The sequence below is a fragment of the Dreissena polymorpha genome, chromosome 2 (assembly GCF_020536995.1).
Source record: "Dreissena polymorpha isolate Duluth1 chromosome 2, UMN_Dpol_1.0, whole genome shotgun sequence".
NCBI classification, from domain to species: Eukaryota; Metazoa; Mollusca; class Bivalvia; order Myida; family Dreissenidae; genus Dreissena; species Dreissena polymorpha.
The window spans coordinates 191,996-264,084 of NC_068356.1; the positions used below are offsets into that span (position 1 = coordinate 191,996).

General features: G+C 36.8%; 4 protein-coding genes across 7 annotated transcripts; 2 read left to right on the forward strand and 2 right to left on the reverse strand.

The window, feature by feature from the left end:
- Nucleotides 1-1,329: 1,329 nt before the first annotated feature.
- Nucleotides 1,330-13,488, forward strand: LOC127865559 (uncharacterized). The gene is made up of 6 exons (XM_052405406.1): nt 1,330-1,367; nt 6,057-6,228; nt 7,122-7,285; nt 8,351-8,437; nt 11,950-12,064; nt 12,555-13,488. Exons 2-6 carry the CDS (start codon nt 6,160-6,162, stop codon nt 12,642-12,644), a joined length of 525 nt encoding a protein of 174 aa, XP_052261366.1. The 5' UTR covers nt 1,330-1,367; nt 6,057-6,159; the 3' UTR covers nt 12,645-13,488.
- A 907-nt stretch (nt 13,489-14,395) lies between these two features.
- Nucleotides 14,396-16,630, reverse strand: LOC127865558 (sialidase-like). Of its 2 annotated transcripts, none has more exons than XM_052405404.1 (3): nt 16,479-16,630; nt 15,872-16,144; nt 14,396-15,331 (listed from the first exon to the last, which is right to left on the reverse strand). In XM_052405404.1, exons 1-3 carry the CDS (start codon nt 16,534-16,536, stop codon nt 14,889-14,891), a joined length of 774 nt encoding a protein of 257 aa, XP_052261364.1. In that variant the 5' UTR covers nt 16,537-16,630; the 3' UTR covers nt 14,396-14,888. The 2 variants fall into 2 exon arrangements, with proteins under 2 accessions (XP_052261364.1, XP_052261365.1); XM_052405405.1 differs by lacking the exon at nt 16,479-16,630 and adding an exon at nt 16,328-16,425.
- A 1,801-nt stretch (nt 16,631-18,431) lies between these two features.
- On the forward strand, nt 18,432-38,573 carry LOC127865552 (uncharacterized). The gene is made up of 19 exons (XM_052405393.1): nt 18,432-18,599; nt 19,039-19,173; nt 21,113-21,213; nt 21,943-22,060; nt 22,428-22,589; nt 23,269-23,418; nt 25,115-25,255; nt 25,743-25,868; nt 26,583-26,732; nt 29,130-31,121; nt 31,507-31,647; nt 32,056-32,172; nt 33,387-33,437; nt 33,603-33,731; nt 34,729-34,910; nt 35,291-35,366; nt 36,245-36,388; nt 37,741-37,830; nt 38,379-38,573. The coding sequence occupies exons 1-19, from the start codon at nt 18,554-18,556 to the stop codon at nt 38,405-38,407; spliced, it is 4,080 nt and encodes a 1,359-aa protein (XP_052261353.1). The 5' UTR covers nt 18,432-18,553; the 3' UTR covers nt 38,408-38,573.
- Nucleotides 38,574-40,935: 2,362 nt separating this feature from the next.
- Nucleotides 40,936-53,632, reverse strand: LOC127865555 (uncharacterized). Of its 3 annotated transcripts, none has more exons than XM_052405399.1 (9): nt 53,488-53,632; nt 50,869-50,914; nt 48,723-49,421; nt 48,353-48,469; nt 48,212-48,240; nt 47,209-47,235; nt 46,756-46,809; nt 45,643-45,829; nt 40,936-43,186 (listed from the first exon to the last, which is right to left on the reverse strand). In XM_052405399.1, the coding sequence occupies exons 2-8, from the start codon at nt 50,906-50,908 to the stop codon at nt 45,686-45,688; spliced, it is 1,110 nt and encodes a 369-aa protein (XP_052261359.1). In that variant the 5' UTR covers nt 50,909-50,914; nt 53,488-53,632; the 3' UTR covers nt 40,936-43,186; nt 45,643-45,685. The 3 variants fall into 3 exon arrangements, 2 of the variants coding, with proteins under 2 accessions (XP_052261359.1, XP_052261360.1); XR_008042683.1 differs by having other exon boundaries at nt 40,943-43,186; nt 48,808-49,421; XM_052405400.1 differs by lacking the exon at nt 47,209-47,235.
- Between the last annotated feature and the right edge of the window lie 18,457 nt (nt 53,633-72,089).

A 72,089-nucleotide genomic window follows, 5' to 3' on the forward strand; every position in this document is an offset into this window, starting at 1 on the left:
TGTAAAGAGTATTTTTTTTTATATCAGTTATATCATCCAAAGTTAATGCCTCGGTCCATATGGGGCGACATCTGGCCTTTTGCTACTGTTGCCACTGATCCACCACCTATTCACAGCTCTGCGTGGCTGGAACCCCTCATTATCTCTGATAGAGATTCGCATTAATTGGTCCATCCTTTCAGTGCTTAGTGAACATCGCCAATCACTTTTTATCCTTTTCATAACAGAAAAGCATCTTTCACACTCAGCATTGCTGAGGGGGTAGAGACCAATCAGATGAATCGCAGAACATCTTACACACATTGCCGTCTTGGTCTCTCTCCGTGTTCAAAGTTATTTTTAGCTCGTCTTCCCATTTCTTAACTGTTTTGGCATTTCTTTTTATCTGGTTCGGCCTCGGCTTTTTTGTCTTCCACAGAGGAGACGGAGGAATTCGCCACAAAAAAGCTAGTTATTTTTTTAGTAGACGACATTTTTGAGTTTTTAAATCGTCTGCTAAACGTGTTCCGTCTATTTATAAGAATGAGGAATTAACGAAATGAGCTTCGTTTTAAAAAAAACTTCATACTGAATAACTATCGCCAATTTTCACTTAAGAAGGGAATAACATACTTTCAATTGCAATAATATAATTTTCAATGTTCTTTACTAACTATATCGGCAGAAAGATACAGTGCAGAGCGTAAATATATTTTAAAAAATATTTCGTAAAATTATTTCTGCTAGAACGGAAGTAACCGCTGAAATACATTATGCAAATTAGGGTAATTCCAATTTTCAGATCTATTTTTAGATCGAAACTAGACGGGGTTTAATTATTTTCGTACTTGGTCGGAAGACTTTCGATCGGCGAACAAATCTTGTATTTAATCCAAGATCTTTAAGCACCTTGTTTGTTTTTTCCCCAACTCGCAAAAAATGGCGAGTATCTAAATGTTGCACTCGCATTTTAGACGTGTTTTTTAAAATGTACTCGCAAATGGCCTGTTTGCGAGTGCTTAATTCGAGCCCTGTCTAAATTCCATTTCCACCAACAATTCGGTTATTCCACTACCAGTTCAAATGCTTCGTACACAGTTGAAAACAACACTATTCCACTCAACAACCGTGACACATGTACTCAATTTTTCAACTTTTCGCAATTAAAATTGTCTCCTACTGTTGTTGTTGTACTTTTGAAAGTAGTTCGAAAGATGGCGACCATTAACCCAGAGATTGATTTATGAAATAAATCGTCTGCTGATCCAGAGTGACACCGGTCTTTACTGACAATAACGTAGTGACGTCACCATCTATGTATAGAATGGCCTTAGCACAGAAAACGTTAGTTGTGTAACCTGCAAACTTTTATGTGAACACAGAAATAAGTCTGTTAATTGCCTATTGTGTTGGGTGGGTGATATATTTGTTTTGTAAGAACTAGTTTGCAAACGTGATTTGCCATTTTACAACTGTTGCGATAGTTGTCAAGGACAGCATTTATGCATTTTGTTATTGTTTACACTAATATTAATTATTTATGAATATTCGGATGTGTATTTGATTCGGATTGGACTAAAATTTCCCACATAATTTACATGTTGACCGACGATGATTAATATCACCATTAAAACTTTTCAGTATCCATTATTAACAAACAAGAGCTATTTTCATAATGGAAGAATATAATTTGAATTTTCCACAAAAAGATTTGGTGATTAATGATGTTGACATAGAAGAAAGAACTGATACACATTTTATATTAAATGGACCCATGTTTGATGATGCAGCAAATAACATCACTGTAACTCTTGATGAAGATATTGCATCATTCGCATGCACAGCATTCAGCGACAATAACATTTTATGGAAAGAAGATGCCAGTTATGTAAATGAAGGAATAACTGCTGGCAATTCAGATGCTGGGGTATCAGAAGAATTTCCTTCTAAATTTGAAAAAGCAGATGAATCACCATTTAACAATCTTCCAGATGAAATAATTGTGAATATTTTTTCTTACTTAAAAGTACAGGACCTTTGTAAATATGCATCACCTGTATGTCACAAATGGAGAGCGTTAGTTAAGGATCATTCTTTGTGGCATGTTCTGGATTTCAGTAATTTCCATAACTTGTCATCTTTCAACTTGCTGCAAGTAATAAGACGTGCCCCATTACTGAGGAAACTATCCTTGCGAGGAAGGGTAAATTTATCGCCTGTTGAGATTGCAATAATTTGCGAATCTTGCCCCAGAATACAGGAACTTGATTTGGGATTCTGCAGTGACGTCACTGAAACAGTATTACAGATAATTATTGAGAACTGTTCGGTTCTTCAAAAGATTAATGTTGAAGGGGGCAATTATATAGGCAAGCGATGTCTTCAAGTGATGTCCCAGAGTTTGAGTTTGACTGCTTTGAATTTTTCTCACTGTATGACCATACAGAACGATGATGTGAGGCAATTGGCAGAACACTTGAAAATAATTGCAATTAATTTGGATGGTAATAATTTTATCACTGACAGGTTAGTTTAATGTTTATTTTAAATATTATTCACATCAGAACTCAATTAACAATTTACAACAACACAATTTTCTTTGATAATACTAATTCAATAATCAAATTAATTTGTAGTTGACTAGGTTTAACTATTATGTTAATTTAAAAAAAACACCTGTTTAACCACTGTTTAAAATAGTAGTTATAATCTGTAGTAAGAACAAATTACCTGTTATTATTAAGATTTAACTATTTAAATTGATTTACAGCTTAGGTGAAACATGCGCTGATGTGTCCCATAAAATTCAGAGAAACAAGCAAATTCGTTGAATTGATATCCCCCTCCAATATGCTTCTGGACACAAAAGTGTTATATTTGACACTCAAAAAAGCATTTTTTCAAGATACAAAGGGCTATAACTCTGTTATTAACAGATGGTGTACAATGCCATTTTGTGTGCATCATCCTCTTATTGATATACATACCCATACCAAGTTTCAATGAAATCCGCCAAAGCACTTCCAAGAAATGGCTCCAGACACACAAAAAAAGCATTTTTTTAAGATACAAAGGGACATAACTCTGTTATTAACAGATGGTGTACAATGCCATTTGACATGCATCATTCTCTTATCCATATATATACTCGTACCAAGTTTCAATGAAATCAGCCAAAGCACTTCCAAGATATGGCTCCGGACGGACGGAAAGACGAAAGGACCGACGGACAACGCCAAAACAATATCCTTGGCCTATGGTGGGGGATAAAAAACGCACACACACACGCAAACATATCATAGCAATGACTAGTAAACTCATTATCCCCTCGTTATTTGGAGAAAAAGTGGGGATATTGTATTGATGTGCGTCTGTCCTCACCTCCTGGCCACCTGCTCCTCCTACACTATTAGCACTAGAACCTTGAAACTTACATACATGGTAGCTATGAGCATATGTGCGACGGTGACAGTGACAGAATTTTGATCTGACCCCTGGGTCAAAAGTTATGGGGTTAGGGCGGGGCCGGGTCAGAGATTTTCATTCATTTTTTTATGTTATTTTACATTAACTTCTTCATTTCTGCACCGATTTACTTCAAATTGATACTGAGCCTCTGTTATGACACTAAGGTCAATCTCAACTATGCATGGCCCCATTACCAACCCTGGGGCGCCCCGGCCACATATACCACGCCCACCCAAAATTGCCTTTTTCTATAAAATCTTCATTTCTACACCGATTCACTTCAAATTGATACTGAACCTCTCTTATGACAATACGGTCAATCTCAGCTATGCATGGCCCGTAACCAACCCTGGGGCGCCCCGCACACATAGGCAACGCCCACCCAAAATTGCCCATTACTATAATTTCTTCATTTCTACACCGATTCATTTCAAATTGATACTGAACCTCTTTTATGACAATACGTTCAATCTCAACTGTGCATGGCGCCATTACCAACCCTGTGGCGCCCCGCCCACATAGGCCACGCCCACCCTAAATTGCCTTTTACTATAATTTCTTCATTTCTACACCGATTTACTTCAATTTGATACTGAACATCTCTTATGACAATGCTGTCAGTCTCAACTATGTAAGGCCCCATTACCAACCCTGAGGCGCCCCGCCCATAATGGCCACACCCAAAATTGTCTTTTACTATAATTTCTTCATTTCTACACCGTTTCACTTCTAATTGATACTGAACTTCTCTTATGACAATATGGTCAATCTCAACTATGTATGGCCCCATTACCAACCCTGGGGAGCCCCGCCCATAATAGGCCACACCCACATAGGCCATGCCCACCCAAAATTGCTTTTACTATAATTTCTTCATTTCTACACCGATTAACTTCAAATTGATACTGATCCTCTCTTACGACAATACAGTTAAACTCATCTATGCATGGCCCAATTACCAACCCTGGGGCGCCCCGCCCACATAGGCCACGCCCACCCAAAATTGCCTTTTACTATGATATCTTCATTTCTACACCGATTCACTTCAAATTGATACTGAACATCTCTTATGACAATACAGTCAATCTCAACTATGCATGGCACCATTACCAACCCTGGGGCGCCCCGCCCACATAGGCCACGCCCACCCAAAATTGCCTTTTACTATTTTTTTTTCATTTCTACACCGATTTACTTCAAATTGATACTGAACATCTCTTATGACAATAAGGTAAATCTCAACTATGTATGGCCCCTTTACCGACCCTGGGGCGCCCCGCCAATAATAGGCCACACCCACCCAAAGTTGTCTTTTACTATAATTTCTTCATTTCTACACCGATTCACTTTGAATTGATACTGAACTTCTCTTATGACAATACGGTCAATCTCAACTATGCATGGTGCCATTACCAACCATGGGGCGCCCCTGGGTCAAACAAGCGGCGTGGGGATACCCGTCGGCCTCTGCCGCGCCATTTCTAGTTGCTTATATAGTTATGCTAATTGCATGCACACTATTGATAAGTATGAGTTTTCTAGGGCAGCCTGAGAAAGAATATGGAATGTATCAATTGAATATTGGTTGGGGGATTTTTTTTCATTATTTACCTACATATACCTGCTACTAAATAAAATATATTGTACTTTAAAGAAGATGGAATATGCATAGTTTTAACATGTATCTATATTTATAAGGGTAAATTATCTAATACTTGCTGTGTCCGTAAGCCTGTGTAAATAATTACAGTATATTTCAAACAACAACACAGTATTGGATTAATTGGTGTTATCATGCTTTGAAGTACTCACTTGAACCATAAAGTTATGAGATGCAGTGTAAGCAAAATAGTTAACCTTTTCTTCTCTAGTTTTTACTTAAGTATTTTCAAGCACAGAACATAAAATATTATTTATTTATTTAATCTCCAAATAAAACATGTTAATTTAATGTTTTTGATTTAAATTCCTTACATTCTTTTAATTTACAATGTCATGTTCAGCAAGTTTAAGATTCTATGCAATATCAATATGATGTTAGAAGACTTTCTATGCTCCTCCAAAATCCCCCAAAATATTTTGGGGGAGCATATAGTCGCCGCTTCGTCTGTCTGTCCGTGTGTCCGTCCGTCAGTGCACAATTTTTGTCCGGGCTATTTCTCAGCAATTAATGACCGAAATTCAATGAAACTTTATAGAAAGCTTCACTAACAAGAAAAGATGTGCATATTATCAGCCAGTTCTGGTCGGATGATTTTTAACAGAGTTATGGCCCTTTGAAATTTTCCATTAACTGTACATATAGTGCAATTCTTGTCCGGGCTATTTCTCAGCAACTAATGACCGGAATTCAATGAAACTTTATGGGAAGCTTCACTACCAAGAGGAGATTTGCATATCATCAGCGGGTTCTGGTCGGATAATTTTTCACAGAGTTATGGCCCTTTGAAATTTTCTATAAAAAATTATTGTCCCCCCAACTACTGTGCCCTCAAGACATTTCCTTTTATCTGAATATATAGTGCAATATTGTGACAAAAAAAATCTTTTGGGAGCATCACCCGTCTCTGACAGTTTCTTGTTTATATAAGCTGCATAAATTTTTGCAGTGGAGTCTTTAGCCTGGTAAAGTTACAGTCTGCTCACTTGCAAGAACTTGAGCTTGATGGGGCTGAGATTACTGATGCAAGTTTGTACAGTATCTCGCAGTGTATGGATCTGCAACGCCTGGGAATCTCGTTCTGCGAGTGCTTGACAGACCAGTCACTACAATACTTGAAGGTTTGGGTGACATTATTTTAAAAGGGCTTGTTAACAGATTTTTGCATCATTATGCCGCTGGTAGGACGGCATATAGCAGTTGCTCAGTCTGTCCTGCATTCATTTTGGAAGTTGATATTTTTCATAAATTCTTTCACATATTTATCTGATTTTTGATGTAAAAAACTACCTGTATTTCATACAGACCAAGTTCGAGTTTCATTCAGGTCCATTGATTTATGGCAAAGTTGTGGGCCTTGGACTTGAACTTTTCTCTAGAATAACAGTTTTCAAGACTTTTTTTCGAAACAGTTGGAGATCTTGACCTGATTTTTGGTCTGTAAGTCTACATGCATAACTAACAGTTCAAGGTTGACTTTTATTCAGGTCCATTGATTTTGGCAAATTTTATGGCCCTGGACTTCGGAATTTTCTTTCAAATAACTCTTTTCAGAAATTCTGATCTCAGATACTGACCTTATTTTGGTGTGAGAACTGACCTTAAATTTGGTGTGTGAGTTTACCTACACGACTTCAATTTGAGTTTCATTACTGTCCAGTGACAAAGTTACAGGCCATGGACTTAACAATTTTTCTAAAATAACACTTGTTTCATTCCTAATTCACTTGTGATATTATCCCATCCAAAACTCATCTATGTGTCCAGTTTCATGAAGCAGGGGCATCTGTGTACGATGGACACATTTCTTGTTTTAAGTTCGTGGTAAAATGCTTTAAATTGATAAATTAAAATCTGTACTAAAATGCTTCAGGGCAGAGACTGGTTCTGACTGTGGACCAAATCCAGTATTGATGGTCCTAGTGTATCAAGAAAAATGTTCTGATAAGCCCTATATGAAATTTTATGTTAGCTTTATGTTAGGTTAAACAATATTTCCTATGTTTATTTGCAGAATTGTCACAATCTTGAACACCTACGATTGCGGAAAGGCTCTGACTTCACTCAGGCCGGATTGAGTGCATTCTTCAAGTCAGGGACATTAGCACATCTTCGTACCCTTAATCTGTCTGAGTGTACAGCTATCAACGATAATGTGGTGTTGGATATTGTGCAGTGGTAAATCTTGTCTTGTATAAGTAGCAAACCTGATAATTTTCCTCCGTTAGACAGAGCACTGAACTAAAAACCCAATCATTACATGTTTCAATCTCTGGTCCAGCCACATAACTTGGTTATGAAATACTTTACATTGGCTTTTTGCCATTCATTTCCCATCTCTAATACTAATAGAGCAGTTTTCAGTTACTGGCATAAGTATGTTAGTATTGTAAAATGGATTTTTACGATAAAATCCAGGACAACTGTGAGTTGGTTAACTGACCACCGCAATATGTCTGAAATACTGTTGAAAATTGCAAAAGAGCTCCTTTAGGCCATTCCTGATTTGTCTTTGATAAAAGGTGGAAGAATATAGAATTACACTTGTTTGTCCATCAGTCTGTCTGTCAGTCCGTCTGTTAGTCTGTCTGTCCGTCCTTCTGTTTGTCACAAATCTTTTAAGGGCTATATCTCAATAGCTATATAAGATATCCACATGAAAGCTAATAGGTGTATACCGGTAGATATCAATGAGGAGAAGTGCCATACACAAGAACCTGAATCCTTCACTTTCTTTAATAAGAGTTATAGTCCTTTATTTGTTTTGTTTTTTTTACATGATGAATTTTTTCAAGGCTAAATCTCAGAAACAATGCAAGATTTCATCATAAAACTTCATGGATGTATTGATATTAATGCGGAGAAGTGCCATGCACAAGAACCATAACCCTTCACTTTCTTGAAAAAGAGTTATTGCCCTTTGTTGTTTTTTACTGATGAAACTTTTTAGGGCTATATTTCAGATATGATAAAACATTTCAACATGAAACTTCATGGGCATGTAGATATCAATGAGGAAAAAAAAATTGCAATTCATAAAAACAATTACCCTACACTTAATTATTACCTATTAGTTATTATCTTACACATAATGTTTATACCATATATCAAGGGATTTGCACCGATCCATAAACAAACTTTATTTGGCGGGGGATTCAACGAATTTGCTTGTTTAAATAAAGATTCAAGTTGGTTTCCTAGGAGTAATATCATTTGTACATACCAGATATCCTTTTTTCCCAGCTGTGGCTCCTGCCTGTATGAGCTTGTACTGAGTTGGTGTTGGAACATCTCTGACATGGGACTGGTATCCATCATGGATCACTGCTGGTAGGTTCTTGTACTGAGTTAGTGTTGGAACATCTCTGACATGGGACTGGTATCCATCATGGATCACTGCTGGTAGGTTCTTGTACTGAGTTAGTGTTGGAACATCTCTGACATGGGACTGGTATCCATCATGGATCACTGCTGGTAGGTTCTTGTACTGAGTTAGTGTTGGAACATCTCTGACAGTGGACTGGTATCCATCATAGATCACTGAGCACCAGTAGGTTCTTCTACTGAGTTGGTGTTGGAACATCTCTGACAGGGGACTGGTATCCATCATGGATCACTGCTGGTAGGTACTTGGTACAGAATTGATGTGTTTGTTAAAGCTTCACTATCAGTGGGTAGTGAGGGGAAGTTACATGCATATAAGCACCCCAGCTGTGGTCCAGGAATGTTTGAGGTTGTTGGCTACATTCCACTAAATCATAATATAATCCTCTGTGGTCCAAGGGAAGGTAAATCCATTTTCTACAGAGTTCTCATTTCTCTTCTGTAATAAAAGTGATTTATTAAAGGGGCCTTTTCACAGATTTTGGCATTTTTTAACTTATTCATTAAATGCTTTATATCGATAAATGTAAACATTGGATCGTAAAAGCTCCAGTAAAAAATCAAGAATAAAATTAAAAAAAGGAAAAGAACATTGCCCGGACCAGGTTTCGAACCAGTTACCCCTGGAGTCCTGCCAGAGTCCTGAAGTAAAAACGCTTTAGCCTACTGAGCTATTCCGCCGATTACACGTATATGATGTATTTTATACCTTATATAAGCAATCTTCGTAGTTTCACAAAATTTAACGACAAAAACAGAACTCTCCAAATTATTCAATCGTTTCGCGTTGCAACGCTTTATAATTTTTAGGTTTTAAAATCGTCAAAAGATGCATATAATGGCTATATTAGACCATGGTAAATGTTCAGTATTACTGTTTCCTCACAAATATCATAACTAAAACGAAAATTTGCGAATCTGAAACAACTTTTTTCAATTTTGTCAATTTACCAAAGCGTGAAAAGATCCCTTTAATACAAATATGCCTTTTGTGTTTTTGTTGTGTGTCTGCAACATTTAATGCATTTCATTTGAGAAAAAGTTTAAAGATAAAGTTTTGGGGTGCGTTTTATTTGGTACTGTGCTTTGTCAATATTTCATTTCAAAAACCATGTTTTCTAACGGTTTGTTCATTCATTAAAAATTCGCTTTCTTACAAATTGAATGATATACCTTTATAGCTCACCTGAGCACAAGGTGCTCATGGTGAGATTTTGTGATCGCCTTTTGTTTGTCGTTCATCTTGCATTGTTAATATTTACCTTGTTAACACTCTTGAGGCAACATTTATTGTCCAATCTTCATGAAACCTAGTCAGAACATGTGTCCCAATTATATCTCGGATGAGTTCAAAAATGGTTCTGGTTGGTTAAAAAAGCTGGCTGCGAAGAGGTGTGACAGTTTTTCTTATATGGCTTTAGTAAAACATTGTTATCACTCTAAAAGTCACATTTATTGTCCAATCTTCATGAAACTTTGTCAGAACATTAGTTCTAATGATATCTTGTATGAGCTTGAAGATGGTTCTGGTATGTTCAGGAGGCAGAGCATTTTTATCTCATATGGCTATAATAAAACCTGTTTACACTCTAGAAGTCATATTTTTAGCCAAATCTTCATGAAACTTGGTCAAAACATGTGTCCCAATAATTTTTGGTCTGAGTTTGAGTATGGTTTTTTGATGGTTGAAAAACATGGCTGCCTGGGGGCATGGCAGTATTCCTTAAATGGCTATAGTAAGGCCTTTTTAACACTCTACAAGTCACATTTATTGTCTGATCTTCATGAAACATAGTCAGAACATTAGTTCCTATGATATCTCGAATTAGTCAGAAAATGGTTCAGATCTGTTGAAAACCCTGGCTGCCAGGGAGCAGGGCTTTTTTCATAATATGGCTATTGTAAAAACCTTGTTATGACTCTAAAGGTCACATTTTTAGTCCAAACTTCATGAAACTTGGTCAGATCATGACTGTGTCCCAATTATATCTTGGATGAGTTTTAAAATGGTTCTGGTTGGTAGAGAGACATGCCCACAAGAGGGCATGTCAGTTTTCCTTATACGCTTTAGTAAAACCTTGTAAAGTCACATTAATTGTCCAATCTTCATGAAACTTGGTAAGAACATTTTGTTCAAATGATATATATCTTGAATGAGATTAAAAATGGTTTCGGTCTGTTAAAAACCATGGCCACCAAGGGGTGTGGTATTTTTAGCTCGACTATTATATATGAAATATATATAGTGGAGCTATCCTAATCACCCCGGCGTTGGCGTTCCTGTTAGCGTTAGCGTGCAAATGTTAAAGTTTGCGTACTACCCCAAATATTTCCTATGTCCTTTGACATTTTGCTTTCATATTTTGCATACTTCTTAACCAACATGACCCCAATCTATAAACAAGAGCAGACAACTGTATCAAGCATTTTGACAGAATTATTGCCCGTTTTATACTTAGAATATGCATATAATTGATAAATCTATGTTAAAGTTTGCGTACCACCTCAATATTTTCTATGTCCTTTTACATATTGCTTTCATATTTTGCAAACTTCTTTACCAACATGATCCCAATCTATAAACAAGAGCAGACAACTGTATCAAGCATTTTGACAGAATTATGGCCCCTTTTATACTTAGATAATTGAACATTTTGCTTAAATTGCCATAACTTCTTTATTAATGATCACATTTGATTCATACTTTGACAAAACAACACTTACCTGACATACCACAATGCACTCCACCCAAACCATCCCCCATGCCCCACCCCAGAATCCCCCCCCCCCCCCAAAAAAAATCTCCCCCCCCCCCCCTTATTTTTGAAAGATCAGTCAAGCACTGGAATAGTCGAGCGCGCTGTCCTCTGACAGCTTTTGTTCCTTATAGGGCTATAGTTAAACTTGTAAGCACTCTACAAGTCAGAATTTAAGTCCAATCTCCATGAAACTTGGTCAGAACATTTGTTCTAATGATATCTGGGCTGAGTTCGAAAATGGTTTCCGTCCGTTGAAAAGCATGGCAGTCAAAGTGCAGGGCATTTTTCTTATATTGCTATAGTACAACCTTGATAACTCTCTAGTTGATATTTAGGCCAAGTTTAAAAATGGTTTCACAAACATCTCAAAAGTGGCTGACAGCAGTTCAGTTCCCTGAAGTCTCAGGTGAGCGACCATGGGTGTCTGGCTTCCTTGTTTCCTATAATACTTCACTTCTATCAGTTTAAGATTTGGTTTTGCCAAGTATTGACAGAGCTCACTTGAAGTTGAATCTAATGTTAGTTATGAACATAATATTCGAAATGCTGAGGATGAGGATTATGCTGCTGCTGCTGCTGCAGCTGATGATGATATTGAGGAAGATAAAACTGCAACTCTATAACTATTTTTTATTCAAACAAATCATGCAGTTCTCTTTTTTTCCTCTTCCAATCTTTCCTCTTCTTTGTACATTTTAGCAAATTGATGACTCTGGATCTGCTAGGTATTGACAGTGTCCTGGGTGAATGCCTGGAGAGAATTCCAGAGGACTTGCCAAAACTGACTTACTTAGACCTACGGCAATGCAACAAGGTAAGACATTCATTGATCAAAGCCCAGAAATACAAAAATTACAATAAAAAAGAAGCTGATTGTTAATGAGTTGAATGTCTTTTTCCACAGGAAAGCAAAGATAAATCAAAGCACTTGTTACCATGAAAAGTAAGTCAGTGTGTAATCAAAACGCAGATAGGACTATTTTGGTGCAGCTGTTGCAATCTTTTGACTTGCTTAACTATTAGAAATTAATACCAATACATAATTAATTATTATCATATATGAATGTATGTGTTTTAAATAAGTACTGTTCAATCAGAGAGGTTAGCTATGTCTCTGGTATAATTGATTAAAATAATTATAAGGATATGGATAAAACCATTAGTTTGAATTTGTTTTTTACAGAAATATGATTGAACACACTAAATTGATGCAAAGCAACCCTGAAAAACTCACCACTGTATTTGTTCATTAAATTGAAAGATTGGATGACATTGTTGATAGATTGTCTGCTCACCACTTTCAGATCGTTGATAGCATAATAATGGACGTGGTAAGAAGAAAGCCAGACCTGAAAGTGATCAACTACTATGGAGAGGAGTTTGTACATTCATGAACTCTGCACTGTGTTAATGAACTTTGGACGACTTCACTTTTTCTTTTGTATGACAATTGGATTATTTAATATTTTGGGGAAAAAAATCTGAATTATATGTTAAAAATAATTATTTTTGTTCTGGTGAGTGCGAATTAAGTTAGTTTGTCATTTAATATATGCATATTAGGAAAAAAATGGTTATTTGAATTAACTTACGATAAATATACTCAACTCTTTCTTAACAACTGTCAACGCCTGTTGTGTCATTACAATGGAAATTACCTCTCAATGATGATTATTGGCTTAAAATGTAAATTTGGTGTGTGCTTTTCAAAGCCTGTTTATTGTTGGCTTATACAAAATAACAATACAGCACATAAATGCATATCACAAGATCGTGGACATCTCTGCTTGATGACATTATTTTTTGACGATTCAAGTTATATTCATTAGCTCTGGGTTTTCGGAGAAAACCCGGGGTATTGTCATAGCCAGCTTGTCGTTCACCATCTGCCGTCCACGTTATGCTAAAACCTTAACATTTTGTTAAGGTTTTGAACATTGGCTCTAAAATCAAAATGCATCCACCTACAACTTTGAAACTTCATATGTAGATGCACCTTGATGAGTTCTACACGCCACACCCATTTTGGGGTCACAGGTCAAAGATCAAGGTCACTGTGGCCTCTATCAAAAAAATCTGACAGGCTTTCATTTATTCAAAACTGCACCCGTAGCCGAGCGTGGCACCCGTTATGCGGTGCTCTTGTATTTTTACTGTTTTTGTCAACATTGTATTTATATGCATGCTTCAAAATCATGATAAAAACTTAAACTTAAAATATAAAAGTGTTTTCTTTACTCTGTATATTGATATAATGATACTTTGTTTAAAATTTTGTCAATTCATGGATGATTATAATGAGGTGTTTTCCAGATTTCAGTTCAAATTATGCTGACTCATTCACTCATAGCCCTGGTACTGTTAGTACCGGTAGATCACGAGACAGACGAACAGACAAACATAGGAAACAGGGTCAAAACTTGTGCGATGATTCATAAAAGGTTTTGTAAAACATTAATCAATAGGTTCTGAGTAACAATTAATCTGCTGGGTATCTACGTACACGATTGACAAAAACTAATTGTTTGTATAGGTCCCTGATTTATCACATTTGGCCATACCTGTACGAAATGTTCCGCCCGGAATTGGCAGTTTTTAATCTGTCGGTAATGGACCGCTCATTCGACGTGATGGTCTGTTCAAGTTTATTTTTTTTACTAATTAGTCTTTGTGACATGCAATCAGGAGCAATGCAAACATTGTACAATGATGAGCCTATGTCTAAATTAAAAAAAATGAGTCGTGTTCTGAGAAAACTGGGCATAATGCATGTGCGTAAAGTGTCGTCCCAGATAAGCCTGTGCAGTTCGCACAGGCTAATTAGGGGCAACACTTTCCGCTTAAATTTGATTTTCGGTAAGGAGGGACTTCTTTGAAACTAAAAATACCATAAAAGCGGAAAGTGTCGTCCCTGATTAGCCTGTGCGGACTGCACAGACTAATCTGGGACGACATTTTACGCACATGCATTATGCCCAGTTTTCTCAGAACAAGGCTCATATATATTGATAGTCATTCGCGCCCACATCAAACATACTTTAGGATTGATTAACATGCGTTCGACACAGCAACTGGTTTTAATGGAGTTGACTTAATTTTCTGCATCATTGCATCAACTATAGAAAACAAAATGTAAACGTTGGTAAACATTGTGAGTTTCATTTATTTGTAAGAAAACAATGGCAAAATATATAATGCATCTGTTTATGGTAATGAATAACATGGAACACGTATGAACAAACAAGTTAGTTTTTACACGCAGTTTTTTATAAGTCATGATGTGTTTTTTTCCAGTGATTATTCAGCAATTCCGACGTGTGTAACTCTTTCAGAAATATTTATAGGTACATATAATTCCAAAATCTGTAATTCTATTGAAAATATAACACCATATTTAGTTTCCCATCCATGTGTGCTATTTCGTGAGCTATTCATTTTCTATTTGTTGTGTCCTTAAAAATGATGACGCATTCGATATTGCGTTGACATTCACTTACCGTCTCAGATTTAAATAAAACTTTTTAAAGGCCGTCATGCCGCAATATATTAAAAAGATACTTTCTAAGCTCAATGCGCCGTAAATAATTTGCTTCAAAATAAGTTTCTATAAGGTGACCCTGGGTTTATGCATTTATAAATCATGGTAGTCCGGTAGGTATCGGGGCACACTGACACAAAGGGCAACCTGATGGGTTCATTTGATATCCGGTAGTGCAGTCAAGGGAGCAATTAAACACCCCCGGACAGATGAATGGAGCGGGCGTTGACGTCATGATTGCTGGTCGTGACGTAATCTGCTGTCCGAATGTCGTCATGATCAATGGAAAGTTGGTTATTGATGTTGACGTTGACATCAATGATGTAGATTGTGTGTTTAAGGACTGCTGGAAAGATGACGTAACGGATGGTGGCTGGTTTGATGACATCATACTTTGCAAAGGTGGTGATATTTTCGTTGAAAATTGAGGTGTTTGTGTTGACGTCATAAATGACGTCATCGTTAACGCTTGCAATGTGGCTTGCGACGCTGAAGGAAGTGTTGACTGACTAGCACTGCCGCCTGTCGTCTGTATACCGTTGCCTGGAATAGTAGAAATACTATTGTAAAAGCGACCCTAGAACAAAACACTGTTCATTTAAGTACGAACTAGAAATGCGAATATGTGTTTATTCGCCGATAATTAACAGTGATGCGAACAATACATGCAGTACAACGTTATCTGATATGAATGTTCAACTTTAATAAAGAAGACGTGTAAGAAAGACAAGATTACTGTAAAGGTTAAACCTTTGTAAACACCACCAACATCACTGACATAATAGAATTAATCGTAAACGAATAATAATTAACAATTGCATAGTAAAGCACATATTTGAATATAAAAGCAAGTCAGTACTTTCTCGCACTTCTGATAATGTATGTATGTTCTTAACTAATTTTAATACGACATGACTGCAGGGTACAATAATTGTTGATGTTGGAGCATAAATGTAAAAGCGAAACTATTTTTTATGTGTACATATGAATAAAAAATGTAGATACTAACATGGCACAAGGAGATTTTTGATATTCTCTTTTTCACACATTGAACGCAGTAAAAAGCACGTAAAGATTGCTCACCAGACGCTAAGGGATGTGAGGGGTCATAGTGGTTGCTGGCCCCCGGCTGTGAAGGATCGCCGCCGGCTGGGTTTGAGGGATCTCCGGTGCCGTTTCCAGTATGCGTGCCGCTCGGAAGTGAATGAGAACCACTTCCGCCCGGATTTGAAGGATCAAAGGTGTTACAATCGCAGGTTACGCAACCACTTGCGTCCAAATGACGGCACATCATCGGGCACATCAAGCTTATGCCCTTACAGTTCAGACTGTTGGAGACTTGATCAAACAAAAACCCTGCAATAAGTAAAGGTAGCATTGTTCATATTGTTACAATGAAGATGATGATAATTATAATAATAATAATAAATAATAATAATTATAATAATAATACTTATGAGGATAATAATAATAACAGTAACGATAACACTAATAATAATAAACTAATAACAATAATATATAATAAACAAATAATAATACGTTTGTTGAGAGTTTGATTTGAACTTTAGCTTCATGTGATTAGTTGTGCTGCTATAGCCAATACCCATTATTAACCTCTTAATTTTATACATGTATTTTACATTTGTATTAACAAATGTGCGCTTAAAGAAAAAACGATATCTATGCTCACCGTCAGTTTCCAGAAATGTACACGTCATAATGATTACGTAATACTTAAAATTATGCATCTTAATAATTAATGTTAATATTAATAAAGCCCAATGAAAAGGATAACGCAAAATAACGATCCGCACTGAATTCGATGGGTTCCCTTCAATGCCGCCAGGAAGTTGATGTCAAAAATGTGTTCACACCCTAAATTCAAACACTATCGAAACGAGTCGATACCGTTACTTGATAATGTTCTATCAATATTGGCGAAGGCAGGTGAACTGATAAAAAGTGCTATATTTTTATTCCAAATTTTAAAGCAACTTCATACATGAATACTTTGAGAATATTAACCATTTAAGGCGCCTGTTCAAAACATTTCGTGTTTGTCTCAGATTCCTAAGATATAATACTACTGATGATGATATTAAAATGCACGAAATAATAAGCGTAGACTTGTATTTTACTCGTTTACGTCAGCGCGAACTCTTCACCAACACGGGAGACAGTTTTTCAATTTTTATTTTTTAGGCATTACAAATGGTGAGTGGTTTAAGCTGTATCTTTTTTAACGAACTTTACTTCGAGCCTTCATACTGGCAACGGTTGTTGTTTGTTAGTGTTTTTTTTTTCGTTGCACGTTCTTGGGTTAACGCAGCGCTGATATATAAGATGTCCAATGTATATTTCAATTCTTTATGTAACATGCCCACAATGTACCTACGCCACACCGTCCATTTCGGAAGAATACCCAACAAATATGAATATGTATAGTTGATTTTTCCATGAGATTTCTACCATATGGCAATCGCCATCAGAAGACCTGTTTGTTCAGTGTTAGTCCAGAGACGACCTTCAATCATTTAGTGCCGGGTTGAGGCACCAAGTACTCATCATCACCATCATCATCATCATCATCATCATCATCATCATCATCATCATCATCATCATCATCATCATCATCATCATCATTATCATCATCATCGTCGTCGTCGTCGTTGTCGTCGTATCCGCCGTCGTCGTCATAATCATCATCATCACCACCACCATCAGCATCACCACCATCATCATCATCACCATCATCACCATCACCATTATCGTCATGAATAAATGAATTGGTGAATGAATGAATGTTGTGCCTCAAGCACCAGGACAGGCAAGTCCGGATCAGGGCCTGATACAAAATATCTTTATTGAATTAAAATGACCATTGCTGCTCATTTAATCTTGTGAACTATCTAACAAGATAAACGGTGTTGGTGTTCGTTACTGTTGGTAAACGTTAATCATTTATTTCAATTACATCAAATATTGCGGAGGCGTTTTTTAATCTGGGTAGCTCTTAGTTGCATCACACCAACATCAATTACGGGGTATTGCGCAATGTTTTCTGGTCTTATTTCTACTTGTCAGAAAAATAACAAAATATCAAACACAGAGGTATTATGTGGAAATAAAATAAAAAAAGTTAAAAATCATACAGAGTAACCGGCTAAATGTGAATCATGCTTTTTAACTGTGTTTGTCACCTACATTGATTTGAAAACAAATACTGATTTAACCATGTAAACTATCAATGGAAAACTGTTAAAGATTGTACTATCGATGTACCCAAGCATTTAATAGATCTGACAGTATATTTTATACGATTTTTGTCACCATGACACTTCATGTCCAAATGAGAGGAAAATGTCAAATAAACATGTCCCAGCATTTAAATAATATTAATAATAAAGTTTCATAAATAAACATACAATAAAAATGTGTCGATTTTGCATTACATTATTTTAATGATAATGCAACGTGTGTCTTGCCATTAAATAATCAACTGTATGCATTTTCAGCACGTCAATTGTGATAACTGTCATTGTTTTTCGTATTTTATCGAACCAAAATGTCGTTATCAAATGTGCGGACTGGTGCAAACGCTTCATATCCTAAACGGGAAATGATATCCAAATAGTTAATCGCCCGTGCGCAGGTGTGGCAAGGGTTCTTATAATCGCTTGAACCCAGAAATATTAGCTAAAAGGGTAATAAACTGTTGGGAAGTCAACATCAGGGAACAAGGAATAAACACTATCAAACCACACAATGCTTGGGAACGTTATTATTTTAAGTGTTTTTGTAAATTATGCGGGTAAGTGTATTACATAATATGTACATTGTCGCATTACGTCGATTGTACTCACAAATTCAATTTGTAATACATTATTATTGATTAACTCAATTGTTTCGAGGATATAACATGTTATAAACGTTTGGATTATTTCACTAAACGAATACAATGCAATAAAATAAGAGGACCCTGTGTGAATTCTTGAACAAACTGATACATGAATACGATTTTACATACACATATTTCCACCTTTGTGCCTTGTAACTTTGGACTTTATTTTTCAAAATTATTTGCTATACACGTTTTTATAGTTGACTGACATAATAACGGACACACTCACACGTACGGGCAAATGACCCTTCACAGTATCAATATCGATCACTATGAGCATGCTTGGCTTATGTAAGCTAATAAAAAAATATCACTTAATGCCTTGATTTTGTACCCCTACTTACTGCAGCCGCCTACACCGTCTGTCCGATGCATGTAGAGTGCATACCCGGATGTGTGAAGATTGACCAATGGGGTTGCAAGACGTGCGCCTGCGGACCAATGATGTTCCACCCAGGCGCAGGCTACAGGGGCATGCCGGGAGGTAACACTTAAGATGATGTTCTGTTCACATGCCATGTAAAATTGTTGTGCTGGACTATATAGCACAGTGGTTGGTAATTTCGCTACTTTTCTTGTCGATCCGGCCTGAGTTCCGACTCATTCGAACTCCTGCGTAATGAGCCATCGTAATGAAAATGTGGACTTGGCTCGGATACTCCGGTTTACTCGACTGCACAAGGCCACACCAAAATTGAATTTCTTTCAGCAAAAAATTGTTATAACGCTTTCATTAAAAATTCGCCAAAGTTTCGCTTTACCACGTAAGTTAGTGAAGCAAGAGTGTTACTACACACTGTGGACCTTCACATTATGGAGCATCGGGATCGATAAAATCTCACTTACTTCTAATTACACGCACATGCAGAATCTGTCAAATGCGAGATCACATTTTGTTTGTTTATATGATTCAATAAGAGTATGTTGATCATCGCACGTATTTATACACTTTAAGTTTTAAAACTTAAAGAAGTGGGGTGAAGAGGGACCCTTATAGTGAGCACGATTTAAATGAAACAATTTTATATCTAATTAAATTGCTTAAGGAATAAAACTCAACTTTGAGTGTGCCCCTTTATATGAAGAAATTTGTCAGCGCTTGTACTTAAAGGATCATATTTAGTAATGACTACCATATTATATTCTGTAAACTAGTATATTTTAGATCCTATAAATATTGTTGTTCATCGTAATACATGTGAACGTATAAAGCTTTAAACAAGCCGTCGTTCCAGATATGGAATGGGACCTTACTTTTTTGAATTGCATTCCATCCCACATCAAGGTATCAAGGTCAGTTAGCGGCAGAAAAGAATCGTTTTATCTATCGCGTTAACTGGGCGAACTTGAATTATATTTTTACCATGACTATCTTAAATGAATATATTCGGCGATATTTTTATGGTATGTCAATAATAGACTCTTACTGTTTTTAACAATTCATGATAAGTACTTGTTTTGATTAATTTAATAATTATTATTCCGTCATATTGACCAATTAATGAAGCATGAGCGCGATACTATTAATAATGGAATAAAATAACAATGTCCGACAACAACTAAAACAGGTCTGTTTGAAATACTCGAGTACACATATTTCAAATATGTACGGATGATTCGTGTGTGGCCGGTTGATATATATGTTTTCATATCATTTTCGTTCTTCGTGTGTATTACTGTTCTGTATTTATAGATATCTGATCAATAATATATTATAATGCAGAAAAAGTCACAAAATCTGGCGCAACACGCCGTTAATAATTTAAAACTAAAAATTGCGCAGAAAAAGGCATTCGCTATGTTTGTTCTCATTCTTATAACTCTTCTTTCATTATCACCAACCACACTCAAGGCCGTTTATCTGTGTTTTCTTGTTTAATTTATCATCATTTTATCTGTTTTGAAAATATGAAGATCGTATATAATGACTTTAACAGGAAAAACATGTGAAAACCCCTATCGTTCTCATTTTACATATCATTACTAATAGGAATCTGTGGTAATAAAAAGTAGCATGTTATTTATTTACGGCGGCACGAGAGAGTTAAATGTTACCCCAGCAAGACTGGTGAAAGAAAACTTGTTTGGTCTTCGTTGTTTTTATGCCCCAGGATCGAATGATCGGGGGTATATAGTTTTTTGCCTGTCTGTCTTTGTATGTGTCTGTCTGTCCTTCTGTCACTCTGTCCCAGAACTTTAAACTTGATCATAGCTTTTGAAATATTGAAGATAGCAACTTGTTATTTGGCATGCATGTGTTGCTTATGCAGCTGCACATTTTGAGTGGTGAAAGGCAGTGGTCAAGGTCATCTTTCACGGTCAAAGGTCAAATATATGGCTTCAAAGCGGCGCAGTAGGGGTATTGTGATTCTGACAAACAAATATCTTATTGTTATAGAAGATGAACGTTGTTCTTTTCATAGGCGGAATGGGAGGAGGGAGTTTCACCCCCGGAACACTGGGAGGGGGAAGTATGTTCGGATCGAACCAGGGAAGTGCGCATACCGCGGAGAAACCGATGAAAGTAATACTATATCATTTGCTCTCTCTGTTTGTAATATGAAAAAGAACTTGTATGTATCACAATTTTATTTTGCGCTAATATTACCGGATAATTTCAAAATGCTTAATTAAAGAAGTACAAATAATACGTTGGAAACTTGTGAGCCTCTTCATTCTCGGTTATCAATGGTTGATTGATAACGCTTTCTCAATTAATTGCAGGAGAATGTCTCTCGTTTAGTTGTAAAATTCTTTGGATTCAAACATATTTTTTGTATTTCAATAATTATCTTCGATTTTTGTTTACGAGCGATTCACATTTTTAATGAACTATTATCACGATTAAACGTCGCGGAAGATAAATTAACGAGTATTGCACTGAATCCTTTGTGAAAAGAACATTCCAACATTGTCGTACACATATTTCACTGATATCTTTAGACGTATTATTTTTATTTTTTTATTTCACAAAGGTCTATGCATAAATGTATACATAACTAAGTCCAAACGTCTCACAACATTACGTTTTCATTCCTCATAATATAAATCCTATGTTCAACACGGACGTTGCAATATCTATAGTATATTTCCCATTAATTATATTGACACTATGATTTTCATGAAGTCACTATTCGGGAGCGCCATGTATTCTGGCTGTATGTCCCCTCGATGACCTGCATAACGGTTCTCGCCCTCATGAGATAAGCGTGATATGCATTACATAATTAGTATACTATCCATATTTCCCTAGGATTGTACGGGCACTATGCTATGTATGATGACATGCAAGGGGCACTACTCGTTGGGTGATGTACAACAGAATGGTTGTCGCGCCTGCACCTGTCCCAAACCGCAAGAGGTCGTTACAGGTAATGACGTCAGATTTCAAATAATCTCAAGTACAGTAAATTTCGTTCTAATCGAAAGAGTAAATAAAACGACCTGTTTAAAAACACGTTTTTATATCAATGTGTGGTTTGTGGGTTTCTGTAAGATAATATTTTTAAAAATATGTAAAATTCCTTGATTAATTCTTACAAGGTTGTGTTCACATTCTTATTAGTTTATAAATACGTCAAATGTATATTTTCCACCATTCTAGACGTACAGATTTGGTAGTCATTTCATAATATCAAAATGCTACATGCAGTTACACACATTAACGTACAATAACGTGTTCTTTTTCATTTTATCACACAAACATATCGCTATCATAATACCTTTTTTCCCACCCAGTTCAAGAGGTGAAGCCAGCCCCACAGCCAGTATACCAAGAGGTGAAGCCGGTAACCCATCACGAGTGCACGGGAACCAAACTGTGCATGATGACATGTAAGGGACAGTACGTTCTCGGAGAGAAAGGAAGCGACGGATGTCAATCGTGCGCATGTATTCCAGGTGAGTGGTCTTTAGAGTAGATAAGGCACGTTTGTTTACGGTGTAATACCTCGTTTATCTCACTGTTAACGTTTGCCAGTCGTGCGCCTGTACACTAGGTGGGTAGGCAAGAAGAATTGTTGTCTTCAGAGCTGCCAATTTGAAAACTGGAATCGCCGGAATTACTTTTATTTAAGAAAATACACATAATTAAATATACATTTAAGATACATCCATATGATCCATAGGCTTGTTCAGTACAAGTCGACACATAAATTGATTTGATTAAGAAGTACCGGTATTTTAATTAAGTACATATACAGAAATTACGAGTTTGGTAATTAGCCATAATAATGTTTTTTCATTCCAAAAAGATTAAATTTAGGATTGCTCTCATTTTACCATTTATATAATTTACTTAACACTGGGACCTTCTTCAGTTCAAAGTACAAGGAGCTAATCCATCTAGCGGTCAAAGAACAAGAGCTTCATCAAAACACTGCTGAAATATAGGACATTCTTAGGATTTAAACACAGTTTTCACAATCATACAAAGCAATTTTTATATTATCAGCTGGTTGTCAAACCAGCGAATTTAACGGGACCTAAAAACTGTTTAATAATACTTTATTACAATCAACAAAAACTCTTTGAACACGTTTTAGAAAATATATTTCAAATAAAACTGTCTCAATTTCAGAACAAAAGATACAGGTGGTTCAACCAGCGCCAAAGGAAGAAGAATGCCACGAGACCACCTTGTGCATGTTGTCTTGTAAGAATGGCTACTCACTGACGCCGAAATGTAACGATGGATGCCACAATGAATGCCAAAAATGCACGTGCCTAGGTGAGTTATTCCTGTGTCCAAGTACAGAAATGCACTTGCCTGGGTGAGTAATTCCTGCGTCAATGTTCAGATATGCATGTGAGTAATCCATTGAACGATGTGCATAAATCCACGTGATATAGAGGATATTTGTTGGATTTGGTGGATTATCGATTTTAATTCACGAATGATCATAGAAAATAATATTTTCACGAGTGGCGAAACCACGAATGAAAATATATATTTTATATGATCACGAGTGAATTAAAATCGATAATCCACCGAACCCAACAAATTTTCTTTTTATTTTATGCTTTATTTCACAGTTTATATACTGTACATTGTTAAAGAGTTTAACAAAGGAATTTCGTTGGGAAAATTACGTCATTTCGTCAAAAAAATGACGTCATTTAACATAAACAGTGAAAATTATCGATAATTTTCACTGATAATTTTCATTGTTTGAAACAGTGAAATTATCAGTTTTAATTCACTGATATTTCTCTATAAACCACCGGAAAGCATAAAATAAATAGAGGATATTTGTTGGATTCGGTGGATTATCGATTTTAATTCACGAGTGATCATAGAAAATTATATTTTCACGAGTGGCGCAGCCACGAGTGAAAATATATATTTTATATGATCACGAGTGAATTAAAATCGATAATCCACCAAACCCAACAAATTTTCTTTTTATTTTATGCTTTTTTTTTTACAGTTTATATACATTGTTAAAGAGTTTAACTAAAGAATGTCGCTGGGAAAATGACGTCATTTCGTCAAAAAAATGACGTCATTTAACATAAACAGTGAAAATTATCGATAATTTTCACTGATAATTTTCATTGTTTGAAACAGTGAAATTATCAGTTTTAATTCACTAATATTTCTCTATAAACCACCGAAAAGCATGAAATAAAGGTTGGTAATATACGGCTACTATAACAGCGCAAATTGTTAACTTCTTTACTCATAGATACATGACGTCTGAGTGACATTACATTATTTTCCTAATTTTAACATAAGGAGTTGAATTATTTGTAGTGTCTTTTTTATGAGAATTTCAACGTTAACTTTAATACCCCAGTCAATAACGTTGGGTTATTTGCAATTGTCGATGGTTTTGGTAACACATCCCTTGTGTAAACATTCTTAATAAGGACAATAGGCCAAACACAGAAACGTGTTATGAGAGACTTTCCAGAATCGTAAATAACATAAAGTCGTATACAGAAACATGGTAAGTTCAATAGAAATCCTAAAATATGTGCGTTTATCAAAAAAATATGTTACATGGATCCCAGCCTCAGCACGGGCTCAAAAGAAGGATGCTTTTGTTTCTTTTAATTATGGATATTATATTTTATTATTTTCTCATAGCGTGATCCCTGTTGAACTTCGGGGATTTTTAGATAATAAATCGGCCTAGCTCAAGAGTGTTCATATAAATTATCTCCTTTACAATGTTGATATAAGACGTCATCCCACCAACAACAACAAAAAACAATGTACTTTCAGCGGTGTCAAGTGACCATTTCTAGACTGTCGCCCTTCCTAAGGCTGGTATAGAACGTTATAACTGAGCAAACACGCACACCTTCTCGGAAAAGCCGGTCTATTTCCAGATTGTTCATATTAACTGTGTCTCCTTTCCAAAATTGATACCATACGTTATCTCAGCGAAACCAACCAAACTTCGTCTGTGTCTATTTAGAGCCGGTGGTTCATGTCATCCAGCAAGTCGAACAGAAGAAGGAGTGCCCCAAGACCCTGGAGTGCATGCTTACCTGTAAGGACGGGTACCATCTGGGATCCAACGGAGCCGACGGATGTCCGACATGCAGCTGTCTCGCGCGTGAGTTGTTCTACTTACTTTTTTAACGAGTTTTCTTTGTACGTTCATATTGCCGGTATTCAACGATTATGTGCCAAACAATGTAACCTTCCATCCACGAATACATCAATGATTTACAACAGTTTTGTAAGTTTATGATCACATAAAGCGTTTTTACCGGTATTTAATATCGATTTTTTGTATCCACAAAAGTGTGGAGTAGAAAAGTAAACAGTGTTTCTTGTAAATATGATTTTTTAAATTTGTAACGTAAAACATATAAATTGTTTCCGTGAACAAGAATAATATCATCAACACTCATTGAAACTAAAAAATCAACGATTCCATACTTAAGACTTTAACACAAGTGCCAAAGGTTTTCCACATATATATCATTCACAAATTTCAGACCGTTGTTTAAAACCCCCAGGTTTATCCCAGAAGCATATCAAGATATATACTCTGCATTTTGCCATTATGCATATACGCATATCTATATTTTTATCAGCACAACGTGTGATCCAGGTCTTTGAGGTTAAATGTGCCCAGGCCCTCTCCTGTCCGAGGGGATGCTCAGTGGGCTACAAATGCAACACCGATGGATGCCCCACGTGCGAGTGCATCGAACCACACGGTACTGAATAACAACAGCGGCCTTATTAATTTGCATTAGAGTAAGAAATACGGTGCGTTGTAATATAAAAAGGCATTTAAAAAAAAATATGTGACTGTCTCGAACCGTATATTATTTACGAACTAGAAGCGTTTTACATAGACGATATAAATAATGCACATATTGAAGGAAACCACTCTAAATAATAAAAAAATGAATACTGACACATATTTACCACCGTAAACAAATAAAAACGCTGAACTGAATAATATCGAAATTTTTTACACTAATGACATATTCAGATATCGCAACAAAAAACACCATTCGTACACAGTTTGTCAATATAATATACAAGTACATATGCTTACCCTAATTTCTAAATCTGCCACCATTTTCAATCAATATTTTTTTTTGTGCATTCAGCTCATAATTATCCCCCGCAATAGGCGGAGGGATATTGTTTTGGCGATGTGCGTCCGTCCGTCCGTCTTTCCGTCCGTCCGGAGCCATATCTTGGAAGTTCTTTGGCGGATTTCATTGAAACTTGGTATGAGTATATATATGGATAAGAGGATGATGCACGCCAAATGGCACTGTACACCATCTATTAATTACGGAGTGACGGCACTTTGTATCTTACAAAAATGCTTTTTTGAGTGTCAAATATAACACTTTTGTATCCAGCAGCATATTGGCGGGGGATATCAATTCAACGAATTTGCTTGTTTATTTCAGTGATCGGCGTAATGACCGTAAAGGAAATATACACTGAGCAGAAGCTTACGTGTAACTCCGCTCTCTCGTGCCCGAAATCGTGTTCACTGGGCTACAAGTGCGGCACCGACGGTTGTCCCATATGCGAATGTTGCATTGAAGTACACACAGGTAACATGTAACATTCAGCATACCGGCATTGTGTCAACGGGTGTCGCTTCTCAACTAACCTGTGTGCTTGTGCGCGTATGATGGCACGTTCTATACTAATTGTTTGCTAATTTATGTTTTGTTCTGTGAAAATTGGGCAAAACGCATGTGCGTAAAGTGTCGACCCAGATTAGCTTGTGCAGTCCGCAAAGGCTTATCAGGGACGACACTTTTTTAGCTTTAATGGTATTTTTCGTTTAAAGGAAGTCCCTTTTTACCGAAAATCTCGTTAAAGCGGAAAGTGTCGTCCCCGATTTGCCTGTGCGGAATGCACAGGCTAAACTGGGACGACACTTTGCGCACATGTATTGTGCACAAGACGCGCTCTCACCGAACATTTGCAGGGTAACCATAATGCAGCGAGGGCTTAGCTATGATGATACACTCGTTATGTTTATCATTTAAATGATTTTTAAATTGCTTATCTCACGGAATTGATGCATCGACAAACGATTTCAACTAAAATGTATCGGCATGTATACGAATTCGGAAGTGGCAGTAGAAACTAGATAACAACGCAAGTAAACGAATTGTATTGCACATACTTTTATTAGCCCACTGTTCCTTAAGTTTTAGATTAATACAATGTTAACATATGGTTAAACATTCCTTTTTTATAAAATTGCATGAACTAGTTTTGAGATATTTTCATGTTTTATAGGGACTTACTATATCGATTAGTAAGCGCACGTACCCAAAATATCGGGTGTATGCTAACGAATATGCATAGGGATCGAATTAGACGTTACAAATCTTAGAATAACACATCTTAGAGAAGATAGAAAAATAAAGAAGGTAATGTCCTTAACGCTAGATTAAATAAAAGGACAGTAACATCTTTTTTTATCGCCCTGGTCACACGGAAAGTCAACTGACACGTTTAATCATGTATATAAATATTTTGTAGTATATCGTCTCTTGAAAGACAAAAGGTACAACGATAAATAAAACCGATAAACCATTCTAACTTTCATAGGACAGTTTGTTCTTTTTATACAGTACTGCGTTTTCTGAAGCTATTATAGAACATGTAATTAAACAATAATAATATTGAGCAAAGAAAACTGAAAAAACAAGATAAATATGTTTATTAAATAGTTCTACATATGTTGTTTTTGTAACTATGAAACGAAACCTTAATTATAAAGATTAGTCCGTGAAAAAGCTTTTTTAAGGACAGGTACACAGTGAACAAGAATAAAAAAGTAATAATCCCTATTTTTATTGTTTTGCCTTATATTAAACAAAAACAACGTCATTATTGAATATTTGTAAATTGGTTTGTGAGCTTGTGTTTGTTAAAAGGCCCTTGATCTTAATGCATGTTATTTGTGGCTTTGGTGTGTTCTGTATGACCTCTGCTTATTTATAATACTAAAAGGAAGTATATTGCAGTGTTATGAGCGTATTAGGCGTTGATTATGGATCTGTTTAACGTGTGTATATGCCTGACCAATAAATAGTGCGTTATATTCTAAGTAATTTCGAAAAGAAAGGAGACAAATAACAATTCCGTAATATGGACGTGTCTTAGTAAATAACGTATACCATATTTAAAATACGAAACAATTATTAAAGAAACAATTGAGTTACGCATCAAGATATATCATTATGTTTTTGACCTTTTATGTTGTTTAATTTAATTGTCAACTATAACCTAAACGTGTCATACAATGTTTATTAAGACAGGAACAAAACTGTAAGTTTCAGTATGATAAAGAATTTGGTTATTACGTTCTATCCAAAATACTGTATACCATGTACTTGTTTAAATGTTGCATGTGGTTATCGGACTTTTTATGTGACAATATCAGTAAAAATAATGTATATTTACCCATATGTTTAGAATTTAACGTCCTTTCATCTTCCTTTCATCACCATAATGTAATACGTGCGTTCAGTAAAGGCGAACGTTCAAGAATGTTGGCTGCAGTTCGCGAATTAAACGGGCGGTTCGTGATCTATAGCAAAACGCGATCGGAAGGTATTTCCAAAACGTTAAAGGCCAATATTTCGACCGGGTATGTTGTTGCAGAAAGAAATTACGGAAAATATATAGATGTAGTTTTACCTGTGTAAACATTGTTCAAAATTGTTGTTAACGGTCAGCACTCTAATATTTGCATAGAATCGCAAAATTATACATTATTTTTTTATAAAATGTGTCATTGTCTATTTAAATTATATCGGGCCGTCATCTTTAAACGTTCGCGGAGATCTGAACATAAGGCTCAATATGAAACGAACAGTTGCTGATGAATGTTCTTTGAAACTGAACGCACTACACATCGAGCAAATCATACCATTCAAATACGGTGTACGGAATGTCGTTTTATCGTCTTCGTTTGTGAATCGAAGCGACCGAGTGCACCGATGGATGCGACGGACATAATTCCGGTACACAAAGTTCGGGAAGTAATTTTCTCACACCGGGGGCTGGTAGCAGTTCTTCGGGCGGATCTGGAATGGGACTTGGGCTTCCCGGTGGGAACAGCGCAGGCGTCAATGGTGGTTCCGGGTTTGGTAGTTCGAGTGGACATGGCACAGGATCCAGTGGCGGAATGGGTTTCACATCAACAACAGGATCTGGCAGCAACGGTGGTTCAGTGTCTGGTTCTGGTCCTTTCACTGCGACAATGGGAGGAGGTGCGTCGACCGGAAACAGCGTGGGACAGAATCCCGGAACCGGCTTCGCTCCGACTGTTGACTCGTGCGGACCATTTGGGTGTTTACCAGGAAACAATAACACCGACAGTACGATGGGCGGCCTTGGAGGAAGCATTACGCAAACTGACGGAAGCGCGAACGGAAATGCTTCTCCGAATGGAAACTTAAATAACGCACACCAAACAGACACTGGTAACGGTTTATCCCAGCATGGTAGCTTCCCAGATGTTCAGTCAGGTTCAAACCCGTACGGAAACGGCAATGTAGATAATGGTTCTGGTTTGGGTTCGGGTTCAATTCACCAGGTCGACGGCGGGGGCGCGGGGTCTGTTTCACAATTCGGTAATTTTAACAATATTGACCAAACCTTTGGATCAGGAAGTGGTTCCGCTGTTTCTCCTTTCCAACCCGGATCTGCAACAGGCAGTGGCTCAATGGCAAGTGGGGGAGGATCGGGCTCAGGGGCCGGAATGGCGTCACCGTTTAACCCCGGATCAGCTACTGGTGGGACTGGTAGCGAAAGTGGCGGTCCTTTTAAACCCGTTTCAGGGGGTCCAGCTGGCAACGGCGCTGGAATGGCAAGTGGAAGTTCCGGTAATGGATCCCCAGGTCAAGGAACCGGAAGTGGTCCTTTTAATCAACTCGCGAACGGTGGTTCCGGTGGCAATGGTGGTCCCTATTCCTCAAGTCTGGGATCGAACTGGCAAAGCGGCTCAGCGAACGGAAAGGGATGGGCGAATGGTGGCACTGACGGACCGTTTTCAAATGGACAAGGCAGTGGCACATCGTCAGGTCAGTTTCATAATATGAACGGATCCGGTAACGGAACGCCGTTGAACGGAGGTCACACCGCAGGATCAGGAGCCATGGGTACCGGAAATGGAGCTATAGGGAGTGGCGCGAATTACGGATCGGGCGGACAGACAGGTGCGAATCTAGCAGGTGGGTCATCTAGCGGTCAGTTTGGACAAGCTCCTGGCACTGGCGGAACTGGACCTTTTGCAATGACTTCCGGTAACGGCGGACAAGCGAACAACAACAGCGGGCTTCCCATGAGTCCTTATTCAGTAGCGGCGGGCGGAAACGCAAACGGTGGACCCTTTGCAGGAGCTATGAATGGCGGGAGCGGCTCTAGTGGATCGGGACCCTACAGCGGCGCTGGTTCAAGTGGAAACGGCGCACAAGCTGGGGGCAGCGGTAGCGGAAGCGGTGGTAACAATCCATTCGGAACATTTGGTGGAAATCCTTATGGGAGTGGGTTCGACAACAGCTATGGTGCGGGACCAGGACATCTCACGGACGGTTCCGGTGGGAACATCGAGCAGAACGTAGGAGGTTACGGTACTGGCCCCTATGTAATGGGTAACTCCGGGTCCGTGATGGGCGGGATGGGGAACGCACAAAGCGGAAGTGGTACCGGTCCATTCTCTTCCTCAGCGGGGGCGGCTAACGGAGGCTCGAAGGGAGGTACGGGTAATGGGTCACCCACCACCGGATCCGGAACAACTTCCGAATTGACGGGTGCAGAAATGATCGCCATTATTAAGGAATGTCCGGTTGCGCTAAAGTGCATGGAAAGCTGTACCAGCGGCTACAATCTTCACTGGTCCGAAACGCAGGGATGTCCTATCTGCGTATGCGCAAGCGGAAGCGGAAGCGTCCCCTCATACATAGTGCAAGAAGGTACATTTGATCGACCTTTAATAATTATTATTTTTAAATAATAAAGCCGTTTGATGTTATGTTATTTACAGTTAAATCATTTAAAAACAATTTAAACATGGATTCATAACGAACATAACCCATGTCGACCTGTAAGAAAAGAGTTTTGGAAAAAGCGTGCGTAAAATGTTTTGTAAGCAACACCTTAAAGATTTTCATTTAAATTATAATGTCTGCATACCTTTATCAACAAACATATAATGGTGTTGTCTTTTAACGTGTGGCCCAAAACAAATACATTAAACAATAATATTCTCCGTATTATGAACTACTACAAAACTATTCATATGTACAACCGAAATAAATTTTAAAAAATATAAACGTCTCACTTCTTTATTTTTATCAGATACACGCAGATCGATAAATATTCTTCCGCTCAAACCTAAACATTGCGTGACGTTCTTCAATTGCTCCTCCCAATGCATGCAAGGGTTCGCCACCGACCGCAACGGATGTCCCAGTTGCACATGCGTCGGGCAGCCGGAAGGTAAATCATGATAACTGTCCTTGATTTTTTAAACTTATGTTAATGCAGTATTTATATAAAATTTTATACTACAATTAAGAGTCTTTAGAAATTATGTTAATGCCTTAAACTATTCAAATATCCATTTAATAAATATTCTTTTATTTTCTGGCATTGAAACAATCCATGTGCTCTATTAAAGTGCTTATTCAATTTATGTAGCCTAATACGCATGTACGTCGACATTGGTAAAATAATAATGAAAGTTTATTACATGCTTCATGGTCGCGAGGTTCCATACAATTTCCCATGATTTAAATTGGACAAAAACATTCTCATAATTTAATGAAACATCTATATCTAATTAATTCAACCAAATACATTTGTTATCAGTGCGATGGTAAAGTTCAGTTTATGTCTCTCTTTCAGCACCGCTTTCGAAACAACAACCGCTCTATTGCGCTGGCAATTTTGACTGTCCGCTTACTTGTAGACATGCTTACAAGTGCGGACAAGATGGCTGCCCGACCTGTGAATGTATTTCCGGTGCGTGTCATCCCATCATGCACCGCTTCTATAGGGATGTATTGTATAATTCAAACACGAATGAAATGCTATGTCGTCGGAATCGTTCAGAATAGCCGGATAAAGACATCCGTTGTTCGCTCATATATTTCATCACTATTGTGACAATCGTAGGCATAATTAACAGAATAGACTGACGCATGAACTTTTCTTTGAAGGTATCATCACAAATGTCATGCACTATATCATTCGCGTCATAAACTCGATTTGCTGAATCATGTACCTCGTATTTAAATACACAATTATTTTACTTTTTTGGTTTTGGGAATTTTAAAAGTGAACTTAACATTACAGGTGTTTATCATAAATGATCACGAAGAATGAGAACGAATAGTCTTCGTCTGAACTTCAATATCGCACAATAAATTAGTGCAGAATCAACGGGGTTTTCAGGGATTTACACACGGGCTGGACAGAATTTAAACACACCGTTAAAAACTTTATTTTTGCAAATATCTAAAGTTATAAAAATACATTTGCAAAACTCTTTAGTGTTTAATTCAAGACATTTTTTTCTTGCAGTTTGTGCCGATATCTTAAGGAATATGAATAAATCCTTGAATACGTCTGAAATCGGTTATAAAATGTTCATGTTGCGTGAAATAAAATCATGCCGTATACATGGAATATTTAAACAAGAGCAAAGGCGTATTAAATTATGAGTAATTCTGATGTATTTCACATTGCCATAAGCAGCATAAAATCTGTCTTTGATGCACTATTGAAATTCTTAAGAAAAATTGTTTTAAAACGTTATTTGGAATAAAGCAGCACTTACCGGTGTGTTTACATCCATTAACGTTTTATTGGGCACCCAGCACATTCACGTGATCCTGCACCCTGAATGAGAAAGTTTTAATTTTTCACTTTTGAACAGTATGAAGACGTGCTTGAGTGTAGTGTTAAAGACACGTGGTTCTGAAGATTTACGCATGCATGCAGTTGATGACGTCATAAAACTGTGTGTGGTGCTTATTGCATTATCAATCCGTTAAAGAGTGACATGCCCATACAAATCCTCTTTTCTATGTTATGGTATTATTTTGACTGTTATACAACCTTATTTTATGTAGATATTTAGAAAAAAATAATAATTAGATGTTTACAGTAGCCAATTTAGAAAATCGATGCTTAACATATTGTTTAAAAACAATCCCATACTTCATATTTTTCAGTAACAAACGTGAAGCCACAAGTTCAGGTGACTGCGCCACAACCCAGCACAGGTAGCCGCACTACTTTAATTACAAAGTGAAAATTATCCAGTCTACAATTGTATAATAATATTTTTTATAAATAGTATGTGTTACTATTATCATTATTAGCCTGAAGAAGACGATTTAATTTAAGATTGTGTTTTGGTTGTTATACTTCACGTGTTACTTTTCCAGGCGTAAGCACACTTATCAGTAAGTGCTCAGGCACCGTCAAATGCATGTCCGAATGCGCGCACGGATACACGCTTGGGACGGAAGGACATGACGGATGCCCACAATGCACCTGCATCAATACCCAGACAAGTTAGTATTGATGAAAGCAATGAAGAAACATTTCGTTTCTTTTTTTATTTATCAGACAGGAACACGAACTGGCTGTAGTACAAGTGATCTTCTGATGACTTAAATAAAGTTTGATATAGGAAAAGAAGACACCCCGCTTATGATTCGATTCATAAGCATCTGATATCTGAACCGTTGTTTTTAGCGGATAAACAGCCCCTTAGTGTTTCATCGGGCTTTATGCAAAATTGTGTGATGCTCACTGAGGGTAAACAACGGTGACCTTATAATATATGGTGATATTATTATGTTTTTATCTGGACATTATTAGTCTATGTTAATCGCTAATCAAACATAAGAAGTGTCATTCTAACATTAAAAGTGTAATTATCACTTTGTTTTACAGTTATCCTAGCTTGAAATTACTATTAAATGCTTTTGGCGAATACAATAATCAGATAGGGTTATCCCGTAAATTCCGCTCACTTTCTTGGTCATAAAATTACAGCTCCCGCTAAGAAATGTCGCATCGAGTAAAGTCGAGATAAAGAGCGAATTCAAACACGTAATAAACGCTTTACCACTTTCTTTCTGATATGGCTGGATAATGAGCGACATTTAAACAATGAATAAAACTAATAAAGGGTATATGTCTCGGCATGTATGTCGCCATCTTGTATGTCACGTTTTTACACCTCTGATGATGTCGTGAAACTTTAATGACATTAAACGACGTATAGTAACCAGCGTCAAGTGACGTCATCGTAAATTTATATCAACACCGTTTTGATTTAAATTCCTGCGAATAAAAAATAAACTTTTTCAAACAACTTAACTGGCATGATAACTACGATGTCCGTCCATCGAGGTCCTGAGATCGATGCTTGCTCTGTGAACGTTCTCGGGATTTCTTCTTATACATCAACAACTGTCTATAACAACACTTAACGTCTTTGTCGTGCAAATTATGCAATTGCGCTAATCAAAAAATATGCTTTAACTTATGTTTATTCCAAAGGCGTCTGCCATGACGTATGCGAAAAGAAACCGGAAGTAGCTGTGCACGCGTGTGACGTTACGGTCCAGTGTATGGCGAGCTGCACTAACGGGTACGTGCTTATGGATGCCGGCAGTGACGGCTGTCCTCGCTGCGCCTGCAAGCAGCCGTCGTGCACTTCCGGCTGTGAAGAGACGACACACGTAAGTATCGATACCATGGGAAACGATATTATTAGATGCATGCAAAACTATAAATGAAACTATAAGCTACACTATGATGCGATATAAATAGATACGGAATAATATGCTTCATTTTATGAATAACATTTAACATTATAAGAATACTTTTAAATCCGGTCAAAAATGACACGTTCGTGCAGAATACGAAATCATGAAATTTAACACTCGTTACATTTTTATACGATACTGAACTTATGCAAAACAAACACTGCGAAATATAATTACGAATGATTACGCATAAAGGTTATCGCATTCGTAGTGTCAAAATCATTGGCATTGAAGTACTTTCCGTGTCTAAACAGCCTGACCTAAAGCGATGCCGTTATATGTTTTGCTTATAGGTGATTCAGCTGAAGACATCAGAATGCGGATCGAGCTGCGAATCTTCCTGTACCGGCGAGTGTGGATCCACGTCTGGTATGACTTGCGCGTTAAATAACTTTGTTTCCTCTTTCAGTATGACGAGTGTGTAATATGATTTCAAGATAACTGTAATGCTGGTACAGTCTCTTTATATGATGTTCGTCTCTTCCACCTCATCATCATCATGGGACCGTGGTGTAGTGGTAGTACTCTGGTCTAGAAATCGGAAGGTCTCTGGTTCGGGGTTCGAATCTCGCTCAGACCATGTCATTTTCCTGAGCAAAATAAATCGCGTACGCCCCTCTCTTCCCAGAAGTATAAATGGGTACGTGTGAAGATCATAAGAAAAGGGCCACGGCTTTATACTGCGACGAATGTAAACGGACGGTTTATATCCCAGTGATCGGTGGGAGGGGTACATGGCTAATTGCGTTGAATCATAATCAGACTATAAACCCATAACGTTTTGTCTTGATAATAAAAAATGTAAAACTAAACCCTCTAAAAATTTCTCTTTCTCAAAATAACTCCGTTTTGTCAGAATATACTTCAACATCTTCAAAAATGACAATGCTTTCAAGTTTACCGTAATAAAATGATATCCATTGCATAACTGTATTATTAAATGTAACTTATTTGGATGTTTGCGATACACTAAATTTGTATATAACTATCATTACGTTGATATCACCAGGTGCTTGAAAAAAATGTTTTTTTGCTTATGATGTTATATTTTGATAAAAAAGAAAAGACATCAGTTACTTAGTAATCGTTAAAATCTGTTTTGTTCATCATTTACGACAGCAAACATGTTGAACTATTCCTGTCACCTGACAACTTTCCTCTCGTTCTTGCACGCTGCCAAGAATTTATCAGACTCAATGTAAGATTAACATTCATAAACAGTGTTTTAACTTTAAAAACTGTTTAAGGTGGTACAGTGCAAATCGTTTCCGGCGGAAGTAGCGGCGGAGTCTCAAGCGGAGGCGGGGCGGCGATGACTGGTGGTGGAAGTAGCGGCGGTGCTGCCGGTGGAGCGGTTGGAGGCGGAAGTGGTCGTATGGGCGGCGCTTCAGGTTCGATCATTTAAGAAACGTATTTTTCTAATACACAATATAACTTACGAGGGTTAACAAGATGTATCATTTGGACACAAACACATGGATTGTCGCTCAATCTAGTCTAGTTCGTATCTTGCAGTAAAATTATAATAAGTATATTAACACAATAAAATGTTTTTAGATTACGATTTTCATAGCCGAAAAGGGAGATAACTGTTGTTTTTTGCATATTTGGTAAACCATTTTAATTAAGGCGGTATTTACTTTGCCCCCCCCCCCGCACCCACCAACCCTAACCCAAATCTCCTTATTAATATAATTACCGAAAAATGAGATAATAATACATTATTTATTTCCATTCGGGATCGAAAGTGCTCCCCTACCCCTCAAACAAATTTCATGTATATGATGACCGACGAGGAATATACTGATATACAACATTTCTATGGGAGGTGAATGTGCGCCACTTTGCTTGAAGCGCAACCAATTTGTAATAAAAACATTTCTCAAGTGAGATAATCTTAAAAAATACATTTCTAGGCGGGAAGGATTGTGCAACCCTTGCCCGCAATACCATTCCTATTAAATCAATGTCATTACCGCCAAGGCGGGCACTAGTTTATGAACCATTTCCAGGTGGTTCATAATTTTCCAACCATATCTCATCGATATACTTACTTACCGATATAGGGGGTTTTTGCGTATGAGCCATCTCATGGCAGAATTGACTGCAACCAAACCTCAGCATTGTCCCGTCATGTTGCATCTATATCTATACCGTCAAGGGAGATAATTATATATTAACCATTTCCAGGCGTGTTTTCAGTGCTTCTCTATCCCTTAACTATCCAACTGTTTGCGTTAATACCATTACCATGTAGATTACATATACATCTGCATAAACCATTTCCAGACTGGATGAACTGTGTCGATCTTCTGTCGAAGTTTCATCCCAAGTGTATGAATATCCACACCGATTAGGGAGACAATTGTATATGAACTATTTCCAGGTGGGATAGGGTGCGCCAACACTCTACCCACGAACTCCGATCCCTATTGTTTTTATATCATTAAGGCAACAAGGAAAATGGTTTGTAAGCGAACGGTGATTCCCATTACATCAATATTATAACCGACAGAAAAAATGATTGTTTATGAATTGTACATTATCCCTTGCGGGATCCACTGTGCTCCCACCCTGACCCAAACATCCCCTATTTCACGAATACTATTACCCACAAAAGAATTTATTTTATGTGAACCATTTCAAGACGGGGTGAACTATATATCCTGCAACCAAACTACCTGCTCAATCGCATCAATATCAATACAGTCAAGTGAGATAATTGTATATAAACCATTTCCAGGCGGCCAGGATTGTGCGCCTCTACCCCCGAATTGCCACCCTTATTGTATCAAGTACGATGTGGCCCATTGCAGAATATGCGAATGCCAAAGTAGGCGCACTGTTTTTTGTATATTTAAGAAAAAAAATTTTCGCTGGTGTTTCACAACGGTATGTTTGTGATACGCCCATCTGAAATTCTGGAAGTATCGTTTATATTAAACCATGTCTTGTGTGTTTTTTTCTAAAACAATGTATATCTATTAGGTCTATATCTATATCTTGCTCAATATATACAATATAATACGATTTTATTAATATGTCTTTCTTTAAAATGAGTATTTTTTGTGGACCTATTGTGTTCATAATTCCCTGTTTACATGTTTCGTTCGTTCATTTTCTAACAAAACTCTTGCGTTATCGTTAGTTACACTCGCTGTCATGTTTATATACCGCCGGTAGTCATGTAATTTAAACACAACTGTTTGCGTTCACGTATTAACTAATCATTTACGACAATCTTGTATGTATCATATGAAACAGGGGCTTTATACACGCTGGACTGTCTTTTCTCAATAAAAAGTACAATTCAATAACTTCTGCAAAGTCTTTTTTACATGCGGTTTACATACAACTTTGTTTATACCTACATTGTTTTAGGTACCGGTACGGGCGCATACGGTGGTTAGCAGAGATTAATATTACCAAGGGAGAAAACCTGTCTCTCATTGACCAGTGGAATGTGATGTGAACATGAACTTGAATACTATTTCTCTACTCTATACATGCGGCTTATCATACTGATTATTCTTATTATGAATGTAATAAATTATTTCAATAAACAAATGACATACACTTCAGGTCTTTGCTTTGTTTTTCGAATAAAAGGTTCGCAAATGTGTGGTATGGAAAAGGCCGTCAGATTGAAACAGTATCTTATATGCGGTCGAAATTGCGAATAAACGGTCGTAACATCTTTTGTAAATCGAGTGCACGTTATTGTTTTGAATTGTACGGAATTATACAAGATTTCATATCACGTCTTTTTACCAGTAAAAGTAGAATGAGTTTATCTATTTTAGGAAACACATGTTCACTGTATTGAGGCACTTGTTGAAATCTTCGGCATACTTGTTTTTTAATGTCAAATGTTTTATTTTTATATCAAAGTAATACACATAGTTAAGGATAAGATACGCGATAATCATTTACAAGTCGTAAATTATTTACAATCGGTGCAATTTGGTATATCAAACGAATATAATCAACTCATCATTAACACTCAAATATCCTAAATCTTTTTGTAAGGTATAGATCGACGATTGAATAAAAATATGTGATACGGTACTTACAAATGCGAACATTTAAGGAGCAAAGTAGAGTAATAAGATCTCAATCCGTTGTTATTTGCCCAGAAAATGCATACCGGCGGTGCTTTGACTAACTAAATCTTATTTTATGACGTACTATAAACGTGTATAGTTATTCAATACCTATATTTAAGAAGACCACGTATAAATGGATCCACAATATTTAGAATCCACTGATTTATTAGGGTTCCCCATATTGTAAAATTATATAACTCAACCCATCATCTTTATGGTAGCAAAAACGTAACATTAATTGAATTTTACACACTTAAGATTGAAACAATATTATCGACATTTTTAAAGAAATTTTTGAAGTGTAAGTCTACATTACTCTGCAGCAGGAACACCGATAACACACGATCAAAAATATCTCAGTACTCTCACGGTCCCTTTGTTAACGGTCCGTTACCGGTACAGTTCGAACCGCATTACACACATAAGAATGAAAGTATGTATTTATAACGTAAATGAATGAGCATTACTTTGATATGCACGACGATAGTGAAAGTGTATAATTTATTTTCGGTTAACGATACGTGAACCCTTGCTTGGAAAATCTCTAAACGTGATATCATGTTAAGCTATATATTAAAGCTTTGACACTTTGCAGGGCTATGCTAGTTAAGATAATGTGAGTTAGGTGCGTTTTTCTTCGCCTTATCAACCCACACTTTGCTTTTATTATATAGAAAATAATAAACGAATTGTGCGATTTATATAAAGGTTTTAATTACTTGATTCTCAATACTGGCATATCCCCGAATGCTCGCGTGAAAATGTTAGCGCCACGGTACTTCAATCCGGATAAACACTAATCGTTTCAACTATAAAAGAATTTCGCCAATAAATATTAGCTACACTTTTTTTAAATATCATTTATGCTTTGATATCCACATTGGCAGAAATTTAAGACATTACCTCAAGCACGGAGCTTATATATGGAGTTTTGCATTTCTTCTTTTGAAATAATTGGATGTGTTCAAATTAAAATTTTGCAAATATTTGTTTTAATAAACCTGACAATGATGTCATGGTATACAGTTTGCAATTAATGAAAACACTCATTCATTTACATGCTTTCATATCCTGCATGGTATTAAGACCAAAAAATAACTTTCTTAATTACCTTAAGTTAGAGTTTTAATGACGTAATGAAGTATGGCTTAAGACCTAACTTATAAGAACTAAGTTTTCAGATCTAAGTTTAATAAATTAATTGTGATGACTTAGCTATACAATCTTAGTTCTAAGATATCAGTTATACATGGGACACAATTGTCACAAAACCAGGTTTTCAATTTGAAAAAAAAAGCCTGATAAAGGGAGACAACTCAGACTGAACTGATTGTTCATAGCTACCCCCCTTGTTTCAAAATAAATCTTTTTTTAGTCGTGGCGACTTTGACCTTGCAGATATTGACGTATTTCTTTCGCGCGACACACCGTCTAATGATGGTGAACAAAAGTGCAAAATGATTTTTAAATCTCACAATGAACGACAAAATTATGGCCCGGACAAGCTTATTCCGCCCGCCCGGCAGCAAGACCGCCAGCCCGCCCGCCCGCCGACATTCGCCAATCTAATAACCAGTTTTTTTCATTCGGAAAACCTGGTAAAAAATTACCATGTCATCGGGACCTCTTCTGGCCAGACAATATTTAGGCCGAGACACTCAACGGAGGTATCTGAACGTAGGAAGCTCTCACCTTCCAGCCATTCTTGTTAAGACTTGTTTTTATATGAAGCCTCGTTGGCAATTTCAAGGCTGACAATCATCAACATTATGTCCTAACACATGCATGCTGATAATTCTGAGATCGACAGAAAGAGATCATCTTGCTTTTATTAGCTACTATAATGCACATGCAAACAATTTAACATTAATACCTGTACACATTACAATTGTGCTTAATTTAAACATACTGTGTTAAACTTTAAATGTAAAGCTTTGTAAACATGTTATAAAGTAAAACTGATTTCCTCTTTCAACTCCCAAATTTTCCTTTGTTTCAAAACCGAATCTTTTGTTGTTAAATGGTGCTTTTAGATTTAATTAATTTAGTTTTTAGTTTACATACATGTTTCTTATAATTTTTTATTACGAATAGACATGTTGAATGATATGACTTTTTAATTTTTAAATGTGTTTCATATAAAACATTGGTGCGATTGTAATAAAATTATAACTAAATACACGTCGGTTCCATGTCATGCCCAAGGTTTCAACAGTGTCATCCTATTTCTGCGGTTCTTGCACATTCAGTTTTTTTTCACATACGCAGTTCCTCCAGAACTCTTTAGTTCAGGCGTCGTCTTAAATATAAATTTACAAGATTAGCTGGTGTAAGCGAATAAGAACGGAACATTTTGAATTTGGAGTGATTTCATATTTTGTAAAATTATGGTTAACATTTACAACAGCTTAAATGTTCAGGAATCAAATAAACCTTGAAGATTTACAATGTCAATATTTAATCAAGCATTTTCTGCCATCACATGTTTCATTGTAACAAAAGTTACTCTTACTCAATCATCTTTAAAAAGCACAAAATTGTTTTAAAAAAAATATGTATAATTAGAGCTTTGTCACAGACGTGACGTAAACCCCCACATGCTGCATTGACACAGAATATTGTGCATGCTGTCTTCACAAAACAAGAGAAGCTAATTTATGGCGAGTTTTAAGAATTATTATGCCATTATTATTTATGGCCATTTTGACCTTTGAACTCTTGAATTATTTCACATGACACGCCGTCCAATGACTGTGAACAAAATTAATGTACAGAGTCAATCTAAAATCTCACAATGAATGACATAGTTATCGCCCAGACAAGCTCATTTATGTCCAATTTTTACTTTTTAACTCAAAGTGTGACCTTGACCTTGGGGATATCGACGTAATTCTTTCGCATGACACACCGTCCAATGATTTTGAACAAATGTGCCAGATGATTTTAAAATTTCACCATGAACGACATAGTTATGGCCCGGACAAGCTCATTTATGGCCATTTTTGACCTTAGAACTCAAAGTGTGACCTTGACCTTGGAGATATTGACGTAATTCTTTCGCATAACACACTGTCCAATGATGGTGAACAAATGTGCCAAATGATTTCAAAATCTCACTATGAATGACAAAGTTATGGCCCGGACAAGGTCATTTATGGCCATTTTTGACCTTAGAACTCAAAGTGTGACCTTGACCTTGGAGATATCGACGTAATTCTTTTGCGCGACACACCGTCCAATGATGGTTAACAAATGTGCCAAATGATTTTAAAATCTCACATTGAACGACATAGTCATGGCCCTAACAAGCTCATTTATGGCCATTTTTTACCTTTGACCATCAATACAATAAAGGTACTTTGGTGATGTATAAATTTCAAGGCATATCTGCATAATTATTCTTGATTAACATGATTACCCATTTACAAATCCAACAAACATTTCAGGTACACAATATTCCATGTCCAGTTTTACGCACGGGACATCAGTTTTTGCTTTGGTTCGAATATTGTAAGCGTTCCACTGCTACACTTACATGTTGAGTTCTTATATGATCCAATCCATAAAACAATATCTCAGGCATCCAATGAGTACACATTAAGCTATATCCAAAACGTTTATAATAAGTCGTTTAGATCCTTGACGTAAACAATCCACCAGAGCATTCGATGTTAACCAAGTAATCCCCACCAGGATTGTATACTCTCATCTCCTACACTTATTCCATTCATAAAACGGTTCAAACGTGATTCGCAGTCGTACAGTTACATCCTGGATATTGTTCAAACAATGTTTAGCGTCGTATTATCAGTTCCTCGCCGAAGAAGCCCTGGATTGAAGCCTTATTCGCTTAATGTGTCTAGTTAGTATAGCGCTATAACGGCGGGTGAGTTGATGCTATAAGATACTTGGAGCCATAAAATGCATCGATATGGTAAGCTTTTGAACAATATATGCTTTTCAAGTTATATTCTTGTCAACTGCGCCCTTCTGAGACTACAAGCTAAATCTGTGGTAACATTACTAGTTGCTGGTGCAGCCACCTTCAAAGATCCATTCCCATCTAATAACCAGTGCCGTCGTCTTGAAAAAAAGAGGGAATAAAATGCAATAGTAAAACCTAATGAATAATGGTTGTACACAATAATAAGCCAACATCCTTAATTAAAAAAGACATTCATACACTTTTAAGTTCCGCTCAAAATTTTGCCAGGAGATTATAGATTTATTACAAATTCCTTTATTATATCTTGTGTGCATGAAACATTTCCATAGCATAAAGCTTGTTAAACCGCTCAATTATTTAGGAAACTTTATAACTTTAAGTACGATTCATGTATTAAGTATGAACCGTTAAACTATTACAGTAAGTTTGCATTCACTAACTTACGCATCTTTGCCCCATACGTTTTGCGTTTCAATATTTCAAGTGAACATTATTGTAACAAATGTGTTAATTTTTGAAAAGTGGCTTTGGGTCTAGTGGCTTATGTCTTATGTGTAATTACGTGAACAAAATTCAATGTGTTTTTTTAACTACAAATTACATGTATGTCTCAAATATAATTTTCCGAAGCATTCTATTATCAAGAGAATTAAGAATTACTTTGTTATGTACATGTTGTTATTTTTTTAATCCAACATGCTTGAATACAGTTTCCTTCATTAATTGATCGGCTCTTACAGTTTGGGTGATAATTTATAACTAGTACATTCGCCGGTGCGTGCGTGTTACTGCTCTTAACAAAATTCAAAAGAACACACACACGTTGATGTTTTGTTTGGTTTGCTAGTGTATTTTCTTCGAGATGATTATCTGATTTGTTAGATTTGAGAACTTGACTTCCAACACATTATCAACTCTCTCTGGCTTTTGAAAATGAAGTAATAGAATTAGGCAGTGAGACTATTCATTTAATTGTACTTGTATCGATATTTTTGCATTTCATTTAAGCTTGTATCACTGAAACAGTTTATTGCATATCTTTTATAGTGATTTTCGTTCATACTAATATCATTTAAAAAGGAACATATTTAACGAAAAGAAGTCAAAATTCAACGAGCAATTTTAAGTGTATATTTTTCATAAACAACGTTTCGGACACGATAACCTGTATAAAGTATGTTATAATAAACAAGAAAATACTACTGTGGTTTCTTATTCTACAAAAGTTCCAACTAGTCGATGCATCAACAAACAAACAGCTAACTTCACGATACAACAAATCGGCGTGGAACTGTGTTCTTGAATAATTGGGGATATCGATTACACAATAAGATGTTCGAAAGACGAACAGATGGTATACGTTAAAATATATGATTGAATTTCTAGTAAAGTATTTGCTTTTAAAAAGTTGGTGGTTGGAATTCTAAAAGGTTAAATGGGAACGTTGAGATTTTCATTAAATAATCTGTTCATAACAGAGATGCTGATTTGAAACAACAAATCTTGCAGTTACACAACTATAAATTGCCTTCAATTCAATTAGTCATAGTCAAGCGACGTGAAGGTGTTGGTATGTAACTACTTAAAATAATACCTTAAAGACATTACATAATTATGATAAATCAAAAATTAAGCGTTGAACGCAGCACAAGTAAACCTGATGTAATAGTGAATACATAATACAGTAAAAAAATATTTTCATTATATTTCTCTGTTCATAATTAACTTTTTTAGGGTAAACCTAACACCAATAACGAAAGAAATCTAATAAATTAATGATATTTTATTGATTGCAGTGTGGCTCCGTTATCCGAAAACAAAACAGTGCACACGAACATGAACTAAAACGGTTTATCGTAAACGTGATAAATACTAGTTAAGAATGCATATGGATCGTAAATTGCAGCGAACTTTTTTCTATTGTACATGATGATATGACAGGTCCAACCTGAAAATCACAATGCATTTAAATTTTATCTAATTAATGCAAATCTAGAACGTCACACAATTAAACTACATAAATAAGAAAATGCAGTAACACATGTGAATCACGAATTACTTCAAATAACATACACTACTACTAAGTAGTCGTGTTAACACAACTGCAAGTCTATAAATTTAGAACACCGATTTTACGGCGCGTTATTAGAAATACAAATTTTTCTAAGCCCATTTCAAAAACGTAAAAAACTCATTTTGGGGGGGGGTTGATTCAATTTAAAGAAGCTAATGCAAACCAGCATACACCATTCAAAATGGAGACGCGTGTTTTCTATAGATACAATCACATCATGGCTGGGTATTTCCGTATGCAATATGGGAGTAAAAGATTAAAAATAATTAATCACGGAGATATTCATGCACAAGAGCAATAACATAACGAATGTAGATCGACAGCACGAGACGTTGCGATTACGAGTAGTAAAGAAACGAAACTAATCACAACTGACATGCAATGAATTAAGCAATATAGATATAGAAATCGAGTTAATTCGTTTACACGTAAAACAGTTTGTATTTTAGTTTCTTCAGAAGACTATTCAATTTGCGTGTAATAAATTTAAAACGACTTTTAACCAATAAATATTCTTACCTTCGCGTTGTCGCTAGCACTGATCGTCCCCGTCACCTTGTTTTTACTCAATACCTCTTTTAATTTCATCTTCTTTAGACATGGATGTAGTGTTCACGCCTTCGATTACCTTGTCAGCAAAAGTACTTATTTCCACTGTGGTCGACTCTAGTTCATACGTCTCTTTTGTTGTTGTAGCGCGTACTTCCTTTAGTACGAGACATGGATTTTGTTAGCACAGGCTAATTAATTGATGCAATTATGGGTAGTGTGGTGACAAATTACCCATTACTAAAGCTGTCGATGATAATAGGACGACTCTTCGATCATTATGCATATTCAGAGTGCGTTCAATAGTGTACCTATGCAATGATTATCATGAACAATATGCGTTGTGCTGCGTACAACGCGAGTGACAGCTTGCATCTAGTTCACAAAGGATTGTTTTCATACTAAAACTGATACATGATGTACTTTAGACTTGCACATGGTTGGATGTTAAAACAATAATGTGGAAACAAACACCTTTTGGAAGCGTCTTTTTAATAGTAAATGTACTTAGTTTTATTTGTACGAACCGCTTTCGGGTAGGATTAAAAATATTTAAAGCTTCATGACATATTTGACCATGTTGCCATAGGGACGAACACACCATGGTATTTGAGTTTAAAGCTACTATCATGTTCTTGCAAAATATATAACAATGAACACATATTACAAAAACATTTCTTAGAAAAATAATATAGATAAGAATAGCACTTTACGTGTTTTACTTTATTAACATGTGTCATAGGTATAATCGAAATGTAAACATTATACTCAACAATCGATAAATATTTGTGACATAAAAAATATTTAGATTATTATTCATTATCATAAATCGAAGTAAAAGGTAATGGGTTGTTACACTTTTCATCGATATTAAGTCAAAATTGTGTATTACAAACGTTTCAAATACGTTGTAAAGTTGAAATGATCAGTAGTGTATTAGATTTTTCTCCAACATATTCCGGTTAGTTTTCCGCTGAAGGCTAAAATAATGCAAATATTTAGTTGGTTTGAACCGCTCAGAAAGGTCACACGTATGTGTATGTAGCACTTTTCTAAATACAAACAATATTTTAAATTGCGTACCCTTTCTCGGCTATGTCGAATATCCATGGAGCTCTCCACCAAAAAGGTTTCGTTCTGTTAAAAAATAAATTAAGGAAATCGTGAATGATAAACGCCTTAATATCGCTTGCTAATGTTTATGAAATAAACATATTTCTGACATATTCCAAACGTATATCGTCGATAGCAAAAATAGATACCAATCGACGCTTAATTATTAATCATTACCTTGTTGGATACACTACTTTATAAAGTCAATATAGTTTATATACATTTGCCTTTAACAAGAGTGCATAATAGTACTGAAAATAAAATCCACTAAATAGAAGTAAATTTGCCGAAAGGTAAATTTCATTTATAAATTAAAAACATACGTTTATTCCATAACCCATTCTAGAAAACATTGTTCATTATTTTGCAATCTACAGCAGTTTCAAGTTAAGACGAAGCTCATTCTTCATATGTGATATTTACCTCTTTTGCTTTTCTATTAAATTCAACCTAAAAATAAAATAGTTCACATGAATTACACAAGAAGCACCCAAATATGCTAGACGCACGCACTTTGTAAAAAAGAAACTTAAAGCTAAGATTAAAGTGTTCTTTTAAAGAATGCAAATCGATTGCTGACTTAAGACTTATATTTATTTTTTTTTAATTATAAAGCTTAAATAGAGCCGAATTTTAGTAGGATAGACAAATGCATTTAAGCGAGGAGTTTACATCTCAAAGTTTCTGCGAACGATACCGGTTCGACTCGCAATCTACAAAGTACAATATTACATGATGAACGTGTAGTCAAATCATCTCTTTTAAACAAGTGAAGTAAAATCACACCCTATATCAGTTTAAGCTGTGTTGTTATTACAAATAGTCATAAATAATTAGAAGTGACGCACCAAAAGCATTAATGTCGAGTTTAATTTGTTATTCAAATCCCAAAATGGCGACATTAAAAAACGAAACTTGTATTATAAAAAATATTGGCTTCAAAGTAGAAAATGCAGTTAGAGCTTATAGTGACAGTTATTTTGGCTTCTCTCCTCAAAATAAGACAATCTTTTTTTTGCTTGACAGATTGTTTTTTCCTGTACATGCACTTGTGATCGCTTTTCCAAGTAATACTTACGTTTGCTGATTAAGTTCAACAACGTTGTGTCAACTTAATAAATAGTTGTATGCAGTTCAGTATTTCATTCATAATTAAACAAATCAAATAAAAAAAGTATACTATTCTAAACAATTAACTTTACAAACAGTTGAATATTTAAGAACGCTATGCTATGACAATCAATGTAGTTTTATTTTAATTAACTTATATGATATTATGTATTATCTGACCCGACCCGACCCGAATTTTCTCGGGTATTTTAATTTTGACCCGCCCACCGGACCCGAAGAATATTTTTGACCCCTGTGAGCCCTAGTTAAGAAAAACCAAAACGATACGTGTATGTATATGAGAAAAACACTTTACCCTCTGGTTAGCTTGACTTTGACTGCGTTCTAAAATTAAAAAATATCAATTTAAATGATGACAATCAATGAAACCTTTAAAAGTTAATAAATCTATATTTTCAATATAAAAACGATTATCAGAAAAATAACATATACTTACTGTGTATCGGAACATAAATAATCAATCCGATAAGGATGATAACCACAACGACACAAACAGGAATCGCAATTGAGTAAATAGTTTCATTGTTCGTGCTAGATTTCCCCGAAGATCTATCTACAACATAGAACACATTTACTATATCAATTGTTAAATCTCTTAATCAATTACGTGAAACTCATACAAGATTAAATGCTGCACTATTCATGTTAATGTTACATAATATTTTATATATATATAAAACAAACTAATAAGAAGTTGCACTTAACAGGTAAATGTCTACACTCACAAATGAAGCATTTAAAAGAATAAGTGTAGACTATACAGTACTACTGTAACACAGACGAATGGCACAGTAAATGAAATATACCCGTTTCATTCTGTAACACTTCACGGACAACATCGATAGTGTTATAAAATTCATTCTTATAGTCAGCCATGATATCAGTACGTACACTATTGCTGGGATCGTAGGTTTCACAACATATGTATGTGCCAGTTGTTTCATCGTCTAAAACGGTTATTTGCAAAATTCCTCCGCGACCAGTGTAAGAAAGTTTGTATTTGCTGGAAATATCTTTCCCAAACATTAAACATGATTTTGACATTTCGTCACATTCGGCGAGTGTTCGAGTTACTTTTAATTTACTGTTAAAGAACTTAAACGTGAGTTCTGAGTTTGAAGAACATTCTATTGACTTTCCCGTCACAGTGACCATTGCATCGTTCCCAGAATTATCACCCGCAAATGATAAAGGCGACATAATGGTCGTGCTGGCAAACATTTCTGGTCTGTACGTTTCGAAGCATAAATAAGTCCCATGTGTTTCTTCTGGATTTATAATTTGTAAAATACCTCCGCGACCAGTGTAGTAAATTGTGTAAGTGTGTCGCAGAGCCTTGTCAAGCATAAAACATGTTTTGCTCATTACGTCACATTCTGCAATATTTCGCGATCTATTTGATGTTTTGCTTATAAACGTAAATGTGAGTTCTGATTTTGAGGAACACTCTATTGATGTCTCATTCCATTTTCCAAGCAAGACATTTTCATGCGTTTCATTGGGCACTGAAATAATGCAAACAAGCTTAAGTCTGATAATTCCTATATGTAGAAATATTGGCATTAAGTAAAAACGTCAACGTTTAACCCGGTCTTGTGAAATTTACTATTTAATTTAACAAGTATCGTTGAAAACGATGGATGCTCCCCGATGATGCGCTTTGTCAATCTATGTGTTAATAACCACCTAAAAAAATCTATTATTAGCCTCGGTGACCTTGACCCCAAATGACATCAAGCGTCATCAAAGGTAAAGGTCTATGTAAGGTACCTACATGCCAAATATGTAAGAGATCAGTTAAATATTGAAGGCGCTATGAAAAACGTAACAAAAGTGTGACGGAAAAATATATTATTAGCCTCGGTGACCTTGACCTTGAACCCAGTGACCTCAAACCGTATCAAAAGGTAGAGGTCCATGCAAGGTACCTACATGCCAAATATGAAAGAGATCGGTAAAGTAGTGAAGGCCCTATGAGAAACTGTAACAAAAGCGTGACGGAAAATCTATTATAGCTCGGTGACCTTGACCTTGAACCCAGTAACCTCAAACCTCATCAAAAGGTAGAGGTCCATGCAAGGTACCTACATGCCAAATATGAAAGAGATCAGTAAAGAAGTGAAGTCCCTATGAGAAACTGTAACAAAAGTGTGACAGAAAATCTATTATTAGGCCTCGGTGACCTTGACCTTGAACCCAGTGACCTCAAACCTCATCAAAAGGTAGAGGTCCATGCAAGGTACCTACATGCCAAATATGAAAGAGATCCGTAAAGTAGTGAAGACCCTATGAGAAACTGTAACAAAAGCGTGACGGAAAATCTATTATTAGCCTCGGTGACCTTGACCTTAAACCCAGTGACCTCAAACCTCCTCAAAAGGTAGAGGTCCATGCAAGGTACCTACATGCCAAATATGAAAGAGATCGGTAAAGTATTGAAGGCGCTATGAGAAACGGTAACAAAAGTGTGACGGAATGAAGTAAGGAAGGAAGGAAGGACAAACTGACAACTATTTGCTCCGCCGAACTTTTATTTCGGGGTGCACAATAAGGTAAGTAGAGACACATAGCGTTGAGTCTATTAATTAACGGTTTGCTAGCAAGCATTTTATAGAACAATATAGAATTAAAAATTTTATCATGCCATAAGTGTACAGCATTGATTGTTTTATACCATCGACCCACTTCATTTAGTGATTAAGGCGTATGACGAAAACTTATAAGACTCTTTTCTCATGTCAACATAAGGTACACAAGCCGACTTGTTTAACACCCGCTGATTGAAATGTAGTTATATAGCCACAAGCAATAGTACCGAACTACTTTTAATGATATATGTATACAATTGAAATTCTAATTAAATACCAACTTATTTAATAATGAAAATATATATTACATAGATGTTCGGTTCAAATGGTTTACTATTTCGGTCAGTATACACAAAGCCCTTACCGTGAATAATGAAAACGACCAATCCACACAGAAGCCGCATTAAGACCTGCAAAATTACGAGTGAATGTCTTTCTCAAACTATCACAAGTATTGTGAATATATATAGTCAGTATGCACAGGATTTAATATATTGTATTACGGTTTACGTGTTTCACATCATATAATGAACCCTCAAACGTATTATTTGTACATGCATTTGTGCTCTCGTTGTGCAGTTTTGCATATCAAATGTAATACATCTATGTATGAACATGTTTTTATTGTTAAATTCGATTCATGTCTACAGGATATGACGACTTCGTAGTTGATGCCGAGTGATATGACTTACCTCCTTAAATTGGCTAATATTAACATTAAAGGTATTTATAATACTTCTACGTTTATATCAATCTGATATAAATGCGCCTGATATATTGTTTCAGCAGGTATGTAGGCGTATACATCAGTCTATGTGTAGTTTTAGGACCGTAAAGTAATCATCATAAAACAAGGTTCAACAAAACATACAATTGTATACCAAGATATAACATATTCAAGGACAAAACAACAACAAAATAACGTTGTTAACAAATATTAAATGCAAGTGCTTATTACATCACAGGTAACACGTTAAACATCTTAAATTAACATAAATTATATTCGTTCCATTAAAGTCGGCATAAATACAAGATTTGATAATAAGTTCATTGAATTAATAACATCATACTTTTAAGTAAATCAGTCTAGTAACTTGGGGCAACTTTCTGATGACTTTTAAACAAACAAGCGAATTCGTTGAATTGATATCACCCACCAAATATATTTTGTTTATGAAATAGGTTCAAATCAATTGATAAACGTTATAATCATAAAAAAGCTAGAGCTTTGTCACTGAGGTGACGAATACCCCCACCACCGCATTGACACAGAATATTTTGCGTGTTGTCTTCACAAAAAACAGCGGACACCATGCTCAATGTTTAAAACGCACTAAGTGACCCCGTGACCTAGTTTTTGACCTGCCATGACCCATTTTAGAATTTGGCCTAGCCATCATCTAGATACAACTTCTGACCAAGTTTGGTGAAGCTCGGATGAAAACTACTTGAAATAGAGAGCGGACACCATGCTCAATGTTTTAAACGCACTAAGTGACCCCGTGACCTAGTTTTTGATCCGGCATGACCCATATTCGAACTTGACCTAGCCATCATCTAGATACAACTTCTGGCCAAGTTTGGTGAAGCTCGGATGAAAACTACTTGAATTAGAGAGCGGACACCATGCTCAATGTTTAAAACGCACTAAGTGACCCCGTGACCTAGTTTTTGATCCGGCATGACCCATATTCAAACTTGACCTAGCAATCATCTAGATACAACTTCTGACCAAGTTTGGTGAAGCTCGGATAAAAACTACTTGAATTAGAGAGCGGACACCATTCTCAATGTTTAAAACGCACTAAGTAACCCCGTCACCTAGTTTTTGATCCGGCATGACCCATATTCGAACTTGACCTAGACATAATCTAGATACAACATCAGACAAAGTTTGGTGAAGATCGGATGAAAACAACTTGAATTAGAGAGCGGACACTGAATACGGACCGACAGACAGACCGACAGACCGACAAGCTCACTCCTATATACCCCCCTAAACTTCGTTTTGTGGGGGGTATAACTAGGTGTAGGGTAATTGTTTTTATTCATTGCAAGTCTTCTGATTGATATCTATACCCATTTTGTGTTGAAATCTTGTAGAGTATCTGACATTTAACTTTGAAAAGTTGCACCAAAACAAAAATAACAAAGGGTATTTATGTTTCTTGTGCATGGTACTTATTCCTATTTTTGTTCACACCAATGAAGTTTAATGTTGAAATGTTGTTTCGTACCTGAGATAAAGCCCTGACAAGTTTTATCATACAAACACAACGAAGGGCAATAACTATTATTTAAGGAAGTATAGGGTACTTAAGCATGGAACTTATCCTCATTAATATTAATACAGGCTTGAAGTTTTATGTTGAAGTTTTGCATGGAATCTGAGATAAAGCCCTGAAATGTTACATCATACAAACGACGGGCAATAACTCTTATTTAAGAAACTTTGGGATTATTGTTTTTGTGCATGTCACTTCTCCTCATTGATATCTATACACCTATACACCAAGTTTAATGTTGATATCTTATACAGTTTCTGAGATATAGCCCTACAAAGTTTTGTGACAAACGGACGGACGGACGGACGTACTGACGGACGGACGGACAACGCCAATTCTATATCCCTTCGCCTTTGGCGGGGGATAACAAAAATGTCTCCGGTGTATATCAAATTATGCTTTTAATGAGACGTTATTTAATTGACGTTATGTACGACGTATTAATTTCCGTGCACAATCGACATTGATTAATTGGTCTGGCAAAACACATTAACAATTCACAATTTTAAATAATTGTTTTCAAACAGATTTGGATAAGTTACAGAATTTATTGATTTCCAGTCCGCAATATTTGTAATAGCAAAAGCAGACATTGAAGCATGGCTGATATCATGGGCTCCCCCCCCCCCCACCACCACCACAATTACCCAATAGACTATAATTATCTTTCTGTTACGAAAATATATTAATTAACCTACCTTTTCGTACTGGTTAGCAATCGTTAGAGTTGTTATTGGTATTCCAAAATCGAGTGAAATTACTCCGCAATAATCAAAAGTAGTTACGTCCGTGTTTGCTACCTGTAATCAATATTGCACAGGTTATCATTGAATACACAGAAATACGATACGCTGTCAAGGTAACGGTAGCGGTCTTAAAGGAAGTGTTATCAAAATAACCTCCTGATTAATTTTATTTACGATGTCGCTCGATGTCGAGTATAATCTTTATTATCACGACAGTTGCATTTTCTTAAGTTATTTGTCTCCTAAAAAAATTGTTCTGCTAGAACGTTTATCTTGTTTATTACTTTCATTTACTTTTCATTTTCAATAAAATAAAGTGTTATTGTTATTTAGATTATGACTCAGTGCAAACAAAACATTAAGTTATTGGAAAAAACAAAAAGCGGGAGTAACCGAAAATATAATGACGTCACTTCTTGTTGTCATTCACAATAGCAAATCGAAATGCGAAAGTCGGGTTATTAAAATATATATTTACAAAAAACAAATATTTTAAAAGATCACTCATATTGTAACAAGGGATGTGTTTGTCAGAAACACAATGCCTCCTTCATGATAAATAGAAATTATCTCCATTTAAAGCTTGTTATTTCCCTTGAATTTGCTATTTTGACCTTTGACCTTGAAGGATGACCTTGACCTTTCACCACTCAAAATGTGCAGCTCCATGAGATACACATGCATGCTAAATATCAAGTTGCTATCTTCAATATTGCAAAAGTTATGGCCAATGTTAAAGTTTTCGGACGGACGGACGGACAGTTAAAATGCTATATGACAACCTACCGGGAGCAAAACAATTATTGTTAGACATTATTTTTGTAAATGTATATCACCATATTTCATTTAAACTATTTTATAAAAAATTGTTCAATTTATACAGGTCTGATTTTTTTATAGTATTAACCGAATTTTTATTTTTCTAAATCGACATTTTTGCAATCAGAATAGTGCGTTATTGTTAATGTTTAAAACAACAACAACACAAAACACCACTTAAGTGTTTTATGAGCACTGCACGATAAGCTATTCTAAAGAAGACGGTCAAGACTGATGTTAGGCATATTGCATGATGTATTTGTAGCTGCTGGAGAAGGAACCGTCCTGGACCCGTATTCACCAAACCATTCTTAGACATAAGTCTAAGATTATTAAGTCTAAGAATAAAGGATATTCTTTGAATATGAATATTGAATAAATGCTTGAATTATGACACAAACTTTGTATTAACCAGCTCTATCTACAATATTATTCATGAAGAAAATTGTGTTAATGCTATCGTTATTAGTGGTAGCGTGTAAATTTTCAAATACTGGACGTATTTGTGCTTGGTTCTAAGTTTATTCTTTATTTGTAAGTCTTAGAAAGGGTTTGTGAATACGGACCAAGGTCGTAGAGTAAAACAAATATTTCAGTGTGTCTAATCATACTGGTCGTGCGAGAGCAATGACAGCCACACCGCGTGTGTTTAAATGCGAGAACAGTGCTGTATAGATACACCAGTTTAATTCATTAACGTCCACAGTGACAACACACTTATATTAAAATAAGAGGTGATATAATATTGTGATTTAAAAAACGCTAATATGATTGAATATATTACAAAAACAGATTGCAAAACATTCAAGTACACGTTTGACAAGAATGGTGGTGACATTGACGAAATAGTCGAGACATATTAAGCTATTATGCAATATCAGTTTTGTGACAACAACGAGTTCATTTCTAGACTTTGTGGTAATTAATGAAATTCTTGAGATTAATATATTTATAGAAGTTTTCTAAACGAACGTCTTACTTCGAGCATACACATTGACAAACTCTTGACGCCTTTCTTTCTTTCTATTGTATAATTTTAATGTTAAGTTGTACAAACAGTTTGTGTTTATTATTGAACTAGTAATTAATGTTACTAAGCATGAACGTTATTTTGTCCGAATGCCATTTTGCAATTGAAAAGTATAATTGTCATAATTAATTTGAATTACTCTTTGTATTATTCTTTATTATTCTGTTACAACATAAGGAGGTAAAACTGATGATGCAACCAGCAGTACACAATTCGAAGTAGGATAAACAGTTTGTACGCGCAATCAGAATTACTGAAATTAAATCATTTAATTAACATTTTAATCAAACTCCAACTGAATTATTTTAAATGTTACTTCGCAAAAGTTTAACAATAATGCTCATATTAAAATATTCACAAAAATTAAGCTCTTTTCATATTATATCCATATAGATAAATGCATTTACCTTTTTCATACGACTGAATGATTTGTTCATAAGAATACTAAAGGGTCATATAATCTTAAGCTTTATACGACCCCCTACCTGTATTCGACCCTACATGTATATACTTTAAAAGACTTATTTCTTGAACGCATTGGCTTAAAGATTAAGGACTGGGACATTCTTTGACGGTAAATCATGAACGGAATTAAATAACTAAAATGACAACAATTGCCCATAGGCGCTCGATTGCAATGTTTTATTTATTTATTTATTTTTTATTTTTAGTTTTTTAGTTACCCGTTGTTTATTTTAATGCATACACATACTTTATCAATAAAAATCAATTGTATACCAATATCAATTATTTAACTTGATTTCGTCTGCCATGGTGATTTCCAGAAAAAAAATCAGCGCGTCAAAAATTAAAGCGAGATTATACGATTTTTTTTATATGTGTTAAATTGTAATATATTGATAAAATATGTTACAATAACACAAAATAGGCAAGAAAAATGATACATTGAAGACGAATTTCATAAAATGAAGCAAAGACAAATTAGCGCCCCGAGCCGATTGTGACGAAGATAATACGTACATATTTTCCTACAATAACCGAAGCATTTGTCTTTTTAGTAAGTGTTCGTGTGTCGTTTAAAGGGATCTTTTCACGCTTTGGTAAATTGACAAAATTGAAAAAAGTTGTTTCAGATTCGTAAGTTTTCGTTTTAGTTATGATATTTGTGAGGAAACAGTAATACTGAACATTAACCATGCTCTAATATAGCCATTATATGCATCTTTTGACGATTTTAAAACCTAAAAATTATAAAGCGTTGCAACGCGAAACGATTGAATAATTTGGAGAGTTCTGTTTTTGTCGTTAAATTTTGTGAAACTACAAAGATTGCTTATATAAGGTATAAAATACGTCAAGAATGTGTACTCGGCGGAATAGCTCAGTAGGCTAAAGCGTTTTTACTTCAGGACTCTGGCAGGACTCCAGGGGTTACTGGTTCGAAACCTGCTCCGGGCAATGTTCTTTTCCTTTTTTTAATTTTTTTTCTTGATTTTTACTGGAGCTTTTATGATCCAATGTTTACATTTATCAATATAAAGCATTTAATGAATAAGTTAAAAAAAATGCCAAAATCTGTGAAAAGGCCCCTTTAAATATATATCGTTGCATAGAATTTAAAATGAACCGTTAAACTAAATTTAGATTCACATCGTACATGCATGATTTGCATATATATATACAAGGTAGGTATCTCTTGACACAAGAAAATCACGTACATCAACATTTTTAAGCCATTAATTGCCTAAATGGCGGTTAATTTTCGTAAACTATGTACCATTTTGTTGGGAAAGAATGCCTCGTGACGAAAAATGACCCTCGAGAGCACCGCCTTGCGGGTGCAGACCGCTCATCTATTTTTCTTTCTAAAGTTGTAGAGACCTATTTCAATTTCAATCACAAAGGAGGGAGTGGTGTAGTGGATAGGGGTGTATAGTGTGGTCATTTATTACATTATCTTCCAAAAATGCAAAAAAAGGCAAAAAAAAAAACTATATATTTTTTTTTTTCGGGGGGGATTCTTGGGTGGGATGGTTGGACGGTATTTCAAAAATAAAATTATAAAAATAAATATTTGTGTTTTTTAACCATGTTTGAAAAAAAACAAGAGATGTGTTTGTCAGAAACACAATGCCCCCTATTGCGCCGCTTTGAATTTTTTTTACCTTTGACCTTGAAGGATGACCTTGACCTTGAACTTCCACCACTCAAAATGTGCAGCTTTACGAGAAGGCCGCTTTAAAATATTATTTTTTTGACCTTTGACATTGAAGGATGACCCTGACCTTGAAGGAAGACCTTGACCTTGAACTTCCACCACTCAAAATGTGCAGCTTCATGATAACGCCGCTATGAAATTATTATTTTTTTGACCTTTGATCTTGAAGGATGACCTTGACCTTGAAGAATGACCTTAACCTTGAACTTCCAACACTCAAAATGTACAGCTTTATGAGAACGCCGGTTTGAATTTTTATTTTAAAAAATGACCATTGACCTTGAAGGATGACCTTGACCTTGAAAGATGACCTTGACCTTGAACGTCCACCACTCAAAATGTGCAGTTTCATGAGTACGCCGCTTTGACATTATTTTAAAAAAATTACCTTGAATTATGACCTTGACCTTGAACTTCCACCACTAAAAATGTGCAGCTTCATGATAACGCCGCTTTGAATTTTTTATATTTTGTTCGACCTTTGACCTTGAAGGATGACCCTTACCTTGAAGAATGACCTTGACCTTGAACCTACATCACTCAAAATGTGCAGCTTCATGATAACGCCGCTTTGAATTATTATTTTTTTACGTTTTTACCTTGAAAGATGACCTTGACCTTGAAGAATGACATTGACCTTGAACTTCCACCACTCAAAATGTGCAGCTTCATGATAATGCCGCGTTGAAATTTTTTATTTGTTTTTTTTTACGTTTTTACCTTGAAGGATGACCTTGACCTTGAAGGATGACCTTGAACTTCCACCACTCAAAATGTGCAGCTGCGTGAGAACGCCGCTTTGAATTATTTTTTTTTTAACCTTGAAGGATGACCTTGAAGGATGACCTTGACCTTGAACTTCCATCACTCAAAATGTGCAACTTCATGAGAAACACATGCATGCCAAATATGAAGTTGCTATCTTTAATATTAAAAAAGTTATGGCCAATGTTTAAGTTTTCGGACGGAGAGACACCATAAATCTGACATTTGACCTTGAAGGATAACCTTGACCTTGACCTTTCACCACTCAAAATGTGCAGCTCCATGAGATACACATGCATGCCAAATATCAAGTTGCTATCTTAAAAAGTGAAAAGGTTATGGCCAATGTTAAAGTTTTTTTCGGACGGACAGACAGACTGACTGACATTGACGGACAGTTCAACTGCTATATGCCACCCTACCGGGGGGGGGGGCATAAAACTTTTGTTGGGGGGTGGGGGTGGGGGGTATAGTGTGAGGGTGTGGTGGTCATTTATTAGATGATCTTTAATTAAAAAAAATAATGGGGGGATTGAAGGGGGATTCGGGGGGGGGGGGGGCGTGGGGGATGGTTTGAACGGAGTCAATTGTGGTATGTCAGGTAAGAGTTGTTTTGTCAAAGTATCAATCGAATCGAATCATAAATAAAGGAGTTATGGCAATTTTAGCAAAATTTAATGATTTGACCTTGAGAGTCAAGGTCATTCAAAGGTCAAGGTAAAATTACACTTGCCAGGTACAGTACCCTCATGATAGCATGAAATTATTTAAAGTTTAAAAGCAAAAGCCTTGATACTTTAGAAGTAAAGTGGATCTGAACACAAAATGTAACCATATATTCAAAGTAAAAAAGGGCCATAATTCCGTAAAAATGACAACCAGAGTTATGCAACTTGTCCTTTACTGTCAACATATGATAGTTAGCGAGTGTTCCAAGTATGAAAGCAATATCTATGATACTTTAGGGGTAAAGTGGACCAAAACACAAAACTTAACCAAATTTTCAAGTATAAAGGGCCCATAATTCCGTCAAAATGCCAGTAAGAGTTACATAACTTTGCCTGCACAGTCCCTTTACGATAGTTAGTAAGAGTTGCAAGTATGAAAGAAATGGCTTTGATACTTTAGGAAAAAAGTGGACCTTAACACAAAACTTAACCAAATTTTCAATTTTCTAAGCATAAAAAGGGCACATAATTCTGTCAAAATGCCAGTCAGAGTTACATAACTTTGCCTGCACTATCCCCTTACGATTCTTAGTAAGTGTTGCAAGTATGAGAGCAATGGCTTTGATACTTTAGGAAAAAAGTGGACCTAAACACAAAACTTAACCAAATTTTCAAATTTCTATGTATAAAAAGGGCACATAATTCTGTCAAAATGCCAGTCAGAGTTACATAACTTTGCCTGCACAGTCCCCTTACGATACTTAGTAAGTGTTGCAAGTATGAAAGCAATGGCTTTGATACTACAGGAAAAAAGTGGACCTAAACACAAAACTTAACCAAATTTTCAATTTTCTAAGTATAAAAAGGGCACATAATTCCGTCAAAATGCCAGTCAGAGTTACATAACTTTGCCTGCACAGTCCCCTCACGATAGTTAGTAAATGTTGCAAGTATGAAAGCAATGGCTTTGATACTTTAGGAAAAAAGTGGACCTAAACACAAAACTTAACCAAATTTTCAATTTTCTAAGTATAAAAAGGGCACATAATTCTGTCAAAATGCCAGTCAGAGGTACATAACTTTGCCTGCACAGTCCCCTTATGATAGTTAGTAAGTGTTGCAAGTATGAAAGCAATGGCTTTGATACTTAAGGAAAACAGTGGACCTAAACACAAAACTTAACCAAAATTTTCAATTTTCTAAGTATAAAAAGGGCACATAATTCTGTCAAAATGCAAGCCAGAATTATCTTACTTTGCCTGCCCAGTCCCCTCATGATAGTAAGTAAGTGTACCAAGTTTGAATGCAATAGCATTGATACTTTATGAAAAAAGTGTACCTTAACGCAAAACTTAACCGGACGCCGACGCCGACGCCAAGGTGATGACAATAGCTCTTTTTTTTTCAAAAAAAGATGAGCTAAAAACGGCTACTTGCCAACATAAACTACAAGAAAACCCTTCTCGAACTCGTAGAAATGCTAGGTCGGCTCCGATCTGACCGAACGTTCAGTACCGATTTTACAAGAGTAAATACGCCAGCTACCGAACATAATCCGCATTAGTATAAAAAACAAATACGAGTTTATCAACTTGCAACACAGATTTGTCTTTTTGTTCACACCAACCACTAATATAATCGTTATGTTTGAATGTTTATGTAAATCGTGTACCTTGTAAAAATGACTTGGCCACGCGCCCGCTACCTGTGGCGAATTCGATTGTACAGACATGTTCGATTTTAGAATTAAATATCTGGCTTATTTCGCATTTTTCGACACATGTTCTTCTTAGCTTTTATTTTAATTTATATAGAAATATATTTTTAATAAGTTTTTTACACATTTTATATAAATTAATAAATATTTGACAAAATCGTATAGTCTCGCTTTAAATCTGGCGCCCATAGTGTGTATTGGCTATTGTTGTAGAGAAAGAGCGAGGTTCCCGGTTAAACAATTGGTAAGGAATGATTCATGTGTACGCAATTTACAGCATATTTTGTTGATTACCCCATTAAGTGAGTGAAACAATAGTTACAGGGATTTATCACATCGTCTGTGGAGGTTTCTCTTGAAACTGAAAGTAGATAGAGAAAGAGCGAGATTCCCGGCCTGCGCGCGCATTTTAATAAGCGAGCGGGGTGACAGCGATTTAATTATGGGTATAACGCACTTCCGTTGCTGTAGAAAAATTGCGAGTGCCCTACCTTATCAATATCTATGTCCATAGTCGAACTATCTTATTTTAAGAGGACGTTTTGTCGGTTTTTTATTGATTTAGTATGTGTATGCATTATAATAAACAACATATACATTTAAGGAACAAATCGAAGATGCATGGTATTTTCTGCACTTAATGCAGAATAAATAGCCAAATTCCATTGTAATGACGTTATAAGATACATCATTCAGATGTGTATTGAAAAGTCAAACAAGAACGGGAGTGTCTTGACATTAGAATTCAAAAACTAAATCGCATAAAATAACAGTGTGTATTTGTATTATAATGTATATGGAATATATTTGTCCACTTAATTCGGTGAGATAAATCGAATGGCAATGTATATTTTTGTATTCAGTATGAAAACGGCTTGTTGAAAATGTGGGCTGAAAGCAGACTTTTAGTAATATAAATATGTAAAATCTAGAAATCATGACTAACTTATCAATTGTCTTCTTAGTATGACTCTGCCATTGTGTAAAAGACATCGATCTTTCATGCGAGAAGATATCTTTACATAGTAGACGTTATCCATACACAAGTTTTTATGCCAACACTTAAAATTGTTCCTCTTAAGTTGGCCGTAGTCCAGTTAGCTAGGGGCATATGATTTACATGCAGCATATCGTCTTGAAAAGGTGGACATTTTTATATATCTACACTTAGTGAGTTATTGTTACTAAACGAGCTGAAGAAGAATTTATATTTGTACAATGTGTTACATTTTTTTAATTGAATTAAGATCTTTTATCGAAATAAATAATTAGCATTTATATACTTTTTATTTGCCAAATAACAGACCGCCTTTCCAAACAAATACAGTTTAACAAATTAAAAATCATCACGAATACAAATGCACATACAAGTAAGCAGATGGTGTCCTGGAAATATCTCGATTTTAAATAACTGTATAAGCTAAGTTCTGGATGAGTCTATGTTTCTTTTATAACACAACATTGAAAAAACAACAGCACAGTAGTCTATTCGTAATTTCGCGGGAGAACAAGTTTAAAAAAATCACGCATGTTTGAATATCTCAACGTTTTTACTTAAAACAGTAGAATAGCCTTGTTTAAATCGGGAAGGTATTCGAGTTGCTTTTATCGTTTAAAGAATTAAGCGTTGTATTTAAACAATTCTAATTCAACGCTGATTCATTCACAAGAGCCTAGTAAACATATCTTCAACTAGAAATGGCGCGGCAGAGGCCGACGCGTGTCCCCACGACGCATTTTTGACCCAGGGGCGCCCCAGGGTTGGTAATGGGGCCATCCATAGTTGAGATTGACCGTATTGTCATAAGAGAAATTCAGTATCAATTAGAAGTGAATTGGTGTAGAAATGAAGAAGTTATAGTAAAAGGCCATTTTGGGTGGGTGTGGCCTATGTGGGCGGGGCGCCCCAGGGTTGGTAATGGGGCCATGCATAGTTGAGATTGACCGTATTGTCATAAGAGATGTTCAGCATCAATAAGAAGTGAATCGGTGTAGAAATGAAGAAATTATAGTAAATTGCAATTTTGGGTGGGTGTGGCCTATGTGGGCGGGGCGCCTCAGGGTTGGAAATGGGGCCATGCATAGTTAAGATCGACCGTATTGTCATAAGAGAGGTTCAGTATCAATTTGAAGTAAATTGGTGAAGAAATAAAGAAGTTAATGTAAAATAATCTAAAAAAATAAAGAAGTTATAGTAAAAGGCAATTTTTCGTGGGTGTGGCCTATGTTGGCGGAGCGCCCAGGGTAGGTAATGGGGCCATGCATAGTTGAGATTGACCGTATCGTCATAAGAGAGGTTCAGTATCAATTTAAGGTGAATCGGTGTAGAAATGAAGACATTATAGTAAAAGGCAATTTTGGGTCGATCTGGTCTATGTGGGCGTGGCGCCCCAGGGTTGGTAATGGGGCCATGCATAGTTAAGATTGACCGTATTGTCATAAGAGAGGTTCAGTATCAGTTTGAAGTAAATTGGTGTAGAAATGAAGAAGTGAATGTAAAATAACCTGAAAAAATGAGTGAAATCTCTGACCCGGCCCCACCCCAACCCCCATTACTTTTGACCCAGGGGTCAGATTAAAATTCCAAATAGTGCAGGGTCGCACATATGCTCATAGCTACCATATGTGTAAGTTTCAAGGTTCTTGTGCTAATAGTGAAGGAGGAGATAGTGGCCAGGACGGACGGATGGACGGACGGACAGACGGACAGACGGCGGAGATAACCACAATATCCCCACGCTTTTCAAAAAGCGTGGGGATAATAAGCATTTACTTTTGTATATCACCCAATTAGATGACATCATTTGTACAATGAGACCGTCGAATATTTTACCGTTTTTGAAGCGCAGCGTCATATATATTCCAAATATACACGATTATTAGCTTTCATTTCCGAGGAATATCCAAACGTATCCATCATATAGTCTACATATACAGATGTGCGAAAAGATCGTTAAATAGTATCACATTTATATATGCTGATAATAACTCTACTTATATTTTATGAGGGCCTTTTTCTCAAGAAACCCGATATTTACAGCTAACGTCACAGCTGGCATTTTCCAATATTGTATGTCAGCCGTGTAATCCGCAATCAATATCGCCTTACAATCTCTTGCACGACGGTTACATTTCATTAACCTCTGTGTTGGGCTCAGAATGACTATTGTTATGAAAGCGTCTCATTCATGTCATGATCATTCCAACCGTTCATCATTGAGGTTACAGTATACTAAACAATATCTTGCACGACGGTTACATTGCATTTACTGCATTAAAGAAAACCATCTCATACCATTATTCGGCAAGGGCCGATTGTAGACGCCCGGCCCAGCTCTGTCGTGTGTTATCGTTTATATCAAATATCATACTACTTTGGTCCTCCACGAACATTTATACAGAAACAGCTTTCCGTACTTTTATTTTCATTCAATTGATTACGCAGTTTATGACGTAACTCATGTGACGTCATTTCAATGACGAAACTACCTAGACTAACAACAAATCGGACTTGGAGTGTTTTATTTAACAGTTAAATATTTTGTTAAGCATCGAACGATTAGTGTGTGTGTTTACGATGGATTAATATAATATTATGAATGTGAATAACAGTGTTGGGATATAAAACTGGAATGAAACTGGTGAGACTGCATTTTCGATTTCGTTAAAATGTCGACTCGAATAACGCGATGTTTTGTTGAACAATTGAATTGATGGATTATGCCTTAATTTAATATAAGCGTCAGTGAATGGTTCTTTAACTGTTTGAAGGAAATCGATGTTGAATTTAAAGGGTAATTTCTTTGATGAATACGTCTTTCCTTTGTCAGTCGATCAAAGAATGTCTATCCTCAAAGAATTGCCTGCTTACATCAAGTCCTTTTAAATGGAAAAGATGGATGGCGATGAAGAAATGTGTCCAGAATTTACTTCGTCATGGAAGCAAATTAAATTTTACGAAAAAAATATATGGTTATAACACAACTTCGGTGAGTAGAACAATAACCAGTAGATGATGTTTTACTTCTTTATGGCTAAGACTAAATGTGGACGCCATATTGTTCAGTATTAGCCGCGCGATCCCATTCTTTTCTGATATGAAAAATCGGCCCGGCTAAGCGGGCTGATATGATTTATATCGGCCCACCGGATATGAATAACGGCCCGCTCGCGACGTCATTTTGTTACTATTTATAGTAACGATATGTGATATTATCTTATATCAGTCTTAATTCATTATTTTAAAATTGATATGGTTTTTTCATGTTAAGAAACCAACATACATACACACTTCGAAGCAATTCCTAACGTCACTCAATAAAAATTATGTTAAATTGTTTACATTTGTGAAGTGCGTGGAATGATTCCATCTGCTTAAATGGGCAATAAAATAGTTCCAAAGAGTTGCTTAAAAACTCGCAAGTTTTTGCACGATTTATCGTAAATTTAAATGTCATATTTCTTAATTAAATGCATGCGATCTTAAATATCCACTCAAATATACATTGAATGCGTTTGTTCGTTTTTACCTATTTGATAGGCAAAATGGCATGCTGAGCATTTCGCGGAGCTGTATGTGAGAGCAAGGAACGACAACTCTGCGTGGAGATTGATCACCTTAGTGTACAGAACGCTGTTTAATAACATATTGCTATTGGTGTAATATCTATTTCGTACGGAATCCGAATAGGGCCAAGTTGATTGTCGCGTGTCGACCTTCGAGGTCGACGCAAGACATTCTAGCGACATTCTCTCGACGCACGAAAAGACGCGCGACAATCATGCGACAATCAGTATTTGAGTGTCGCATATCGCGCTGGGTTTTAGAAAAAAAAATATTGCAGAAAATTCGACTGTCGACTAATTTGTCGCGCGTCGTATCGTGCGTCGAGAGAATATCGCTTGAATGTCGCTTGAATGTCGTGTGTCGACCTTCGAGCGCGACACTCGACATTCTCTCGACGCACGATACGACGCGCGACATTCGATATGATATATCGCGAAAATGTCGCCTGTCGACCTAAAAATCCCTAGGTCGACACGCGACATTCTCTCGACGCACGATACGACGCGCGACATTCTATCGACGCACGATATGACACTCGACACTATATCGAGCAAATATCGAGCAAGTGTCGCATGTCGACCGGTGTGGGAGTAATTTTTTCATCTGCAAGCAAGGTGTTATAGTAACTTTTTCAGCTAAAAAAAAAATAGCGGCATCTAGTAGCAGCAAAAACCGCAGCAGCAGTAGCAGCAGCAGCGTCAGTAGCATCAGCAGCAGCAGCAGAAGCAGCAGCAGCAACAGTAGCAGCAGTAGCAGCAGCAGCATCAGTAGCAGCAGACGCAGTAGCAGCAGCTGCAGCAGTAGCAGCAGTAGCAGCAGAAGCAGGAGTAGCAGTAGTAGCAGAAGTAGCAGCAGTAGTAGTAGCAGTAGTAGTAGTAGCAGTAGCAGTAGCAGCAGTAGCAGCAGAAGCAGGAGTAGCAGTAGTAGCAGAAGTAGCAGCAGTAGTAGTAGTAGTAGTACTAGTAGTAGTAGTGGTGGTAGAAGTAGTAGTGGTAGTGGTAGTAGAAGTAGTAGTAGTAGTAGTAGTAGCGGTAGTGGTGGTGAGATTGGTAGTAGTAGTAGTGGTAGTGGGACTGGTGGTAGTGGTAGTAGTAATTGAAGTAGTAGCAGAATCAGGAGTAGTAATAGTAGCAGTAGCAGTAGCAGTGTAGTAGCAGTACCAGCTTCACCAGCAGTAGCAGTAGTAGTAGTTGTAGTAATAGTAGTAGCATGCATTAGAAGCAGTAGCAGCATCAGCAGCAGCAGTAGCAGCAGAAGCGGCAGCAGCAGCAGCAGTAACAGTAGTAGAAGTTATTGATGTAGTAGTAGTAGCTGCAGTAGTAGCAGCAGCAGCAGAAGTAGCAGCAACAGCAGCAGAAGCAGCAGCAGCAGCAGGAGAAGCAATAGAAGCAATAGCAGCAGTAGAAGCAGTAGCAGCAACATCAGAAGAAGCAGTAGAAGCAGTAGCAGCAGTAGCGCCACTAGCAGTAGTAACAGCAGTAGAAGCAGAAGCAGCAGTAGAAGCAGTAGCAGAAGTAGCAGCAGTAGCAGCAGTAGAAGCAGCAGCAGGACTAGCAGCAGTAGCAGCAGTAGCAGCAGTAGCAGGAGCAGCAGTAAGAGCAGTAGTAGCAGCAGTAGTAGCAGTAGTAGCAGTAGAAGTAGTAGCAGTAGTAGTAGTAGTAGAAGTAGTCGTAGTAGTAGAAGTAGTAGTAGTAGTAGAAGCAGCAGCAGCAGTAGCAGCAGTAGAAGCAGTAGCAGCAGAAGAAGCACTAGCAGCAGCAGTAGTGGAAGCAGTAGCAGCAGAAGCAGCAATAGCAGCAGTAGCAGCAGTAGAAGCAGTAGCAATAGTAGAAGCAGTAGCAGAAGTAGCAGCAGTAGCAACAGTAAAAGCAGTAGCAGCAGCAGCAGCAGTACTAGCAGCAGAAGAAGCAGAAGCAGCAGTAGCAGTAGACGCAGTAGTAGCAGGAGTAGCAGCAGTAGTAGTAGTAGTAGCAGTAGTAGTAGTAGTAGTAGTAGTAGTAGCAGTAATAGTAGAAATAGGAGTAGTACTAGTAGCAGCAGTAGCAGCAGTAGCAGCAGTAGCAGCAGAAGCAGCAGCAGAAGTAGCAGCAGCAGTAGCAGCTGTAGCAGTAGAAGCAGTAGTAGCTGCAGTAGCAGGAGCAGCAATAGACGCAATAGCAGCAGTAGAAGCAGTAGCAGCAACAGCAGGAGAAGCAGTAGAAGCAGCAGTAGCGCCAGTAGCAGTAGTAACAACAATAGAAGCAGTAGCAGCAGTAGAAGCAGTAGCAGAAGTAGCAGTAGTAGCAGCAGACGAAGCAGAAGCAGCAGCATTACTAGCAGCAGTAGCAGCAGTAGCAGGAGCAGCAGTAGCAGAAGTAGCAGCAGTAGTAGTAGTAGTAGCAGTAGTAGTAGTAGCAGTAGTAGTAGTAGTAGAAGTAGTAGTAGTAGTAGTAGTAGTAGTAGTAGTAGTAGCAGCAGCAGTAGCAGCAGTAGAAGCAGTAGCAGCAGGAAAAACAGTAGCAGCAGCAGTAGTAGATGCAGTAGCAGCAATAGCAGTAGTAGCACCAGTAGAAGCAGTAGCAATAGTAGAAGCAGTAGCAGAAGTAGCAGCAGTAGCAACAGTAAAAGCAGTAGCAGCAGCAGCAGCACTTGCAGTAGAAGCAGGAGTAACAGTAAACGCAGTAGTAGCAGAAGTAGCAGCAGTAGTAGTAGTAGTAGCAGTAGAAGTAGTAGCAGTTGTAGTAGTAGTAGTAGTAGTTGTTGTAGTAGTAAAAGTAGTAGTAGTAGTAGTAGTAGTAGTAGTAGTAGAAGTAGAAGTAGAAGTAGTAGGAGTATTAGTAGCAGCAGTAGCAGCAGTAACAGCAGCAGCAGTAGCAGCAGCAGTCGCAGCTGTAGCAGTAGAAGCAGTTGTAGCAGCAGTAGCAGGAGTAGCAGCAGTAGCAGTTGTAGTAGCAGTAGTAGAAGTAGTAGTAGTAGTAGTAGTAGCAGTAATAGAAGTAGTAGAAGTAGTAGTATAAGTAGTAGTAGTAGTAGTAGTATAGAAGAAGTAGTAGTAGTAGTAGCAGCAGTAGCAGCAGTAGCAACAGCAGCAGCAATAGCAGAAGCAGCAGCTGTAGCAGCAGCAGTAGCAGCAGCAACAGCAGCTGTAGTAGAAGTAGCAACAGTAGCAGGAGTAGCAGTAGTAGCAGCAGTAGTAGCAGTTGTAGAAGTAGTTGTAGTAGAAGTAGCAGTAGTAGTAGTAGTAGTAGTAGTAGTAGTAGTAGTAGTAGTAGAAGTAGTAGTAGTAGTAGTAGTAGAAGAAGCAGAAGTAGTAGTAGTAGAAGAAGTAATAGAAGTAGCAGCTGTAGCAGTAGTAGTAGTAGTAGCAGTAGCAGCAACAGCAGCAGAAGCAGCAGCAGCTGGAGCAACAATAGAAGCAATAGCAGCAGTAGAAGCAGTAGCAGCAACAGCAGTAGAAGCAGTAGAAGCAGTAGCAGCAGTAGCAGTAGTAACAGCAGTAGAAGCAGTAGCAGCAGTAGAAGCAGTAGCAAAAGTAGCAGTAGTAACAGCAGTAGAAGCAGTAGCAGCAGTAGAAGCAGTAGCAGAAGTAGCAGTTATAGCAGCAGTAGGAGCAGAAGCAGCAGCAGTACTAGCAGCAGTAGCAGCAGTAGAAGGAGCAGCAGTAATAGCAGCAGTTGCAGAAGTAGCAGCAGTAGTAGTAGCAGTAGTAGTAGTAGCAGCAGTAGAAGCAGAAGCAGCAGCAGTACATGCAGCAGTAGCGGCAGTAGCAGGAGCAGCAGTAAGAGCAGCAGTAGCAGAAGTAGCAGCAGTAGTAGTAGTAGTAGCAGTAGTAGTAGTAGCAGTAGTAGTAGTAGTAGAAGTAGTAGTAGTAGTAGTAGTAGTAGTAGTAGTAGTAGTAGTAGTAGTAGTAGTAGTAGTAGTAGTAGTAGTAGTAGCAGCAGCAGCAGCAGTTGCAGCAGAAGAAGCAGTAGCAGCAGAAAAAACAGTAGCAGCAGCAGTAGTAGAAGCAGTAGCAGCAGAAGCAGCAGTAGCAGTAGTAGCACCAGTAGAAGCAGTAGCAATAGTAGAAGCAGTAGCAGAAGTAGCAGCAGTAGCAACAGTAAAAGCAGTAGCAGCAGCACAAGCAGCAGTAGTAGCAGTAGCAGGGGTAGCAGTAGACGCAGTAGTAGCAGAAGTAGCAGCAGTAGTAGTAGAAGTAGCAGTAGTAGTAGTAGCAGTTGTAGTAGTAGTAATAGTAGTAGTAGTAGTAGTAGTAGTAGAAGTAGTAGTAGTAGTAGTAGTAGTAGTAGTAGTAGTAGTAGTAGTAGTAGTAGTAGTAGTAGTAGTAGAAGTAGTAGGAGTAGTAGAAGTAGCAGCAGTAACAGCAGTAGCAGAGTCAGCAGTAGCAGCAGCAGTAGCAGCTGTAGCAGTAGAAGCAGTAGTAGCAGCAGTAGCAGTATAAGCAGTAGTAGCAGTTGTAGTAGCAGTAGTAGAAGTAGTAGTAGTAGTAGTAGCAGTAATAGTAGTAGTAGAAGTAGTAGTAGAAGTAGTAGTAGCAGTATAGTAGTAGTTGTAGTAGTAGTAGCAGCAGTAGCAGAAGTAGCAATAGAAGCAGCAGTAGCAGCAGCAGCAGTTGCAGCTGAAGCAGCAGCAGTAGCAGCAGCAATAGCAGCTGTAGCAGTAGTAGCAGCAGTAGCAGGAGTCGCAGTAGTAGCAGCAGTAGTAGCAGTTGAATAAGTAGTAGTAGTAGTAGTAGCAGTAGTAGTAGTAGTAGTAGTAGTAGTAGTAGTAGTAGTAGTAGTAGTAGTAGTAGTAGTAGTAGAAGTAGTAGGAGTAGTAGAAGTAGCAGCAGTAACAGCAGTAGCAGAGTCAGCAGTAGCAGCAGCAGTAGCAGCTGTAGCAGTAGAAGCAGTAGTAGCAGCAGTAGCAGTATAAGCAGTAGTAGCAGTTGTAGTAGCAGTAGTAGAAGTAGTAGTAGTAGTAGTAGCAGTAATAGTAGTAGTAGAAGTAGTAGTAGAAGTAGTAGTAGCAGTATAGTAGTAGTTGTAGTAGTAGTAGCAGCAGTAGCAGAAGTAGCAATAGAAGCAGCAGTAGCAGCAGCAGCAGTTGCAGCTGAAGCAGCAGCAGTAGCAGCAGCAATAGCAGCTGTAGCAGTAGTAGCAGCAGTAGCAGGAGTCGCAGTAGTAGCAGCAGTAGTAGCAGTTGAATAAGTAGTAGTAGTAGTAGTAGCAGTAGTAGTAGTAGTAGTAGTAGTAGTAGTAGTAGTAGTAGTAGTAGCAGTAGTAGTAGTAGTAGTAGAAGTAATAGAAGTAGCAGCAGCAGTTGCAGCAGTAGTAGTAGTAGTAGTAGTAGTAGTAGTAGTAGTAGTAGTAGTAGTAGTAGTAGTAGTAGTAGTAGTAGTTATAGTAGTAGTAGTAGCAGTAGTAGCAGAAGTAGCAGTAGTAGCAGTAGTAGCAGCAGTGGTAGTAGTAGTAGTAGCAGTAGTAGTAGTAGTAGTAGTAGTGGCGGCAGTAGCAGCAGTATGAGCAGTAGCAACAGTAGCAGTTGTAGCAGCGGAAGCAGCAGCAGCAGTAGCATAAATAGGAGTAGTTGAAGTAGTAGGAGCAGTAGCAGGAGTAGCAGCAGTAGCAGTTGTAGCAGTAGTAGCAGCGGAAGCAGCAAAAGTAGTAGTAAGTAGTAGTAGTAGTAGTAGCAGCAGTACTAGTAGTAGTAGTAGCAGTAGAAGTAGTAGCAGAAGTAGTAGTAGTAGTAGTAGTAGTAGTAGTAGTAGTAGTAGTAGTAGTAGTAGTAGTAGTAGTAGTAGTAGTAGTAGAAGTAGTAGTAGCAGTAGTAGTAGTGATAGTAGTAGCGGTAGTGGTAGTGAGACTGGTAGTAGTGGTAGTGGTAGTGGGACTGGTGGTAGTGGTAGTAGTATTTGTAGTAGTTGTAGTAGTAGAAGTAATAGTAGCTATAACAGTGCAGTAGCAGCACCATCACCACCAGCAGTAGCAGTATAAGTAGTTGTTGTAGTAGTAGTAGCTGCAGCAGTAATAGTAGCACTTCTAGAGTAGTAGTCAAAATGCCGACATTGGTGCGTGATTGTTGCAAGTATGGTCGTTTGGGTTCACGCGATTTAAAACACACGTGTTAATGTTCAAGTCACATTAAGATGTTTATTCGGCTGAAATTCCATGCAATCAACACACATGTTTTCTTCTGGTTCTAAGCTCAGGATGAAAGCCCATATTTTTTTGTTATTTTTTTTTTTTTATATGCTATGATCAATAATAGAGACAAGGAAATCAACTTCGTTTGCCGTAAAACTATACCATCTTTACTGTAAACTAGGGTCGACTTCGATCGCGCACTTTAGTCTGGAAACGGAAGTTGATATACGCATGTTTGGTAGGATAAGTGATGGAATGCGCTTTAGTTTGGATGGGTTATTGAAGAATACAGTGTACTAACTATTTTGAGTATACTCTCTCACAACAAGAACATCCTACAGTACCAAATTACATGAGAATACCAGAAAATATCGACGATTTTCGTGCACTATATCGAGTAACAAGACATTTATTCGATATATTGCTTGAAATGACATTTCTGTTTAGTTAAGCTTGGTATTTCATGTACATGTTCTGAACAATTTTACTTCAAGTTTGTTCAACTAATTTTCCTGCGCCTGCTATCAAATAAACATGTTTAACTGAGAGTTTTCTGAGTGTTTCTTAAAAAAATAATGTAAGAAGACTTAATTAATTATTTAATAAATACTTGAGGCTCGCTCTGTAAAAAGAGGTTTTAATGCATGTACATAGTGTTGTCCCAGATAAGGCTGTGTAGTCCGCACAGGCTTATCAGGTGCGATA

Excerpts from the sequence above, each read along its gene's own strand:
- LOC127865559 (XM_052405406.1), top strand. The coding sequence starts at position 6,160 with ATGGATCTGCAACGCCTGGGAATCTCGTTCTGCGAGTGCTTGACAGAC. Across the intron at positions 7,286-8,350 it reads GTGTTGGATATTGTGCAGTG|CTGTGGCTCCTGCCTGTATG; the intron begins GTAAATCTTGTC and ends CTTTTTTCCCAG. Across the intron at positions 8,438-11,949 it reads TCCATCATGGATCACTGCTG|CAAATTGATGACTCTGGATC; the intron begins GTAGGTTCTTGT and ends TGTACATTTTAG.
- LOC127865558 (XM_052405404.1), bottom strand. The coding sequence starts at position 16,536 with ATGCATAATTTTAAGTATTACGTAATCATTATGACGTGTACATTTCTG. Across the intron at positions 16,145-16,478 it reads TACATTTCTGGAAACTGACG|GGTTTTTGTTTGATCAAGTC; the intron begins GTGAGCATAGAT and ends TACTTATTGCAG. Across the intron at positions 15,332-15,871 it reads CTCACATCCCTTAGCGTCTG|GCAACGGTATACAGACGACA; the intron begins GTGAGCAATCTT and ends CTACTATTCCAG.
- LOC127865552 (XM_052405393.1), top strand. The coding sequence starts at position 18,554 with ATGCTTGGGAACGTTATTATTTTAAGTGTTTTTGTAAATTATGCGG. Across the intron at positions 18,600-19,038 it reads TGTTTTTGTAAATTATGCGG|CCGCCTACACCGTCTGTCCG; the intron begins GTAAGTGTATTA and ends TACTTACTGCAG. Across the intron at positions 31,648-32,055 it reads ATGCGTCGGGCAGCCGGAAG|CACCGCTTTCGAAACAACAA; the intron begins GTAAATCATGAT and ends TCTCTCTTTCAG.
- LOC127865555 (XM_052405399.1), bottom strand. The coding sequence starts at position 50,908 with ATGCGGCTTCTGTGTGGATTGGTCGTTTTCATTATTCACG. Across the intron at positions 48,241-48,352 it reads TATTTATGTTCCGATACACA|AACGCAGTCAAAGTCAAGCT; the intron begins GTAAGTATATGT and ends TTTTAATTTTAG. Across the intron at positions 45,830-46,755 it reads TTCGACATAGCCGAGAAAGG|GAAGTACGCGCTACAACAAC; the intron begins GTACGCAATTTA and ends CTCGTACTAAAG.